The sequence below is a fragment of the Lagenorhynchus albirostris genome, chromosome 15, assembly GCF_949774975.1.
Source record: "Lagenorhynchus albirostris chromosome 15, mLagAlb1.1, whole genome shotgun sequence".
In the NCBI taxonomy this organism is placed as follows: domain Eukaryota; kingdom Metazoa; phylum Chordata; class Mammalia; order Artiodactyla; family Delphinidae; genus Lagenorhynchus; species Lagenorhynchus albirostris.
Window position 1 is genome coordinate 4,097,226 of NC_083109.1, and position 60,948 is coordinate 4,158,173.

Here is a 60,948-nt window from a genome sequence, read left to right on the forward strand (position 1 = left end):
TTCTCCCTGAGCCTTGGTCTATTTACTGTACATGAGTCAGCATCTGCTGCATAACAAACAAGTCCCAGACTAAAAGGCTTGAAACAATAAACCTTTACTATTGTTCATGGGTCTATGGATCAGCCAGTGGTTCTTCTGGGCTCAGCTGAACTCACTCGTTATTCCGTGGTCCTCTGCAGTTTAGGTGGGCAGCTCTGCTGGTCTTGGCTGGGCTCTCTCATGTGTTTGGGGGCTGGCTGGTTGTTGGCTGGTCTAGGATGGCCTTGGCTGGGACAACTGGGCTCTCCTGCTTATGGCTTCTCATCCCCCACAGGCTTATTCTCATGGCAGCTGGGCAGGGTCCCTAGAGGGCAGAATCACTGAAGACCTCCTGTTGCCTGGCTGGCATGCTGGCCGTTCTGACTCAGTAAGGTGAACAAAGCCAGCCACAGCCCAGCCCAAATTCAAAGCATGGGGAAACCGACATCTTTTGGGGAGAAGACAGGGAGTCACATCACTAATGCTGTGGACACAGAGAGGGTTAGGAACCGCAGTCATTTCTGCCATGTCTGTCGCCACCTGTAGGGAGTCACATCACTAATGCTGTGGACACAGAGAGGGTTAGGAACCGCAGTCATTTCTGCCATGTCTGTCACCATCTGTGTAGCAGCCACTGGTTTATCTTCTCTGGATTTTTGACCTCCAGCATCCACTTCTTCTTTCTCACGTCATCCTTTTGGGGAACTTCCCCGCCCTTGAATGTCATCAGGCAAGACTGTTAATAACGAGTGTCGCTGTCCCCAAGCTAAGAAGCGGGCCCACCAGCATGCTGGCCGATCGACCCTCCCTCCGGGAACAGTGATGATCCAGCAGAGGGTAACCGAGCCTGGAAACGGCTGCATTCGCTCACTCCAGGAGTGATTCTGATCAGACCTTTCCTGCAGCCCCTCTGTCCTGGGCCTCGAGAGCGTCTTTGGTTCCAGCCCAGCCCCAGGCCTGGTTCTCCTGCCTCATCGATTCTGTGAGCCCCCAATATCCTTCACTGACCTCCTTGCCCTCCCCCATCTCCAAGCCCATCTCCCCCCCGCCCAAGTGGTCCTCCTAAAGCATAAATCCCAAGATGTCACTCTCCTGTTCCCAGCCCTGCAGGGGCCCCTCAGCTCAGAGTCCAGACTGCTTCCCTGTGGCCTCCAGGCCCCCAAGTGCGGCCGGCCATCGGTGACCCCGGCTCAGAGCCGCATGGCTTCAGTGTCTGCTTCCCTCTCCACGTGGCCTCTTCCCTGTGTGTCTGCATCCTCTCCGCTTCTTCAAGGAGCACCATGTCCCTAAATATTAATGTGCATCTTGCATCTAAAGGTGCCCAGTGCCGAGCAGTCTTGGGGTTCGCCTTTGGCCGATCTGCTGTCAGCGGGCACTGAGTTGCTCTCAACTTCTCACTATTCGCGGCGCCTGGGATGAACAGCCTTCCGCAGACACACCTGCTGCACTCCTGCGGGATTCTTTCCAGAGGTGACCCACTGGAGCCAGGAACACATGAACTTCACCTCTTGGCCTCAGCCTCCCATGACCCTCCAGAAAGGAGGCCGCCACTCTGGCCTCTGCCAGCGGAGTATCAGGGTGCCCACCTCCTCACACAGTTGCCTACAACATGCAGATGGCTTTCAAGACCCTTGGGAGTTTGCCCCATGCTGGACACCGCAGACAGTTTAACCTGAATGTGACCAGCGCCTTGATAAAGTGGCACAGAAAGTGGCTGAAGCCTTGTGTAAATGTCCCAAGGCTAACACAGGCTCTGAGGCATCGCCAGTGAAGTAAAAAACAGATGAGAAAGGTACGTGGAAGGTTCAATCTCTGGGAGACCTTTGCCTGCAGCCTGACCAAGGCACATCATAGCCCAGCAGGCGACAAGGTCTGAGCTCATTTTCAGCAGGTCAGCCCAACAGGCAGCGTTGATGCTGGGGATGGGTTGGAGGAAAGGAGGCAGCGGGAGATATTTTGAGGTCATCTTAGCCTCTCCCTAAAACATGAGTTCTAAGCCGGGACCGATTCCTCAGGGCACATCTGGCAGGTCTGGAAACATTCTGGTTGTCACAAGTGGAGGGGGGCGGGTCTACTGGCATCTCGTGGGTAGAGGCCAGGGATGTCGCTAAACACCCTATGATGATGCACAAGGACAGCCCCCGCGATGGAGAAGGATCCAGCACAAACGATCAGCGGCACCGGAGCTGAGAACCCTTCTGCAGAACTGGCGAGAGGTTCGGATTGTGGCTCAAGGTCAGCCTCTACCCCGAATCCTTCTCCTTCCCTAGTTTCCTCATCTATGGGCTGTAGATCAAAATGGTCCCCACACAGTGTTAGGAGAATCGGGTGAGACAGAGCAGATGACGAGACCTCCATCCCCAAGAGCGTGTCTCCGAGCAGACGCCCAAGTGGCTTTTCCAGACAAACGTGGGCTCCTGCAGCAAAGTGAGGACCAGGCAGGTGCAAAGCAGAGGCTGCCGCCCTGTGACATCTCCAGAGCGTCGTCTTCATCTCGTTTCTCCAGTGCATCCATCTGCCGGGTGTGACCAGCCCAGATGAGAGGGCACCAGCCGGCAGGGCAGCAGGCCATCTGCACGGACGCCCAGACACCTCCCTAAATCACAATCGCTCCTGTCGACAGACGGCGGCCACTGTCACCACGCTGCCCGGTGGCACTCTCTTTGGCAAAGGAACTCGGGGCTCTGGAGTTTTCTGGGAAAGAATGTGTGTTCCACGTGCACCCAAGTTCAGCAGCAGTCAAGCTCCCCCGACGAGGGATGGGCGGGGAGGGAGACACGTCACATCTTGGCCATAAATCTCTCTTGAGCAGACTTTTCCTGAGAGCGGGTCAGCAGTCCCTCCGGTCTCTGTCACCTCGTGCCTGGCTGGGCTGTTGTTCCAGTGTCCCAGGGTCTCTGGGGCCCTGTCTGACCCCTAACCCTGTGGGGAGCCCAAGCGCCCCTTCTAATGTGAACCTAAATGTCCCCCTCCCACTCCATGGCTCCTCAAGGAGCCTCAGTCTTTGATGCCTTACTAAAGGCTGCCTTCTCCAGGAAGCCCTCCTGATGCCTTCCCAGAATCCCAGGGCAGAACAATAACAGGGAGCTTGTGGCAGTTTTCCAAACACTTAGATGTATTACCCCATTTAACCCTCACAAAAACCACAGATGAGGGCACCAGCACAGAGAGGTTGAGCAATTTGCCCTAAGTCACAGAGCCAGTAAGTGGGGAGCCAGGATTGGCGCCGTGGCCGTCGGGCGGTCTCCAGAACACTTAGTGCCCTGGGATCCCCCAGTATGTCTCTTGGACCTTTGATCGCCCTCCAGATGGCTGCCTGGATGGCTCTACCCAGAGGACCAGATTCCAGGAGGCAAGGACCAGCCTCAGAGCCCCAGGGCTGAGCCCAGAGCCTGGCGCCGGGTCAGTTCTGAATTGTTTCCACCAGGCCCTTTGGCTCATGTGTGATTCCAAGCTGTCTGAAGGACGGGCTGAAAGACTTTCTTTTCATCACCATCCATCTCCCCAGCTGCTCCCTGGCAGGCACCCCCGGCCTCACCATGCTGGGCGCAGATGTCGTCTGGCTGGAGCAGAGCAGCGTCCCTTATGGATGAACCCCTGCACCCTGCGACTTAGCGCCCCGTCTCCTTGCTGTTCTTCCAACACGTGCTTCTTTGCAAAGACGAGCAGTCGGGGAGTCCTAGTCTGACAGGGTGCACGTTCCAATAACCCAGATCATGTCCTGGCCGAGGCTTAGAGCAGCCCGAGGGGGCTCCTCATGTCACACGCGGGGGGCCGCTGGACGGTGAAGGGTTTCATGGCAGATACATGGAGGGACTGCAGACACAGGCCCCTCCTCTCGGCCCCTCTTCCTCATGATTTTCATTGATGACACATGCCCCGTGCATACCCTGCTAAGTGTTTATGAGCACCAGCTCCTGTAGCCGTCACGACCACCCCGTGAGAAAGCGTCCTCACTATCCCACTTTACAGATGGGGAAATCAAGGCGGAGGGAGGTCAAAGAGCTTGCCACAGACGGACACATGCCCCGTGCATACCCTGCTAAATGTTTATGAGCACCAGCTCCTGTAGCCGTCACGACCACCCCGTGAGAAAGCGTCCTCACTATCCCATTTTACAGATGGGGAAATCAAGGCGGAGGGAGGTCAAAGAGCTTGCCACAGACGGCCAGAGGTATGGGGTCAGGCTTCCGGCCCCGAGCACTCAGGCCTCCCCAGATGCTGCTGCTAAGGGGCTGCACCCCAGACCCCAGCCTTTGAGCGCAGTGCATCACCGCTGCCTCACGCTTTCACCCTCACCTGCGCGGGTAGAATTTCTCGGAGTCCCCGGCGGCCTCTCAACTTGTGCAGATACAGGGCCACGTATGTCCTCCAGCAGGACACCGGCCCTCCTTTTCTCCCAACTTCCAGGAGAAAACCCATCTTCGGAGGAAGACCTCACTGATGAGGTGCTGCCACCCAGAGCCATATCGTGGCTCTCACTGGTCCCAGGCACTTTCGCCTTCCTGGTCCCCCTTCCTCCCTAAAAAGTACTGAAAAGCATATTTTACAATTACATCGGTACAAGGATGAATGTAATCCAGGCTGAATCTGTTATTAGATATTCATTGTAACGATGTGCATTTTTCTTCCGACTTTAAAAGAAATGTCAACATTGTCAAAGCGCCCTGAAGTCTTGTGGGCCGTAGCACTGTGTTTACTGAGTCTAATGGGGAAGGTGGCTCTGAACTGCTGGGCTTGAGGCAGAAGGGGGGCGGGTCCCGAACTCTGCGCCCCTGGTCTGGGGGCCCATAGCTGCGCTGACTCCACCTTCTCATGAGACAGCGGCTCAAGTCCACATGGCAAGGGGAAGGTAGGCAAGGGGGATGCCACAGAACCGCCCCCCGTTTCTTGTCTCTGTCCTTTAGGAAACCACCTTGCCCCAAACTCTTTCATGCACGTCAACATTGCGGGTAACCCACAACCCATCAGTTCCCCAGACATCAGGCTATGGATTCCAGCCTCGGCTTGGCCAGGCCACCGTTCACCGCCCTTCCGCCCACCAACATCCCAGGATCCAGCAAACACATGCGTCTGCCTTTGTAACAGGGGGCCCTGCCGCGTGTTGGAATTGGAACCACACCAGCATCCTCCCAGCGCACGGCTGCCAGCCTGACCCTAAGCCCGCCCGGAGCCCTTACACCACCCCAGACGCTGTCAGGAGCGCCTCGGTTTAGGCAAAGCTGGTGTTCCTGACGGGTTATGTGTGAAAGGAATTTTGCATGCGTTTTGTATGTTTCCTAAGACACCGATCCAACCCTCTGACTTCAAGTTTCTCTGAACCTCGGGCCCTGGGTCAAGGAATCAGAGTTGATGGTCTGTGCGTGAGCCCTGATGAATGGTTGAAGGGCCAGCGCATCTGCAGAAGGAACCCCTCTGCACGTGGACAGTCACCTCCAAATGTCCGTTCCCGGGCCAATGACAGCCCAGCCAGAAGACTATGTTTTGGTGTTTATTTTTTCTCACTCCACCGAAAACTTCTTTGACAGCCGTCATTGGATTTCTCGCTTCTTGCTAAAAAACTTAGGGGAAGGTTTCAGAATATTATTTAAGCAACAGGTTTGTGGTTTTTTTCCTCCAGGTATTTTGCTATTTTAAGTAACATTGTGATGAATACCTTTGTGATCAAAGTTCAAGGTATGAACATTTGCAAGTTCTTCCATCATTTTGACAGACTGTTTACAGATGGACCATTGCAGCTTGCACTTCTGCCAGGAGGCGATGAGAATGGTACCTCCTCTGTACTGTTGTCAGGTTGGGTCATTGCCGAAGTCAGTTCTACGCTCAGAAACTGCTGCCTTGTTTTGTTTTCCAATTAGGGAATAAAGGGCTGAACCGCGCCAGACACAGACATCTGTTGGAATGTGCAGAACGAAATCTCCTCGATCTCAGATTACCAGATGAAATATAGGACACGCAGTGCAATTTGAATTTCAGATAAACAACCAGTAATTTCTCAGCACAGTATGTCCCAACGATTGTATGGGATATACTTCTACTAAAAATTTATTGCTTATCTGAAATTCAAATTGAACTGCGTTTCCCACATCTTAGTTTGCTAAATCTGGCAACCCTACCCCAATCCCCCTTTGTAAGCCTGTGTGTTTTATCTGCTCTTTTCCGTCACACATCAGGGCAAAGCTTGCTACCGCTATCATTTATGAGCTCTTACTCTATGCTAAGATGGTCCTAAAGCACTTTCTCTGCATTGACTCATTTCATCTTCACAATGACCCTACAGGTCAGTACTATTGTAGTACTATTGTAGTAGTATTGTTTTGCTTACAGCAATTAAGCAATTTATTATCTTAAAAGTTTCTGTGAGTCAGGAATGCAGGAAGGGCTTGCGGGGTTGTTCCCGCTTGGGGCCTTTCCTGAGGCTGCAGTCAAGATGTACGCCCAGGATGCAGACTTCTGAGGGGTGGCAGTGGGCAGGACGATCCACCCCCAAGGTGGTTTCTCTTGCCAACCGGGAACGTTGCTGCTGACTGTTGGCAGGAGGCCTTATCATCCCCCATTTTTACAGGTGGAAAAATTGAGGCTCAGAGAGATTAAGGAACCAACCAGGGCAGCAAGTGGCAGAACTGAGGCTGGGGCCCAGGCCTCTTGACTCCAGAACTGAGCCCTGAATTTCTTTTCTGTTTCATCGTGGGTGAAGTATTCTAAGTGCATCAGAAAGGAAACTTGTTATGAGCTACCTTAAGGGCTACTGTGTGCGACTCTGAGCACAGCCAAAACCAAGAGCAGGTCGCCCACCAGAATTCTGATAGACCTGGAAAAGACTCATCGGTAATTACCCTATGAATTTATGACACAGTAACAGGTGTGCTGAAAGGGCATGGAGTTTGTTCCTATAGGCATGTCCCATGCCAACAGGATTATGCTCTTAATTTGCTATTTCATAGATAATTTGAAGATCCAATCTGTTCCCTGTCAGAACAATTATAAACTCGAAATTTATGGAGCCCACATTACCGAGCGTGGACCACGCAATTCTGCAGGTGCAGAAAATACGACATCAGAGGATGATTTCATTGAGGCCTGAGTGCAAAACAGTACAAATTCTGCTGTTCCAGGCCTTTTTGCTAATTAACCCTGAGCCTCTCAGAGGCTTCCAGGCTGAATGCCCATCTCCCTAATCCTTTCACAACAGTCTCTTCCCAGCTTCCTCTGTATTCCCTGCAACTCTCAAGTGAGAGACGGCTGGGCCCCCCTGACGAGGTTGGGAGAAATGTGGTAACCAGAGCAGGTGGGTACCACTTGTGGTTGGCTCCAATTCCAGGCCCACAGCTGCTGCCCAGCTGCAGGGACCCAAATCCAAACATTTTCTGAGGATTTTCCCACCATCTGGGCTCAGACACTCCCATGCCCAGAAGCTTCCTTGTGAGCCAAAGGGGCCCAAGTGTTCCATTTCAAATGTTACCAGTGCCATTTCCAGCCTGTTCCTGTCCCTGAGAACATTTGAATCCCCTCCCCCCCGATGCCCCCCACCTCCTGCAGCAATGAGGCCCCATCTGTCTTCCAGCAAGGACTGTCCATCAGAAGACGGGCGTCTGCCCAGACCCTCATCCACGCCTGGTTCAGAAAGAGCCTGGAACCTCTCCAGTAACATCATGTTACCCTTTGCTGTCCTCGTGGTTTTACTATCCCAACAGAGAAAAGAAGCAACTCAAAGTTCCGGAAAAAGCCCTCTTCCCATGCTTCAAAAGTCTCAGGATATTCTCCCATTAGCTACGTAACAGCCCAGACACCTGACACATGACAGGGGACCAGGGGTCCATGTGGTTCCTCACAAGACCCCAAGAGCCTGGGCAAACCTCCTTGCCTTCTTTTCCTCGCATATGTTCTATTGCTCTGCTCTTGAAAAGCGGGTCTTGGGCTTCCCTGGTGGCGCAGTGGTTGAGAATCTGCCTGCTAATGCAGGGGACACGGGTTCGAGCCCTGGTCTGGGAAGATCCCACATGCCGCGGAGCAACTAGGCCCGTGAGCCACAACTACTGAGCCTGCGCGTCTGGAGCCTGTGCTCCGCGACAAGAGGGGCCGCGATAGCGAGAGGCCCGCACGCCGCGATGAAGAGTGGCCCCCACTCGCCGCAACTAGAGAAAGCCCTCACACAGAAACGAAGACGCAACACAGCAAAAATAAATACATTACTTAATAAGCTCCTACCCCCAACATCTTAAAAACAAACAAACAAAAAAAGTGGGTCTCACATCATGAATTCATTCATTCAACAGACTTCCCTGGGCTCTAGACAGCCAGCAAGAACAGCAGGAATGGGCACGTTTATCGAAAACATTCAAGGTGTCCAGGAGCTCGTCAAGCCCCTGGCAGATATTAACAAAGTCCACACGGCAGCCCTGTGAGGAAGCTGACATTGCCACCCCAGTCTTGAAAGCAACCAGGGCTCAGAAGATTAATTCACTGCTTCAAAGGCAGACAACTAGTTAACAGCAGAGTTACAAACCCCAGAGCCCAAGGGAGGGAGGCCTCTGATGAGACATTGGGACCAACACATACACTTGGACACCACACAGCTTGACGCTGGGAAAGACCATCACAGCGAATGTGCATTTCGTGTCTCTGTCACTGGACTTAACATCAGGAAACACAGATTGCACTGTATAGGACAGACAGAATTCGGGTACAAGGAGGTTCTATTTCTTGCTAGGGCTAAACATCTCCTTGAACTATAAAACACAAATGAGAGATCTGCTGTCTATCTGTGATAAATACACCACTGTAACTCCAATTTTCCACCTCTCTCATATATCCACGCCCTTGGCAATATGATTTTGTGATCCCTGCTATTGAGAAACGGAGTTCATTTCTGTGCCGCTCGAATCTGGGCTGCCTTGTGCCTTGCTTCCAGTAGCAAGATGTGGAGGAACTGAGGCCCCAGGGACCCTGCATCCTTTGCTCCCTCACATTCCTGCCTCCAGCAGGGAGACCAGCCTGTGGGAAGAAAGGGACCACACGGAGTAGAGCCAGGTCAGCCCAGCCAGTCCCGAGCCAAGCCACCAGCTGATGGTACATTATAGACCAACCCGCAGACAGCAGCCAAGCCTGCTCAGTAGATACACTCAGGCGACCCACAGACCCATGGGCAAAATAACAAACGGTTATCTTTTCAAAGTCACTAAATTTTGAGATGATCTGCTACCAAGCAATGGCTAACTGAACTGTTGACAGAAGCTAGCCACACGTCAAGCATTTTGCTTCATTTCTCAAGACTGATCATTTGAATCTAAGCAGTACTTGGACCCATGATAATCATGAACCTTACCGGCAAAAAAAGAAAAAGAAAAAAAGAACCCTAATGGCAGCCCGGAGCCATTTTATCCCGAGGCACATCCTTGTAGGAACAAGGCTTCGGTTGAGGAAGCGCTCAAGGACCCGCATTTGAGGGCTGAAAAGCTATGAAATCTATTGGCTCCGAAATACAAACAAACCTTGCAAAATAAAATTGATAAATGCTTCACTAAAGGCCTTCAAAACATTAGCATTTCGTCAACTAGTCAACTGCAACTCTGCTGTATGCATATGTAGCTGTCTAAGTCCAAGTTAACACACCCAAGCCAAAGGAATCATTTCTTCTGAGCAAAATTTAAAAATGTTGAAAATCATAAGTTCGTATAGTTATATCTTTGCCACTTTAACTGACCCTAATTCCACATGTGTCCAAAGAAAAATAATAAACCTTTCAGAGAATTTTACAGTCCCCGCAAAACTGTCTAGCAGGGATGTGCGCGTACTTTCATGTAGTCAACGTATTGTGGCCCGAGACCGCTGACAATGATGGTGACCGTGGCCTGCAAAAGTCTGCAAACAGCTCTGGGAAAGCATCCTCATTTTTCAGATGGAAAAAGTGAGATCTTGAGAGGCTAACTGCTAAGGAGACATTAGCACTGATCTAAAGCAAGAAACACACCAGAGGCAGACGAATGTGGTGACTCTTGGTGAGACAGCGGAAGAGCCCCATAGCTGGCAGGTACCTGTTAGGTGTCCTGGAGAGGAGGCCTGCTTGGTCCTTGCTCCTGTATCAGTCACAGAATCCCAGGCTGATCACGCTCTGTCTGTTGGCTTGCTTTTCCGCTGGACGGTGGGCCCTCCAGGCAGGAACTGGGCAGTACTCCCTGTGAGGGCTGACTGCTGGTCTGAGTGCTGCGGTCACGCAGAAAACACGATGGATGTCCTAGCATGGGAGACTAACGGAGGGGACGAGAAATAAACAAAATGACAAAATAAGTATGCGCAGGACGAACTACATGTGAATTAACAAGGAGGTCTGCAGCCTTGACCTTCACCTCCCCCTCTGGCTCCTCCACCTACCCTGTCTGAAGGGGAACCCCCTCTGTGAGATGGAACTGGGGAGAAGGGCTGAGGACGGGAGGCTCTTGCCTCATGGGAGATGTGGAGAAAGTGTGAGCGGGTGTGCGTGTGCGGGAAGATGCTGACACGTGTTGCCGATCTGTAGGGTCTCCCTTCAACACCTCTGGGAAATTCAAGTAACGGACTCGAGTCTTTTCCATCACTGAATTGTGCCTCTTAGCGGCTCTCTCCCAAGACAGGACCATGTGGATGAAGGCTTGGTGTGCACGGTGAAGGTCACCAGGAGGACAGGAATTCAGGAAGCTGCAAGGAGTCTTGTGTGGTGGGAGCATCAGTAGTAACTGGGCAAGATGAGGTTGTAATAGATAAACAACAAGAACCTACAGTAGAGCTCAGGGACCTCTAGTCAGTATCTTGTAATAACCTATAACGGAAAAGAATCTGAAGCCGTGTACCTGAAACTAACACAATATTGTCAATCAACTAGCATTAAATTTAAAAAATAATTTAAAAGATGAGATTGTAGATGGGGAAGGACCAAATCAAATATGGCCTCACAGTCACATGAGGGATTTACGCTCACTTTATCTTAAAGAGTAACTGGTAAATAGTACGTTCTTAGGAACTGGCCTTCCCCCTGCCCCGCACCCCATGCCAATACTGACTTCCAGTTTACATAAACCAAGAGAAAAAGCAAAACCTTCAGAACTCATCTCACCCCAGATCTAAGCTAGGGCCATATTTAAAGTCCCTGCGCCAGTTGGAAGTCCCTCTGTTGTCAAATAACTTGGAGGAAGATTCAATAGCAATTCTGATTCATACTGATGTTTTCTTATCTCTAACTTATACCTGTAATTAGGACTCCTAGATCCCAAGTAAATCAATTAGTCACTAGGAAAACGTTTCCCCTGGTCTTTGATCCCAGCAACTAAGTGCATGAGTACTTAAAATATAAAAGATTTGACTTCTGAAACTCCAGACACTCTGACCCTGGGTAAGACTGGAGTATGGTTGTGGGTGATGGTTTCCTGGGCATCCCCGTAATGCTATACACACACACACACACACACACACACACACACACACTCGTTGGCCTCAGACTTATAGTTACATTGCAATTTGTGAGACAGTCTCCTCTAACACTTTTCTTAAAAAGAAGGCATATTTCCCCTTTGAATTTTCTCTTTCCCCCAATTAAAACCCTACGCTCTTTCTTGGGTCACAGGGCATGGAGAGAAATAAAGATGGTACCGGGTCTTCTCTGGTGAGAAATGCTAGAAAGATGTGCCTGGACAGAAGTCCCTGAATACGCCTGTCAAGATGCATTTCACGTTGGCAGGCTGCAAACTGAGGAAAACCATGGTTTCTCTTGGAAGCACTTAGTTCACTTAATTCAAGGCAGACATGATACCTTAATCAACGTCCTTGGGTTACAGGCATGTGCAATAGGGCCCCGTGGGTTTAGCTGCCCATCTCCCATTTCCCCCATCTTCTGAGAAGAGCATCGAAGCTTCCTTCAGTCCAAGAGCTGAGTGAGCATCGGAGCCCAGGCCAATCCTCTGGCCCAGTGACCAGTTCAGGGATGGACAGATGACCCAGGTTGGCCCAATTGCAATGGATGCAGGACTTTACAGGAGCAACAGAGTCAAAGCTCTCTCTTTTCCCTTGGACTTGGGACCACAAGAGCTGGCAATTACTGGGTTCTGTCTGGTAGGTTAGAGGAGAGTGCCCACATTAGAATTTTTATCCCATTTCATGAGCTTCAGGAACCGGAGGGATTTTGCTGAGAGAAGAATGTGTAATTGCATAAAATCCAAGTGTAAAGTACACCCAGTGTTTATACGAAGTTGAGCCAGAGAGAAAGCATCACCAAGAACCAGGCTTCATGCTGCCTTGTCTCCTGCTAGGACTGTAGGTTCCTTGTTCCTCTCTCCATCTCTGAAGACGGGCTTTCTTCAATGCTCTAAGGCAGTACACACACACACACACACACACACACACACACACACACAGGAATATTACTCGGCCATAACAAAGAATGAAATAATGCCATTTGCAGCAACATGGATGAACCTAGAGATTATTATACTAAGTGAAGTCAGACAGCGAAAGACAAATGCCATATGATATCACTTATATGTGGAATCTAAAAGAAAGATACAAATGAATTTATATACAAAACAGAAATAGACACACAGACATAGAAAACAAACTTATGGTTACCAAAGAGGAAAGGTGGGGGGAGGGATAAATAGAAGTTTGGAATTAACATACACACACTATATATATATAATAGATAACCAGTAAGGATGTGCTGTAGAGCACAGGGAACTATACTCAATTTTTTTTTTTTTTTTTGCGGTACACGGGCCTCTCACTGTTGTGGCCTCTCTCGTTGCGGAGCACGGGCCCCGGACGCGCAGCCTCAGCGGCCATGACTCACGGGCCCAGCCGCTCCGCGGCATGTGGGATCTTCCCGGACCAGGGCACGAACCCGTGTCCCCTGCATCGGCAGGCGGACTCTCAACCACTGCACCACCAGGGAGGCCCTATACTCAATATTTTGTAATCGCCTATAAGGGAAAAGAATCTGAAAAAGAATAGATATATATGTATGTAAAACTGAATCACTTTGCTGAGCACCTTCAGCTAACACAACACTGTAAATCAATATACTTCAATAAAAAATTAAATTAAGAAACTTTTTAAAAAGAAACGGGAGCTCCTTCCTGAGCTGTGACACCCCCAATTGCAGCGCCCTCACCCCCAGTATCTATCCAGCTGTCAGACCATCCCACTTCTAAACTCCTAATGGACAGTTTGTTCAGGTGGCCAACCCTGGTCCAATCAGATATGGCCAGAGTGGCGGGGTCATGTGGTATAAACTCTGCCACAGAGATCTACCCTGTGGGTGGGCGGTTAAGTTTTTAAAGAATGGGCTTTATAGACACCCCCAGAATGTCTGGCATACACGGATATGGACCTTGTCTTTTGCATTCTCCATGAGGAAAATATGCTCGTGTTGGTGAAAAGATGCAAAAGCTATCATAATGGGATGGAGGCCTACTGTTTCTGAAAATGGCAACCAAACGAAGGAGTCCAGTCTGAAAGAACTGCCTATGAGGGGGTTCACTCAACAGTAAGGAAGAAACAAATCTATCCTGTTTTTAATGGCTCCCACTGCCCTTCCTGATGTTATCAAAATTCCAGAAAGAATCCGTCACCCCCAGGATCACTATGGGACAGGAGAGGTTCTCAACAACCTTCAGTGGCTCCCACTTCCTTGTGTACCAGTCCTCACTCCACTCACTGTTTTCCCTAATGTTTCACGAGTATCACTCGTGAAACGTATCTCCCTTTACCTAGACAGTACTTTCCATCCAAGCCCATCAGGCCTCCCTAATTCTTAAATAAGTTGGTCCTTCTTACCTCCTTATTAGCCGTGGCACTTTGGGGACATTACTTCACCTTGTTAAGCCTCAGATAGATTACTTCTCTAGAGGTGGGGATAATAACAACACATTCCTCAACTATGACAGTATCTACCCAAAGTACGGACATCTTTCCGCTTTAACACACCGATCTCACTTCTAGAAATGATGTGCACGTATATGAAATGACCACTGTGGGGTTATTCATCATAGTATTATTTGTCATATAATAAAAATATTGAAAGTGACCCAGTTGCCTATCAATAGATATCAGTTGAAGAAACCATGGTAAATTCATCTCCTAGACATAAGAAGCAAAAAAAGCGAGGTAAAAAGAAGTGTGGGTTCATGGTATAATAGAAAATAAATATTTGGTCTCTGTGCCCAGTTTCTGTCACCAAGCTTCTAAAACCTCTGGAATTTCCTATCTTTTCTGTACTAATGAGGTGACTCATGGCGGGGGGCAGGGGCCTAGGTATCTTCAGGATGGGGGCTGATGCCAGAAGGACGAAGCCATGATTAAAGGGTTGGAACGTTCAGCCCCATCTCATGACCCCCAGGGAAGGGAGAGAGGCTAGAGGTTGAATTCAACCACCAGTGGCCAGAGATTTAATCAGTTATGTCTCGATAAAAACCCTTACTGGGGTTTGGGAGCTTCTGGATTGGCGAATACATTGATGTGCTGGGGAGGGGGTGGGCTTAGAGAGGGCATGGAAGCTCTGTGCTAGCCTGACACCCCCTCCCCCAACAACCTGCTCTACGCTCCTCTTCCATCTGGTTGTTCTTGAGTTACATTCTTTGTCAAAACAAAACAAAACAAAACAAAACAAAACACCTGTAGTTGCAAACAGAGTGCTTTCCTGAGTTCTGCAAATCGTTCTAGTGAGTTGTCAGACCTGATGGGGGAGGCAAGGTTGTGAGAATAGCCAAACTGTAGTCAGCTGGGAAGAAATGGGGATCACCTGGGGACCCCTCTTGTGCTGGTATCTGAAATGGGGTCGGTCTCCTGGGAATGAGCCCTTGATTTGTGGGATCCGATGCTACCTCCAGGTACCTTGCAATTGAATTGAATTGACACCCAGCTGGTGTCACAGAATTGGAGTATTGGTGCGGGAAAATGACACATATTTGGTATCAGAAGAAAACCATGCATTTGGACGAAGAAGTGGTGTCAGGAAAGAAAAATCACAGTGTCGTATGCTTTCACATAAGAAAGGAGAGAGAAGCAAGTCTATGTGTTTGGATTTGCCCATATTCTCACAATGGAACAGCAGAAGGGTAGACTAGAAAGTAACAAAAATGACCACCTAGAACAGGGTAGCCAGGTCAGAGATGGGGATAAGACTTCCCTATATGTAATTTTTTCATAGTTTTAATTTCTCAATCACGTAAGAGTATCACTTGTTAAATGCTTTAATTTACAAAATCTTCGTAAAATTATCACGAGCCTTAATTCCTCACTGTCTTGCCATTAACTAAGTGAGCGCTATGCACATAGGTGAGGACCAAGTACGAGCCACGTGACTGTGGGCTAGTACCTCTCTGGGTCTCTGTTTTCTTGAGAATCTGAGATGAGGACAATGAAAGCACCTATATCATGGAATTAAATATACCGAAGATTTGAAAAGGTGGCACATACTTTGAATAAATGGGAGAAATTAATGTGTGTTTTGGACTCCTCATAGTATCTTGCACAGGGAGAACCCCTACAAACATCTGTGGATTGACTGACTGGAATAAAGCTTTACGGGAAAACTTGCTCCCTGGAAAACCTAAAAGAGTCTTCTAATGATAGGCCTGGATTTTCAATACTAAACTCAGACTCAAAGAAAGAAAGAAAAAGAACATAAAATATGCAGGCAAGGGAACATGAAGAAAATAGGTACTTGAAATTCTAAAGAAGATGTGATACACACACACACACACACACACACACACACACACACAGGAATATTACTCAGCCGTGAAAAAGAATGAAATAATGCCATTTGCAGCAACATGGACAGATCTAGAGATTATCACACTAAGTGAAGTAAGCCAGACAAAGAGAAATATCATATGATATCACTTATATGTGGAACCTAAAAAGAAAATGATACGAAGGAACTAATATACAAAACAGAAACAGACTCACAGACATAGGAAAAAGATGAAAGGTTACCAAAAGGGAAAGAGGAGGGAGGGATAAATTAGGAGCTTGGGATTAACATATGCACACTACTATATATAAAATAGATAACCAACAAGGACCTACTGTATAGCACAGGGAACTATACTCAATATTTTATAATAACTTCTAAGGGAAAAAAATCTGAAAAAGAATATATATATATATTATATATATATAATGTATAACTGAATCACTGTGCTATACACCTAAAACTAACACAAAGTTATAAATCAACTATGCTTCAATAAAAAATAGATTTTTTAAAAAGAAATTCTATTAATAGACACTCCAGAGAGACAGACCAGCAGAGCAGCAGTACTGGGGACAGAGCATAACGTCTTCCAGAAACTTTTAAAATAGGAGCTGGGGGTAGAGATCCTCAGACTGAAAAGTTATACCAAGTACTAATTGGTATACACTGGAGGAAAAAAAAAAAAATCCCCACTTAGACACTGGCTACTGAAACTTCAGACCATCAGCGATAAGGAGAAAATTCCTAAAGTACCAGAGAGAAAAGACAAATTACCAAGGCAGGAAGGGCAGTCGGTCTTAGACAAGATTTTCCCCAGCAGTAACCGACATCAGGAGAGAATGACATAACATCTTTAAGCAACTGCGGGAATACAGCTGTCAACCTAAATTCTATCCCCAGCCAAACTGTTATCTATAAATTCCAACATAAAGACATTTCAGACGGACAAGGACACAGAAAATTCACTACTCACGGAGTTCTCTGTAGCAGGGATTGGCAAGTGGTAGCCCACTGGCCCACTGACTGTTTTGGCAAACAAAGTTTTATTGGAACACAGCCAAGCCAGTTCATATATTCATATACACATTATCTAGGGGTGCTTTCCAATTACAACAGCAGAGTAGCTGCCACATACACTGTATAGTCCAGACAGCCAAGGATATTTACGCTCTGGTTCTTTACAGGAACATTTTGCTGATCCCTGCTCCACAGGACTCAGTATTTACACGTGTGTCTATTCATCCAACATATACTTGCTAAGCCAGACCTAAACACGGTGAGATGAAGGATGGCAGGTTCCTGGTCCAGGCAGATGGAAGCTTAGCAAGGGCAGTGCTGGATAGCCACCCCTCTTTTCTGGGAGGTGGAGCCCACAGGTGTGTCTGAAAACAGCAAAACAGAAATCTGTCTCGACAGAGACAACTCAGCCCCCTTTGAATCTCATGTTTCAGACAGGGAGCTGGTACCCTGAGATAGTTCAAGGGTCACAGAGTTGGCTTTGGTTCCTTGTGTCACGGACCTGGTCATGAATTCCTCATCCCTCTCACTTGCCATCCGTCCACATCTGCTCTCTCTGACTGTGCCCTGATGCACAGCTGATGCTGCAACACCCCGCATCCCACCCCCGCAGGTGGTGCTGTGCGGGGAGCCAATACTGGCCAGACTTGACCTTGGTGGTTTTTGCCAATAGTGTAGATAAATAGGAATTGATGTAGAGCAGCTCCATGATGGAGGTCTGTTCAAACAAAGACGGGAGAGGAGAAGGGAGGAAGGAAGCAGGGGAGGCAACAAGCTCGCGTTCAACAGACGAACCCCTCCTCCCAGCCCCGGTCCCATGGGATTCTTTCCCTCTGTCACGAATTCTTGATCCCTCTGCCTCTTCCGTTTCTCGCCCACCTCTTGTCATTTACTCAGCGCCTCATTCCGGAAAGCTGGAAGGATTAATGTGACACGCGTGGCAGAAGGGTGCTCATGTTTATTCACTCCGGCCCCCCACTGTTATAATTCTTACAATTTCCCTGCACTAAATACCACTCAGATCTCAACAGTTCTGAGCTTTCCTGCCAGCTAAGAGACAAGAAATCACATATTCAGGTGACGGAAGGACCCAAGTGGATTTATAATGGTGTGAATAGCAGGTAGCTTGATTTACCAAAGCTTCGAGATACTTAAGAATTCATATAAAAGGATTTGGGGATTTTGAGAATACATGTCTTCCAGGGGTGGGGATGGGGGTAATTGACTATCCTGACAATTTCTCTAAGTCAAATTCTATTACTCTGAGGAACATTCACAGATGCGCTTCCGTGAGAAACTTCTAAGTAAAAATAGGAACTCGGGACTAGTTCAGGGCAAACTTTGAAGACTGTATCTTTGCCTTGTGTGAGTTTAGGATTCAAAAAGTTGTCTATATACTTGTTTCTTTCCACTTGGCCTCCCAATAAGGCTGTGCGGTAGGCAGGGGCCAGTGATCACATCCATTTATAAACGAGGAAAGTGAGGCTCAGTTTAAGGTTGGTTCCCCTCGGGGATTTGGTGGCAAAGCCAGGTCTCCAGACCGAACAGCCCCTTCCACTGGGCTTCCCCGGCCTGCAAACTGGGCAGGTGATAGACCCCGCGCCTGGAAAGGCCCCCAGCTTGGTTCTACTGTTGCCGTCTTGAAATTCTCAATAATTTTGACCCAGCGTTACCGAACCAGGTTCATTTTGCCCAACGCACAAGCGAAAATGCTAAGACTCCAAGGTTTGCAGCAAAGAAAGGGTTTACTCACGTGGCAGCCAAGTGAGGAGATGGAACACCAAGTCCCGGACGCCCCTTCTTGAAGGCAAGGGGCTTGGGGTATTTGGGGATGAAGAAGCAGGGTGTTCTGAGGCGTGGGGGCCGTGAGCAGCGTGGAGAAGGTGGTTGGAAAAAGGTGCAGTAATTGTCATTCTGCACAGATGTAACCAAGCTCCAGGCCTCTGCACGTTAAAACATGGAGGTGCTCAGCACAATCGGAGGGTGGAGACTTGAGCCCTCTGACGTCAAAGGTCACTGAGCAGACGCTCACACATGCCCAGTTGGAGGGTTGGTGGTCTTATCCAGTCTTAACTGGCTCCGCTTGAACTAGACACAGCTGACTCCAAGTTCTTGGAAAACAACTTGGACAAATATCTTATTCTTTAGGCTACGTGCCACATGCCCCTTGGAGGACAAGCACGTTTTTTGTAGCAACAATCAAAACGACCTTGATGGTGAAAGCAGGGTACAGGTGTAATGGATTCAATTAATGATTACCCGCGGTCTCACCAGGAGTCCTGCATTTGCATTTTGCACGGGGCCCTGTAACTCCTGTAGCCCATCCTACCCACAGTTCCACGGGCTCCCCTTCTATTCCTCCACCCGGATGCCAGAAATGCCTGCCACACTGGGGCTTGCTCTCCCGGCTCCTGGGACTCCTCGGCCCTCCTCCTTCTCTCTGGATCTGCAGCAGCTAAAAGGGCTGAGAGTCCAGGAGGAGTACCCCCCGTGCACATTGGCAGCTTCTCCTGTGCGGCTTCACATCCTACAGGAGAAATCAGTACCCAACTCTATCAGTTCATCAAAGTCAAAATTCTCTAAAATGTGTTTAATTAAAACAAGAGTCTCTTGGGCTTTCTCAGATTAGACGTGATCAAACCCACCCAGAATACTGGATTTCTCTTGGCGTTTAGGCTGGGTCTCTGTCCAATTCCCTGCCTCTGATGGTCTCCAATTCTTGACTCAAAAGGGAGAGAGGGAGGGAGGGAGAGAGGGAGGGAGAGAGAGAGGGAGGGAGAGAGAGAGGGAGGGAGAGAGAGAGGGAGGGAGAGAGAGAGGGAGCCCATCGGAAAGGCTGCAAAGGTCCACTGTTGGCTATGACCGTCCTCTCCCTGGAATCCTGCCCAGCACGTGTCGCCTCTGGGGACAGAAGACAAAGCTATGCATCGCTACGAAGGTGACCAGGATGGTGCCCGGGGAAGGAGCCAACGCTCTCCCCAGATTTATCTCTTCCCAACCACCCCGAATGTTCTTTCTTCCTTGGATGGTCTCCAGATGCCGCTCCTTCCTTAAAATTCAAGCAGCCCCCCTCACCCATCTTGCTCCATAATTGACTTTAGATGAATCTACTTCCCGAACGATAACTCTTTTCTGTCCTCTCCAGAGGTCCATGGAAAACTGACATGTAACCATGCATATCACACCAGTGAGAAAAACCCACATCAGAGCAAACTTTGAGATTTTCTTTTATTATGCATTTGACAGTATTTTCTGTGTTAGCACAATGAATGAATTTCTCTCTGAGATATCATCTTGCCACAGAGACAAACAGTGCACAGGTGTTTAAAAAATGTGATTCAAGCCCTAAGGACTATGAGTGGGACTCAGAACACAAGTGAACGTCTCTCTATGTACAGAGGCTTTGCGTTGAACACATCCGCCACAAGGAGTTGACACAGAGAACAGTTTCACAATAAATAATTGCTTCTCTAAACTGCACCCCATCCTGCTGGCAAATCAGTCCCTTCCATTTCCTTGTGACACTCACTTTTATACCTGTAACGCTTAGGATATACTCATCGAAAATTTAGCATTTGGTCAAGGCTAGCACCCCGGCATCCACCATCACATCAGGACCTCGGCAGGCACTCAAAATGCCGGCTCTTATCTCTCTGCCGTCGGGGGAGGGGGCGGCCTCTCCCCATCCCCGTGGATGACTAAACACTGCATCAGCTTCAGAAGCTCAGCAATCTCAGCGTGGCCGCTAGAGCACAGCTGGAAGAGATTGCGAACTGTCAGGTGTTACGATTCCCAGTTGTTGCCAATTACATAGATAAATAGAGATTTACGTAACTTACAAAGCCTTTGTGTCTGCAGCTTACTTTCAAGCCACTCCCCCAAAGATCCACATTTCTTCCGAAAAACAAATATCACCTTAATAGCCTTGAGCTGGGGGTGCCTTTACAGTGGCTTCCAGGTAACTGGGTCTACTGCTCATCATCTGCCTGTGAAGGGCACAGAGGTCTCTCTGCTGCACGCCAGGGGGTTCAAAACACAGGTGTTAATTTCCTCCTTCTCTTATCACAAACATCAAGGTTTCTTCTTTCTTTCTTTTCTTTTTTTGGAGATACATTCTTTTAGCGGCACCAAGCACAGCTGAAAATGCCTGTCTAAATCCTCTAAGCCTGAAACTCATCAAACCTGTACAGCTGTGATCCGCGTCTCAAGTTGACGCCCGGCGGCCTCAGTGGCTCACACCCCATGCCTGCCCCATGTGAGGGCTCAGACGTCGGCATGCTCCTGCCAGGGCCTGCATCTGTTCCAACATGGACAAGGGTTTACATTTGCAAAGAGTTAGCTTGAAGTCCACTTATGCTCCAAGAGAAGTGGCTTTGCAACGTGCCATACCTCTCCGCAAACAATTTCCTGCATGAAACCGGAGCCCTGGGCGTCGGGCCCCAGGGCACAGCTGGGATCGTTTTACCCATTAGGGAAACTGGGGTCTTTGGATGGGGCATTCTTGGGGAAGGGCTGTATTGTTAAGTGAGGACCCTTTGAGTGGGTTTTCTCCCCCAGGCAAAACTCATTTCTTGTCCTCAAAGAGGTGGAAATGTGAACCCAGCAGAAGCCATAACTGAGGCCTTCCTGCTGCAGGACCCTCCCCCAGGGGGCTCCTGAAAGGGCAGGCAGAGCCCGGGAGGCGGGGAGGTCCACTCCCTGGGCAAGCATTTGATGGTGGAGGTCTAAAGCCTACTCGCTTTGTCCGGCCTTAACTTTAACCTATCTCGGAAAAGGGAGGCAAAAAAAAAAAAAAAGAGGCCTGTTACAAAAGAAGAGCTCTCTGCTGGCTGAAAGAGGAGACGTCTCACCAGCCTATCTCTAGCCCGTTCCCTGTTTTGAACGGAACCTCCTCGCCAGAGCTTCTAGGCAATTTCAGAGCCTGCCATCCACCTGGGAAGGTGTGAATACAGTCATCGCTGCTGACGCGGCCTCGGCGAGCCCCCCACGGTCTGCGCCCATCTTTGATGATCACGTGCTGGGGATGGCAGCAGCTTCCACTCCGAGAATGTCAACCTGGAGATTACTGACTTGAGTCTTGCAAGAAAGTAGGGACCGGGCTTGTAAGGAAAGACTTTTTCTTCCCAAGTAAAGCATCTTACAGGAGCTTGACATGCATCGTAAAGACCTAGAAGAAGCACCTTTCCAGGCCCCAGTGGGACATCTATGCCACTGTTCTCATCTCCTGAACATCCAACAGAATGATAACACCAACAGCAAAAGCAACCAGTGCTTTTTCTGTGCTGGCCTCTGCTGCCTTCCTAGAACACACCCAGCACAGCACAGTCCTACCACAGGGCCTTTGCACTTACCCTTCCGCTGCCTGACATCCCCTTCCCTCTCTCATCCCTCTGGCTCACCCCTCCCCACTTCCTCCAGTTCTTTATGCCAATGTCACCTGGCCAGTGAGACCACCCCTGGCCACCCAGGCTGCAACCACCCCCAACACTTCCTGCCCCCAGCCTGCTTCCTGCTCTCCTTCATATGCCCCATTCTGTGTTTAATGTATTGGTTTGCTATCTTTTTCCCCCACTATTTAAGTGCCGGGAAGGCTGACCTTCTGCCCTATTCCCTGTGGTGTCCCCAGCATCTGGGACGGTGCCCTGCACATCACAGGTGCTCAACAAATCTTTGCTGAATTGAATAAATGCCACGATGGACGGTGGTTTTAATCACGTCCCTCCCTTGCTGAGAAGGGTTTGGTTTTGGGGTGAGGAAGAGGAGAAAAAGGAAGAAGAGGCAAAGTGGGGACCAGCTGGGGCCTAATTCATGCTCTCCTGGGGTCTGTCTCTGCCTCTCCTCTGCATTTTCATTGTGGATGCTGACAGAACCCTCTCCAGACGGCTCAAAGCAATCTGCCACCAATTTGGAAAGCCTCCCGGATACTAAGCAGGGTTTAATCCTCCCTTGATCAGACCCTGTAGGACCCCAAGCCGCCCCCCCCCAGGCCATTACTATGAACATCAATTACCATCCCGTTGCAGATGTGTAGGCAACTCAGTAATAACGATTTCTGATCGACTGAATGACAGATAAACCCAGTTGCGCTGCAGGAAACCCTCAGGATCACACAAAAAGACAAGTGGGTTTAAAAAAAAAAAAAATTCCTAAAATGAACCGGAGGACTCGGAGGGCCTGGTGCCCAGCTGCTATAATTCACCTCTGTCCAGAATCAGCTGCTGAAAAGAAGAAATGATTCTTTTTGTAGAGACCACCAGTTGTTCTGGGAGCAGAGGGGCAACATGGGCACCGACAGATAAGCCTGCAGGGGCTCCGGGAAGCAGCGATCGGTGAGATTTGTCCAGACCTGGTGAAATCCAGGGTTGGACGTCACTGCTCAAAAGCTACAGGGAGCTCAGGACTCAGCTCCTAAGACGCAGGGCAGGCTGTCCACAGCTTTAGGCTGTTCTGTCCCCAGGGGTAATCTACCAAAAGCACCATTGCCCGTGGATGCCCACCGCACGGGGTGTCCCGCTGTCGGCCCGCACAGACCAGATGCGCCCCACACGTCCTCTGTGCCCCCCATATGGCAGCGACTCAGAAAGCAGCTTCACCTCCTCGGACACACGCCCCCGGCAGCACCGCCAGCCTGCTTTCCTGCTTCTTTGTCAGGTGTTTGTGCCGTCCTTGAATTCCTGTGGGGAGAGAGCTGGTTTGAATGAATCAACCCACATCTCCACACGGCTGGTTCTTCAGCGTCCAGTTAGGAATGATTTCCTCTTCCCACGAACATGAGCGCGGTCCCCCAGGTCCGCATCTCAGGCACAATTTCTGAAGGCTGAGCACACGGTCGGTGGATTCCTACCGGAGTCCAGCCTCCACCCACACTACTCAGTTATTTATCAGATGTTAAGGAGCCAGGAAGGAAAATGTGGTTGGCGCTTCTGGACAGCAGATCCTGGGCCCCTGGCTACCACAGCACCTGCTGCGTAGGAAGCCCCCCTGCTTGTGCGTTTCACTTGCTCAGGAAGCACCTGGAGGTCCCATCCCACCAGCGATGGCTCTTGGAAGAGGCAGCTCTGCCTGGCGGGGCTGATGCGTCTTGGCCCAAAGTAAAGAAAAGGAGGAGCAAGGGGCATGAGTAGTAAAAACCAGCTTAAGTGGCTACACGGGTCGCACCTAGGGTCTGCTTGTTTATTCAAGTCCACACTGACTCACAAGCTTCTCTCCAGCAGTTAGAGCAGACTACAGGGTCTCAAACTCAGGGGCCTGGGGGGCCACCAAGTAAGATGATGAGTGACACAGGTGAATGGACATTGCATGTCCCACTCGAACCTGAGTGGTCCTTATTTGGTTCCAGCCTATCCGGCCAAGAGGGGATGTGGGCTGGTGAGACCAGATGGTCCCATTTGCTACTTTTGGAGAAGCTTAAAATATGCATTTGTTGAGGAGGGGGGTGATTCTGCAATTTTAAAGTGTTGGCAACTTATTCAAATTTTGGCAAATTGCTGTGCAATTCAGAAGAAATACGTCTGGAGGCCAGACATGGCCGTGGCGCGTTCAAGGCCTTGTTTTGAAAGGCATTGAAGGGACGGGGCTGCTGCACCCTCTGCGCCCAGCCCGCCCCCACACTCACCCACCCCCGCCTGCAGGACCGCATCGGGTGGAACAGGCAGAGCCCTGCTGCACCCACGTGGCCCAGGGCAACCGATCTCTGGAAATGCAGAAAGCCAGGGAGGGGGCTCATACCCGCGGGCAGCCAGGGTCCGGGGAGGGGGTCGTACCCGCGGGCAGCCGGGGTCCAGGTGCAGAAATGCACGCAGGCGGCGTCCTCGCTCTCCGCACAGGCGCAGCGCGGCGTCCCCTTCGACGGCTGTGAGCTCCGCGGAAAGGTCCCGGCCGACCTCCTGCCCCGGAAGCTGCCTCTGTAGTTGGACAGCCCATAGGGCACAGTCCGTCTGCAAAGGAGAGAGAAAGGTCAGGGCCACGTCTGGACGAACCGCCCCAGCCTCTGTGCTCATGGAGCTGGTGAGGGCATCCGAGATGGTGGGCCTGGGTATGAATGAGGCAGGTGGTGCAGTCCTGTCCCAGGAACTGGTGTCCACACCCTCCCCTGCACCTTGGGCCTTGGGAAACCTCTGGAGTGAATCCGTCATCCCCGCTACCCCGTACTCCCCAGGCAGTGGGCTAGGGCAGCCGGGATGGAAAGATGGGGAGGCCCTGGGGGAGATGGACGATGGCCTCTCTACATCCTCCCAGCAGCCAGCCCTCTTGCGGAGGGAGCACGCAGACGCCGGGTGGATGCGTTTTTAGTCTTTTCAAGACCCCACTGTGGCCAGCACGCCTCCCAGCCCGGGTCCTTCCAGGGCAGTTCTGGTTTTCCTTCCAGCACTCAAACCCCTGACATTGACATTCCCGCTGCCCTGAACACTGGTCCCAGCTTTCATCCTTGAGCCAGTGGCACCTGAGCCTGGCCATCCAGACCAGTCAGACACCTTCCAGACCCGCAGCCCAAGGCCGGCCCTGGCTCCCGCCCTGCTGGCCACCGAATTTCTTCTGTGCGCACATCATGTTTACAGTCTGTACTAACTGGAATAGGACAAATCCAATTACGGCCATGAGAGACATATGCTGGCCCCCGAACACGGCTTCCTCAAAGCCACAAACGTCAGGGGAACCCTCTGTGCCCTGTGAGATTCAGGCGAGGACAGAACTGACCTTGGGAAAAGTCTTCTTATGAAACTGTTTACCCATCTCATTTACGGTTGGAGCTGGGATGAGGGTGATGGAGTCATTTGAAACAATAAATGTTTACATCTGTTTCTGATGCTCGTGTCCATCCAAACCATTGCTCTCCAGGGACGGGAGGCCACTGCCAGGCAATTCAGTGGGAAAAAGTTAAAAGCATATGCTTAATTCATTAGCACTACTGAACAGGGTTTGGGGGACAGATTACTAATAACTAGAGGAAACACATGTGGCCAAAAGTTACTTTTCCAATAAGTCTTGGTTTTCCTGCTAGTTCCCAGGATCCACCACCTTGGCTTCCGTGAGCCCCATGGAGTCTCACCAATCATCCACCTCAAAGGGGGCTCTGACATTCTCTGTGCGTTTTCAAAATAGCATCAAATTGAATTTCCTTTAATTTGAAACACATGCCATGGAGCCTTTCTGGGGTGGTGAGGGCAAAGTGGGGGGGGGTGCCCCATCGTGACCTAATGCTTGGAACGGACCTGCTCCCTGCTGGGCAGGACACTGGAGCTAAGAACATAACCCCATAACCCCACCCTCTTTCTCTTTTCCCCTCTCCCCACTCCCTCCCACCCAAGTGAGTTGAGAAATGGCCTTGTACGGCTTCCCTGGATCCAAGCAGGCCCAGTACTGAGCAGTCTGTGCTCACAGGATGGAGAAAGCAAGCGGGGGCCAGTCCCCTTCTGAGCTGAATCTTGGCTAAAACCCCATCTTTTCTCAGGAATGGGAAACAGGGGTGGGGGTGAGGTTGCAAAACAATACAGACATTGTGGTGAGGCAGGATTTGGCTAAAGGTATAGATTTCCAGTAACAGGGCCACATTAAATCTCTAGGTGTTGACATTGAACCCACACCCCCATTTCTTGGTGAAAATTACACACAAGGAATAACAACCACGGCTCCCATTTTTCCATCAACAGCAAGACCTGCAATTTTGAAATTGCTGTCAGTGGATCAGGCATTTGTGTGCGCAGAGCCACTCAACTTTGCAAACGCACGAAGTGTTTTTAGTGAGGAAACAAGGCGACATGGTATTTGGTAATAGAGAACCGCTAAGCGCTTTCCCAGCAGCCTCGTGGGAGGAGCTAGTATGCAAATGAGCCCTTGTAACTTTCCAAGAATGCTTATGGAGGCACGAACCCCCTGCTCCCAGCCCCAGGTGCTCAAGGTGTGCACTCCGCTGGCTGACCTGGAAGCCGGTGGGGGATGACAAAATCTATGAACCAGAGGACTTAACAGATGGTCCAGACCACAGATGCCCCCCCCCCATCAAGAGTTCCGGGTCCGGTGAAGGCCCACCTCCCATAGGTCAAAAATTTAAAGGTTTTTAAATCAATCCGATAAGTGCTTAAATAAGACAGTTCAGCTTCAAAACACCTTGGAAGTTGGAGCTTGATTTTAGGATTCTGGGGCTCCTTGGAGTTTCATGTCGGAACATGGCAGCACAAGGTACATTACCTTCCATCCTGCTCCATCCCGCTCCATCCCACATGCAGCCCAAGCTCCATCTACTCCCCCATCCCACAAGCAGCTGTCCCTTGACCACCCTGTAGGCCTTGGGAGATGTGCTGGAGCCCTGTTCTGTCCGTGGGTATCAGACCCTGGATGTGGGCTCAGGGACATCTGAGTAGAGGGATTCCAGGATGGTGACTACCTGGAACATGGTCTAGAAGAAGGGGGATATGGCTTTCAGTCTCATAGACTCTTTGCAATGGGGTGGGAGATATGGCCAGAGGAGGGTCAGAGGCACCCTCTATGCCACAGGACCAGGGCAGGTGTCTTTCTTTTTTCTATATATATGTATTTTTAAAATTAATTATTTATTTATTTTTGGCCACGTTGGGTCTTCATTGCTGCGTGCAGGCTTTCTCTAGGTGTGGCGAGCAGGGGCTACTCTTCGTTGAGATGTGCGGGCTTCTCGTTGCGTTGGCTTCTCTTATTGCGGAGCATGGGCTCTAGGCGCGCGGGCTTCAGTAGTTGTGGCTCGCGAGCTCTAGAGCGCAGGCTCGGTAGTTGTGGTGCAACGGGCTTAGTTGCTCCACGGCATGTGGGGTCTTCCCGGACTAGGGCTTGAACCCATGTCCCCTGCATTGGCAAGCAGATTCTTAACCACTGCGTGCCACCAGGGAAGCCCCTAGGTGTCTTTAGGTCTAAGAGTGGATACCAGCTCCTCAAGAGCACAAGAAAGGGCGACTTCTTTTGCACCTGCTGTGGACCCAGCACAAGGCTGAGCAAATGAAGACTATTAATTAAGCAACTGGTTGTTGATTGTGAGATAAACTAGTCCAATAAGACTGGATTCTCTCCAACCTAAAACATTCAACAACCACAAAATTCATTACAAAGAATTTCCAGCATTTGCCAAGCATCCACTATATCTGGGCATACCTCATTTTATTGCGCTTCACAGATATTATTGATTTTACGAATTGAAGCTTTGTGGCAACCCTGCATTGAAAGATGATGATTGGCATTTTTTAGCAATAAAGTATTTTTTAAGGGATATACATTTTTTTAGACATAATGCTATTGCATACCTAACAGACTGCAGTATAGCGTAAACGTAACTTTAATATGCATTAGAAACCAAAAAATTCGTGCGACTTGCTTTTTCGCTTTGTTGAGGCTGTCTGGAACCAAATCCACAGTATTTTCAAGGTCTGCCTGTATCTCCCTAGTATTAGTCTAAGTGTGACGAGGATGCAGAAAGGCCTTAAGGAGTTCACATGCTACTGGTGTATGAAAACAGTACAGGTAAAGGAAACCTGACAAGCCAATACGCCCAGGTATGTGCAAGGTACACAGAGCACAGAGAAAGGTTACCTGGTGATCCCATTATTATGTTGTAAAGCACTTACATGATGAGCACTCCGCCCGCTCCACAGTTTCCTGATCTATGAAAGGGCTGTCAGACGGACTGAATGATACACTGCACTGCATGAAAAATGCTTAGCAAAGAGCTCCTAGTGGTGAATTAACATGGCTGCTGTTGTTGCTTTTTTGGTCTGGGAATTCAAGTGAGTTGTACCAGGCAGAAAAACCCCATCTACCAGGACTGCGTTTGAGATGTGTGCCTAAGTAATAAAGACAGGTAAGAAGGACCCAGAGTGTCGCAGGGCACAGCAATGCCATTCTTTGCCAGGCTTCCTTTTGGCTGGTCTATCATTCTACACTGTCTACCCAATAAGCACTCGTGTTTTAGTTGGTTTGGTACCTTTATCGTTTCTTGAATGTTTCTTGAACGGTGAATTGGAAGGACCTAATGATGGAACCAGGAAAATGAAGTTAAATCGGCTGAGAACTTTGACCAGCACACCATCTGACCTGTGGTTTAGCCTGTGTTTTACAGTGGGGCTTAGAGAACACAATTCTTTGTAAAAGTAGTCAGCTCTCCCACCTGTTAATGTTCCAGTTATAACACAGAGCTCCAAACAAAAGAGAAGCAGATGAGAAGGTGAGTCCAAGTGCTCTTAGACAAAACACCCCAAAACATTCGCATAGGCAACGTCTAGCATTGTGTGTGTTTGTATAATAAATTGTCCTCAGCGTATGTGGTCAGAACATTCATTAGTTGATCAGTGATGGTGGTACCAGAGTCATATTTACCATTTACCATTTTCTCCCACGTGTCATACCTAAATGTTAAATACTAAACTTCCAAATCTCCTGTATTCATGGTTCATCTGCATCGTCACACTGGAAGAACTTTCTTTCTTTCTACAAGAAGTTTTTAAATAAGGAAAGTTGAATGTTTCTTTTAAGAATCTGTTTTTAAGTTCAGTGTTGCCTTTTCCTACATGAACCAACCATCTCCATCCCTCTGATCGGAAAATTGGCTTCAGTCCCTGAAGTGAAAGGAGGGAAACAGATATTCACAAGGGTCAGCTAGAAGCAGCAAAAGGAGCTTCACTGGCCAAACTCTAAATTCTCAGGAAAGTTTATCGAATTGTCCTTGAAAACTCAGTTTTCATATCCTCCCCCCAACGCTGAATAGCACTCAACAAGTATCTGTGGAGTGGTTTTCAATGTACGGGCCCTGGACTAGACTCCGGGTGAACATCCGTGAACGAGACAGACCAGCGGCCCTGTACACACACAGTTTTAATCTAGTACAGGGGTTAGCAAATTGGCATTTTTGTGGGCTTCATCCAATCAAAAGAGGGTGGTTTTTCTTTAATCTGAAAATTTCATATAAACATCACAACTTCCAGCTTCTCTTGTATAAGTGGAAGTTATACTCGCTCCAACCCCACACTCTAACATGGCAGCAGGTGTCTGGAGCTGAGTGATACTGTCAGAGCCTGGCTCAAGCTCTCTGTTTGGCCCCAGTCCCTGTATCTGTCCTTCTTTGCTTGCTTCTCTCACCTGTCTAGCCCTCAGGGGCATGTAAGTGTACAAGCCCTGCTCCAGTGGCTTGTCCCATAAAGCAAAGCCAGACAGGTCACGTGCCACGGTGACAAAATTAGCACCTGCTACTATTTTTACAAATAAAGGTGCTGTCATTATCAATTCAAAAAGCCTAGGTTCTAGGGAGTGTCTCCCCGACGAACAGAACATTTTCACTTCACGGTCAGAACATGAAGTTGACGCTCTGGTTCACATTTTTCCTGCTGAAAGGGAAAGCAAGGACAGGATCGCCTTTGGGACGCACTGTACAGAAGGCGTGACTCTGCTGACCAGTACTGCAGCCGAGAGGAAGGGGAACAACTGTTTCCCAGGGGGAGGCAGACAGGCAGGGGCAGCAGCCCCAGCTACCAGGCACCAGCAGTCATTAGATACTGCCCCCCCACCACTCCCCAGAGAATCAACTTCGAGACTCCAACATGCTTTCTAACTAGGGCTTGATTTCAGATTTTATTAAATTCTTTCCTTAGAAGACACCACTCACTTGTTCTCTCAAGCTTCAAAATATCTTCTTGGGCAAGGAAGAAAGTGTGGATCAGCTTCACTGACTGTCTTTGTAACCTTAGCCAGAAAAAACTGCTAGCTAAGAACTCTGTCTAAGAGTAAGACAGGATGAAGTAACTACAGGAAGTGGCTGAATATTCAGAGGTCTATAAAAGCGTCCATTCACTTCAACAAGCATCTAGTGGACCACCCCCCCACACCCCCCCGCCCACTGCCACTTTGCACAAAGACATAGAGGCAAGAGGGAAACACCAGCTCAGAGACAGGAGCACCCCTCTCGAAGGACTTAAAAGCCCCCAATTCTCTAGAGCCTGGGATCAACGCTGGCTGTTTTTGTCTCCTGGAATCCAATCTCTTATCTTTCCCCTGGGGAATGATCCCTCCCTCCCTGTGTGAGGTCCTGCAGAGACTGTCGACTGACAGTCTCACCTTCCCCTGCCTCAGGACTCAACAGGTGACCCAGGCTGGCCCATCACACCCTCTCCCTCCCAAGACACCTGAGCAAAGCAATTCAAGGTCAGAAAATACTCTGAAGCTGCTACTTGCCGGGTGGCTCCGTCCTGCCTTGTCTGTTCGACTGTGCCCCCACTGGGACCCCCAGTCCCGTCTTGGCACCTCTCCTTTCTAAGCCTGGTACTGCTTCTCCCTCCCTCCCAGTCTGCGGGCCACGCTGTGTCCTCCCAGGAAACTCCTATGCTGTGTTAGCAACACTAGGTTTCTGTTGCTTGCGACCAGTGACCTCTAGCTGACCCCGGAACTCACTTTCTCCGGACGGATGCAACCATGATCTCTTGGGTTTCATAGAAAGACCCAGAGTCTCTGCAGCTGACAAGGACAAGTAGAGATTTTCTTCATGGAAACAAACACAAAAGAATATGTTTCGAATCAGGACAAAACCCAGCCAACGGAGCTGGCTGGAATCCTTTCTTCCCAGGTAGGCCCACTGTGAAATGTTCGGTTTGGATCACACTTTGGGCGGGTGGAAGCAAGCGGATGACCCCACGATGCTCAGGGCCCAGCCCCCAGACACTTGGCTGACCACCTCACAAGGCTTACCCTCCAGTGACTTGATTCCTTGTCCACTCACCAAACGCCTGTGGAAGTCTGCTTGGGACAGGCCTTGTGCTAGACAACCACTGGCTGCCCTTCTGACCTCCAGGAAGGAGAACAGCCAGAGCACATCTCCTCGTTGGCCTCGTTATGCGAGCAGAAACACACACACACGCTTTCTGGTTCTAAAGGATACGCCCCAAACTTCACGCTCACGAACAACATGAAGTGAAGTGACCATTTGTAGCTTCACTTCTGCAGAAAAGCCCCACGTCTCTAAGGGGGAGGATCCCAAGGCAGACTGCTCCTCCACCACCCGGCACTGGGGAAGGTCCTCCTGCAGCCTCAGAAATAGCCAATGGCCCAGAGCATTAGAAACATCAAAAGAGCGAGCAACGTGCTGTGGGCTGGAGACTAATTTCTTTTAAGACATTTCCCCCACCCCACCCCCCGAAAAACCAACCCACGACTTTCGAATTTACCCAGAACTTGGTTGCTGGGGAATTTTACCAGAATTACATACATTTTCAAAGAGAACATTGACTCTCCATCAATCGGACCCAAGGCAAGGGGGCGTTCCTCACCTGTGCTGCAGGTGTGGCTTCCTTCTTGTCCCCTGGGGTTGGTAACAGCTGGTCTCTGCCTGTTCACCTCGGCACCCAGGGCAGCCCAGGCAGTACCTGGCTCAGAGCGGGTGCCCAATAATACCTCAGCATCTCAGTAACAAAGGTCTGCTACGTGAAGAAAGGAGGGAGGGAAGGAGGTCTCAATTGGCCATTTCTTCTAGGCCATGCCCAGTCTGCAAATGTACAGAATTCCTGGCTGAGTCACTGGACTTCACTATCGTTGTCCTCAATCGGCCCCTCTTTGCGGTTCTTCTAGAGAGAATATGGTCTCTAGATCACAAAAAATGGAAGAACCATGTCTTGATGGTAACTTCCACAGACACAAGAGGAAGAAACCAGGCTGCCCGGATGCATGAGGCCTCAGAGACAAAACCAGAGGCTGCCCTCGGCAGACAGACCCAGGTTTCTGGCCCAAATTGAAGACTAGCTCCCTGAGAGGCCCTAGGTGACTGGCTTCTCTCTGGGGTTGAGAAACGAAATGACTGGCTCTCCGGAAGGTCCGTCCAGCTCCAAATTCCATCGAGAGATTCCCGAATGCCCTCACTGTTACTTGAGCGTCTCTGAACAGCACAAACCCTAGAGCAGGGCCCAGCCCTTCTCTCCAGCAATTAAACCACAATGAAATGTGGGGTCTCTACCCCACCCAACGGAGAGATTCCCAGGATCTCACCAACTGTATTTAGAAAGCTTTGGCCCAAAGAGTAGGACTCTCCCACATCCTACCGCCACATAACTGAGCTTAAAAATCACCCCAAAGCCACAGGCTGTCTCATCCCATCAGCTCCCTGGACACAGCATCCTCCTCCCCTAATGCAGACACAGGGGCTCTGAATGAAGGATATTTGACCAGTGGTCAAAGCAAGGGAGAACGGCAGAAAAATCCTTCTGTGTTCGGTGTGTGGGGTGGGATTTCCAAGAATGACAGCTTAAAAAAAAAAAAAAAGTTAGGGCAACAAACGCCTGCAATATTTGGAGAATGAAGCCATCTATGGAATCCAACAGATTAGCTGGTTTCCCCTCCATCTGGTACAACCCAAATGCGTCCATACGAGTTAGGCTAGAGTTTCTCTCCCCAACCCCCAGTGACCCTAACGAATTCCAGGTCGAATGTAGGCATGAGCAATCCACGTCTGTCTGGCATGGCCTCATTATAACTTTATGCAAAGCTGCAGACAGATGTGGCTCAAAATAGTTCCCAGCAGTGGAAACAGAAGGGGTGAAATAAGGAGCAGGTATTTTTTTTAAGAATGGGGGGTATCTGTACAGGGATTAAAACAAAATACAGACACCATCACACATCCCTTTAAATAACCCACAGAAAGCAAGAGAAGACACCGTTACTAATTTTCAGGAGACTTCATCTTACGGATGGAAAAATCCTACTGAAGGAAGACATGCTCGCCATGGCAACAAAAATAAAGACACTCGTTTTCTTCCTAATCTAATTGTTTGCATCCTTGTGGCAGCTCTGATCACTGGATTGCTGACCTCAAACTAAGAAGACCTGAGTCCCTCTAGAGAGACAGGCTTTATCCCCAAACAAGAACCAAGCACAGGGTCAGATCCTGTCTTCATTAAAAATGTCGATATTTGGTCGATTATGACGAGTGATTTTCGCACTAATGTTGACTTTTTAAAAATATCGCGTTAAGTTGTATTTTGCTTTTTGACATCTCCAAGTTTGCACCTGAAAGAGTGGGTCATAAGTCTCACCCTATTCTCCACCCTGCAAGAAACCCACGGAAATCGGATTTAGAAAAACCCAGAAAAGCTACAGACACCTCTGCTCTCTTGCCAACTTGCTTCTGACTTTTGGCGAAGCTGCTGGCCGCTCCCCAAGTTGTGGGCTGTTCGTGCCATCACCGAGCAACAAAGGATCACAACACGTCGGCCACATCAGCCTTCGAGGCTTTCTCATGGATGCGTGAATCTGTTTCTGTTTTTTAAATTACCGGGCCGGGCACAGGGTTCGCTGGCTGCCCTGTTCTAGTGTTACTGTTTATTAAGGCCTCCTGCTAAGTCAGCCCTGAGAGGCTATAAAAGAAGAGAAGACCTGTGTCGCCACGGCTCTGAACATTGCCAAGTTCTCCCAAAGCTCTTGGCTCTCCTGAGATTCTGAGCTGGGACACGTGAGAAAGGCCAGGGGATGCCCTAGCCTGCTGTCCATTCCTAGGAGACTTAGCCGGGGAGCAGGGCTTTAGAAACCCCCTGAACTGTGTCTGGACCGGCAGCTCATCTACACTGTGGCCATTGCCCGGATTTATTTTCCTTCCAAATACAATTGGTTCCTATCCCAAATAGGGGGAAAGTGTGTGTGTTTGTGTGTGTGTGTGCGTGCGTGCGCACGCATGCGTGTCCCATTTTAAGGAGGTCTCTGTTTCCACCGAAACATGACTTAGAATGAGATGGGGTCATTTCCCTCTTAAACAGTTGATCTATTTGTTATGTGCTCCAAAGCTGAGCATCAGTGGCACGGGGTTACCTGGAGCTAGGAAAGGGGCCCCAGGCAGCCCCACTGGACATGCTGAGATGCTGCCAATCCGGAGCGGGATGAAGAGCTGGCGCTACAAAGCCCTGTGAGTTCCGACCCAGCCGTGGGACCCCCTTAATGAAAGCAATGTTTGCTCCCCAGCTTCCTTTGTTTTAAATTCTTGCAGGAATATACCGCACCAGAGATGTCAGAGCCTTTCATCTGCCTTCACATTTAAGGCCAAGTTCCTAGCTGCAATGCCCCTTTCATCTAGCAGAAATCTAAATTCTCCCTCCAGGGTCATGCAGGGTCACGACCTCTTCCTACCGAGTTTTCTGGAGGCAAATCAAACTGCCTTCCAGCCTCAAGCCTCTTTCTCATCCCGTCAGGATCAGCTGCATTTCAACGAACCCATTTCTGTCCCTGGATATCTCACCTCCTCACAGCCACTCTGGGGTAGAAAAGGGGACTTTCAGTCCAAGTGAACCCAACCGGAAGGTCACCTTGTGTGAGCCGACCTTGCCAACAAACTCTGAAATTTAGCCCCGAGGCTGTCAAATTTGAAAGACGCATCTTGCCATGAAATGTTCTGAGCTACCGCTACCCAAACTCAAAATTGGGATGGAAACATCTACTAGATTTCCAAGGGGGAGATGGTTACACGGGAGGGAAACAACTCAGAGCGTCAAACCACGATCAGTCAGAACCCTGAGTTCAAGATCACTTTTAGTCTGGCTGATACGGTCTTTTCTTATGTGTCCTTATTTATTTACCACTTTTGTAAACAGATTCCGTAGTTATTTCCTGGGATCCCTTCCTAGTGGCGCACACTCAGGTCCCCGGCGGTGCTGGGTGCCTGGGAAACGACTGCAAAGCGTTGTGTCTAGGCTGCTGGACTCACCCTTACTAAGATTTCATCGTTTAACGAAAAAGTTCTAAACAGATCATTCGAATTATCCTGAAATGCCACACCCCCTCCCTCTCCCCTGCTTCAACTGTACCCACCTCCCCATTTAGCAGAGGGAGCCCAGGGCAGTACCTTCCGAGAACACCATGCCCTGTTGCCCCAAATTCTAGTTATTTACCAAGGTGGGTAGGACTCACGCAAGAAAGGAGGGGCAGAAAGGGCAGAAAGAAATCTCATCAAGCCTGTAACAACCTTTGGCCACCAGAGCGCTTATCAAGCCACTTATCAGCAGTCCTCCAAACACACCTTTTCCCAGGGTCTGTAAACCTTATGCAAATCAGATGCTAATAGACCGCGCACCGAGGGCCATAGAGGAGGGAAAAACTGAGGTACCCGGGGGCAGGCTCCTCAGCGTTACTGCAGGAAGCAGCGCGAGACCAGTCGGAGGGTCCAAGGAAGCTGACCTCAGCAGGACTCGAGCTACCTAGTCACCAGCTTCTCCAGTCACAGACTGGGATACGGCAGGTGGGGCGGCAGGAAGGGTCAAGCAGCCCCAGGGGCTGTACAGTTATCTGCGTGGTCACGTCTTTGAGGGACTAAGTGTCTGCTAGAGTCCAGACACTGTGCTGAGAATGCCCCTCACGCTTTCTCATGTCGTCCTCACACATCTTTACTCAGAAGTCACGGTCAACATCAGTGTGGACCATTGTCACCACCATCACCATCGTCTACATGGTCATGACGTAGCTCAGAAAGACTATCCTTCTGCCTCAAAAGCTGCATCTCCAGCAACGATGCTCCCAGTCCTGACTCACGGGTCACATGACTGTCATTGGGGTCTCTGAAATCACATGGTGGGCGGGCAGCCTGCCCCGCATCAGTGGGAGGCTGCAAACCAGATCCATCCATTCCTCTGGGATGTTCTCAACCTTAAAATGTCCCTTCTGGGGCTTCCCTGGTGGCACAGTGGTTAAGAGTCCGCCTGCCGATGCAGGGGACGCGGGTTCGCGCCCCGGTCCGGGAGGATCCCACGTGCCGCGGAGCGGCTGGGCCCGTGAGCCATGGCCGCTGAGCCTACGCGTCCGGAGCCTGTGCTTCGCAACGGGAGAGGCCACAACAGTGAGAGGCCCGCGTACAGAAAGAAAAAAAAAAAAGTCCCTTCTTAGAAACGTGCTGGCATATTTCTCTTGAACAACACAGGAGGCAAAGATGAGTCTGTGGAATTGTTGCCTTTTTGTGGTAGATTACATTGAAATAGAATTTAAATGTTTTGTTATTATTATTTTCACTCTGCTTCTCTGGGGAGACACATGTCATTCCTGAGTCAGCGTGGCCAGGTTGATCATCTTGTTAGGTCACCATCCTAGAGCCACACTGATGTCTGCAACTTACCCAGGGGCACAGGGAGAGGGTGGTACCACCCCCAGGCCATGCAGCGAGTCACATCCAGGACACAGGGCAGAGCTCCTGGGTCTGGAGTCTTCCCACGAGATTACAGAGCCCAGATTTTCCACCACAGCCATGATTCCAAACATCCCGCACTGCTCTTTCCAGAAATACATTCCTACTTGTCAGCCCATGTGGCTCGGATTTTTGTTTGGAAACATGGTCACTGTCACAGCACCACAATGCCTCCCTCATTATGTCCTTGGAGGGATTTAACATGGAAATTTCCCTCAATTCTCAGGAAGAAAGTGGGGAGGAACAGAGCAGGGTTCCTTGCTGGGGGCCCTGCAGCTAACTCCACTGGCCATCTGAGAGTGAGTGGCTTCACTCCACAGCCAGGTGCACAGTGGCAGGTGCAGAGGGACTGCCCTGCTATGGGGTACCATTAGCACTGAGCGCTCTGTGATGGTTCATTTTTTATGTGCCAACTTGGCTGGACCATGGTACCCAGATATGTGACCAAATGCCAGTCTAGATGCTGCTAGGAAGGTATATTTTAGAGGCAATTAACATTTAAATCAGTAGACGGCGAGTAAAGCAGATCACCCTTCATAACAGGGGTGGGCCTCATCCAATCAGGTGAAGGAGAGGGCAGAGAGGAGTGAGGTGCCCTGAGCAGGGAGGGAATTCTGCCTCCAGGATGCCTCAGACTGAAGAGTGCAACATCAGCTCCTGTGTGTGTGTGTGTGTGTGTGTGGTGTGTTTATATACACATAGATACCTACACACACACGTCCTATTAGTTCCATCTCTCTGGAGACCCTGACAGACACGATCCCCCACCATGTCATAGGACACTCCTGTTTTTGAAGTATTCTCATGGAAAACAACCCCGAGGGCACAGGGATGTAAGCACATGGGCTACTTGTCCCTACTTCTCTCCTTATTATCTTATTCTCGGCAAATTTTCCATGGCCTTAAGACGGGATGTGTTTTTCTCTGGTGTGGAGTTTTGTTTTTGTTTTTGTTGGCAACAGTGGGGTTGCTGGGGGGAGGGTAGGGGCGGGGCTTCCTAACGTGGCCAAGGAGAGCCATGAGCATCCCTTGTCCCGTGGGTGAGCTGCTATCTCCGCCGCCTCCCCAGGGGCGAGAAGGGCAGTGCCCAGGATGCACTTGGTTCATTTCTCTTTGGGGTCCCAGATCTTCTGGAAGAAACAATGCAAGTTATGGGCAACAGCTCTGGGAAAATCCACATTCCCGCACACGTCTATAGGGATGTGAGACCTCTGGCAGCACCCACACACCCCGGGACAGCAACGCCTCATTTGTGGGAGAAAGACCCGCAGACAGAACCTCAGTGACAACAAAGACAAGGGCCTCACAGGAAGTCACCAGCGTTACTGAGACCTACTACGTGCTGGGTGCTATTCGAGCGCAGGTCTGGAAGAACCAAGTGTGCAGAAGGATGTGGGGAAACCAGAGAACTTGGATCTCACACCCAGAAAACACCTCTGGGAGCAGCTGGTCTCTCGAGCCTTCACTTTCCACGTGAGATACAGTAACTACAGCATCCCTCCTGAAGCTTTTGGGTCCTTAAACGCAGCCAAAAACAACCATTCTCCAAGAATGCCTGCAACCTTGCAAGCATCCTTCCGAGATACAGCCGGATTTTTGCCTCTGCCTCCATGTGACCGGAGGGCAGAAGGAGGAAAGACACCAGAAGCTGAAAACCACCCAAAGTTCAAGACTCTTTGTTTAGGCCTGAGGCTCCAGACCCCTGCGGGTTCCCAGCATAGCCAGCGGTGGGGACGGGATGCAACTCACACCCTGGAGAAGTTTCGAGACAGCAAGAGGGTCTGCTAAAGAAGAGGGGGTGACAGCTAAGGGGTGGGGCTGGAAAAGCCGTCGGTGTGCGCTACCCCCGTCCGTTTAGCTCAATCCAGTCATTCTTCAGATGCTTCCATTTCTCCAGAGGTCCAAGTTCCCTAAAACCCATTTCCTCACTTCGTGATCTTATCCAACATGTTTTAAAGTTTGCCAGTGGACCTGTCCATATACCAACAGAGAATTTTTGGACGGAAGGGAAGAAAGAGGGAAGGAGGGAGGGAGGAGGAAAAGAAAGGAAGACAGAGAAAGACCATCCAGGAACATCTTCCGTATAAAAGTTATGTCGCTTGTCTGACTTCAAAACGCTCAAGCCTGGCTATTGTCATTTTTTTTTGTTTCCCCGGGTAGCTCACGAAACTCCCAAACACCATATTTAATCCTTTCCCCCTAGTGTTTAAAATGAATCAGGGTCAGGGAAGAGGGGAAGAGGTAAATCAAGCTGTGAGGGGAACGTTAGCAAGTTGGCTAGAAAAAGCCACAGACCCATGGCTTCATCTCGGGCCCTACACCACAGCTCAGAACCGGGAGACAGGATTCGCACCAGGTCGCAGGGCTTTGCGACAATCGCTTCCCGCAGCCAGTGCTCAGGGCTTGGCAACAGGCAGAGAACTAAGGTGGTCTCCAAATACCCCCTCCTCTCCTCTGCAAAGGCCCCCCTGCCCCAAATTTGCTTAGCTTTCTTCTTTCTCCTTCTTGACCCACAGTCTGGGATTCCTACCAAGGCTGCCCTCAGTCCTGGGTTCTGTGAAGCTAATTTGGTCAGACGACAATGCCAGGAAGATAAGCATCAGAAATGACAAGTGTCAGGGTGATGGGGACAGTAGGAGAAGGTGACCCTGATCACTGTCTGAGAACAGAAGGCAATCAGTGACAGCCCGTCCAAGAGTCCCTCCCCAGCACACATCACTTTTATGACCTGGCCCCATCCTGCCTACTGTGGGCAGACGGTATGTGCAGGAGCTGATCAGACACAGCCCGGCAGGCAAATTCTGCAATCAGGGTCAGCTTCATTTTGGGGGACCTGGGATAAAATGCAAACGTGGAGCCCTTGCTTCAAAGAGTATTAAGCATTTCCACCGCTGTGCTGCACACCTGAAACTAACACGATATTGTAGGTCAACTATACTTCGATTTTTTAAAAAAAAGTATTAAGCATTTCAAGATGGCAACAATACGCTTTAAACCATGAGGGTCTTTCTGAGCTGGAACCCTGTGCACGTGTCCAGGCTCCCCGCTGAAGCCAGCCCTGCTTGCCATGCTGGACAACAGGGTGACTTTCCAGACCTCTCCCAGATGCACTTAGAGGGTTCACGACCTGGTTTGAAACACATTTGGCCCCCCAGGTTCACCCTCTTTTGCGCTTCATCCTCGAGGTGTCAGTGAAACAAGGTGGGTATGTGAGGCCCATCGAGGTATCACCCAGGGTGCTCAGAGGTTAGATGGCTCGGAATGAAGGAACCCCTGAAGGACACGAGTCAAGGGGCTCCAAACACGGTGGCAAAGTTGCCTTTGCAGGCCAAGGGCTCCAGGAAGGCTAAGAACCCCTAGTCAGGTGCAAGCAGGACGCCCAAGAGACCCCAAGAACACCTAGAGACATCTAGAGCCATCTGGTCCAAGTCCCAGACCGTAGAGACCAGGAAGGCAAAGTCCGAAGGCTGGTGACCGAGCAAGGTCAAGCCCTCTTCGCAGTTTGCAGGATGATGTCTCTGCAGAAGGGGTTCCTGAACTGAGTCGCTGCCCACGGCCTCGGGAGAGAGTGAGCTTTACAGCAAGGAGACCCCACAACTAACTCAGGTGTCACTGCCTCGGTCCTGCAGTAAGAGAGTTCTTAGGGACCGGAGGGGCCAAGGGGGAGCTGTCCGCGGCAGGGGGTGACAGTGGGCAGGAGAAGCCAGCCTGGGGAGGACCCGTGGGCTTGCCCCCACAGGAGGTAAGGAGCTTGAAGCCCATTGAATTTCACCCCTACGGTGCAGGTTCCACGAGGCCCTGCTAAACCCACCCCTGTGCTCCCTAGAGAGCAGGCTGATTTCAAGGAATTTGAAACTCCTTGGAGGCTGGCAGGGTCAGCAAGCGGGGCCAGGCCCACTTAGCCCCTGGGGCAGGAGATAACTTTCGGGGCTTCTTCTCTCCCAGAGGGACTTCTCAGGTGTCTAATCCCTCCGGCTGGCTCATTTCACTCAGAGGGAGGGCTCGCCCTTCCACCAGATCAGAAACTCTGGAGTTGGGTTTCTCCTGGGCCAGACCCTCAGAGGGGATGGGGGTCACACCCTTGACCTGCAGACCTGACCTGGGCTGGCAGGAGAGCCTAGCAAGGGCTGAAGGCTGTGCCAGGCGGGCTCTGGGCTGACCGGGCTGGGATGGGACCAGGTCATCCCGGAGTGTGAAGAGAGGGGCCTGGCCCAGGAGCCCCCGCCCCCAGGGCTGACTCACTCAGGAGTGTTGATCCAGATGATGTCCAGGTGGCAATAGTAGACACACTCTTTGTCCTTGTAGGTGAAACATGTACAGCGCCGGGCTCGGTGGTGCACGGGGCCCCCCTTGGCCGCCTGCTCCCCAAACCGACCAGGTCCCTCCTCCTGCCCGGGGCTTCTGGGGCTTGGACCGCGCACCGCTGCTGTGGTCACAGTGTCCTCTGCGTCCCCCTCCGATGTGGCGGCAGAGGGGGCCCGGGGCTCGCCGCTCCTGCCAGCGTCCCCAGGCTGGGGGCGAGGCACCAATCCTGCAGAAGGCAGATTGAGGGGCTCCTGAGTTGCCGAGGGTGCAGGCCCCGGACACCCACCATCCCCCAAAACCCAGGGGAGGGGGAGCCAAACCTTCTGCCAAGTTTGCAAGCTAATGGTACTTTCTGTTAAGTCTCCAAGCTACGCCCGAGGTTCGGAAGTGTGCAAAGCTAGGCGCGCCGCTTCCGAAAAGTTTGCAAGTTGCGTGCACACTTGGTGAAAAGCTTGGGAGCTCTTCTCGCCGCGCAGCGCGCAAGCTATCTGTGCCCGCTGAAAACGTGCAAGCATTGTGCAGGCTTTCGGAAAACCGTGCAGTCATTTTGCACAGTTTCTGAATCGTTTGCAAACTTTTGGAAAAGTTCCCGACTTCACGAAATACCGACAAAGTCCGCCCCGGGCCCCGGGTCTCCAGCCTGCGTGTGGGCTGCAACCTCCCGAGCCCCCGGGGGTCCGTGCCCTCAGCTTCTGCCCCCCAGCCCGCCCCCCGAGCGCCTGCAGGGGTGGCGAGCCGGGGCCAGAGGCCTCTGCCAGCAGTGCCCCCTTCCCGGCGCCCCCCGCCCCGCCCGTCCCGGGGTCCTTTTGTGTGCGCTCGCGCCAGGAGCCGCGCGCCGCCCCGCCCGCTTACCTGCGGCAGAGGTCACTGCGAGCCCGAAAAGGAACCACAGCCGCAGCTCCATGAACCCCGATCGGCCGCGGGAGCACCGGGCCGGAGGACGAACGCCTGTGGCCGTGAAAGGGGGCTCGTGCCGGGCACGGCGGGCCTCGCCCTCCGGCTAGGCGGTCTTCGAGGCCGGCCGCTGGCTGGCTGCGTCCCGGGCTGCGGCCAGGAGTTGGCTGCGACGGTCTCGAACTTCAGAGCGCGCTACCCATCCCGGCGCAGGGCTGGCCGGCTGTGGGCTCCGGCTCTTCTGCTTCCCGCACCACCCCCCTCGCCTCCCCGCCCCCCGGAGGGGCTGGAGCTGCCGCGCAGGGCCTTTGAACCCGGGGCACACGGGGGTCGCCTCGCAGGCGCGGGGGAGCCGGCCAGGCGCAGGGCCGGGTGCGATGGGTGGGGGCCGGGACAGCTGCCGGAAGGCCACGCGCGCGCACACACTCACACTCACACGCGCGCACACACTCGCATACACACGCACACGCGCGCACTCACGCTCACGCGCCCACCCCGCCGCGTCGCTGCCCGGACCCTGCAGCTCCTACCGCAGCTCAGTGGGAGAGAGAAAAGGCTGCGCCTGAATCCTATCTTTTATCTCTGGGGCTCTGGAAAGCAGCATTTCTCACCGTTCACCTAATGACACCTTACCCTTGCACAGACCTGCCTGCCAAGGCCCTGGGCGTACTTTACACTCGTGACTCACGGGCACAGGCAGCGTCTGCCCGCCTCTCCCGGGAGCTCAGAGCTGATGGGTTTGGGCAGCAATCAGGGGCAAAGTCAACCAAGAAGTGGAGCTAGCGGTCCTGGGGTGTCCGTGACTTCCGCACAGTCCCCTGCACTGGGGAGGTGTCTTCGGCGAGAAGCAGGTTCCTCTCCCAGTCGTGGTCTTCCCACCCCACGTGTGGGAGGCGCTCCTAGCTCACTTGAGACTGGTCTCCTGCCCTGAGCACCACAGGAGAGAGGGTCGGTTAATTTCCTTGTTAAACACCCCCTTTGCTGAGAACTGTGCCTGGGCACAGGAAGTACTCAAGAAAGATTTGTCGATGAATGAAAGAATGAATGAATAAATGCTTCCCATGGACTCCGCCCTGGACTGCTGACCTCTGAGCACACCAAGAAGCCCTTAGAGCCCCTCCCTGACCAGAGTTCCCCAACCAGAGGGAAGGATGCAAAGAGAGGCAGTGCTCCAGGTGGCATCGGGCACTTCCCTCTTGGCCACTGCCTACCCCATCAGCTTGGACTGGATTGGAGTTGGCGTTCCCTGAAAACCCCATGCAGGGCAGGGAGTCACAGGCCACACAGAGGAAGATAAACAGGTCTGAGGCCCTGGAGTCACTCCTCATGTCGCAGGGTACTTGTGGTGACTTGAACATGCCCACCAGTCCTTTGACACTCCTCCCACAAAAGACACAGTCGAGTACCACCCCACTCCCCTTCAGCCTGAGTGACCCACTTGGAAAAAATCGAAGGCAGCAGAAGTGACATGAGTGCCTTTGGAGGCAAAGTCATAAAAGGTGGCACAGCACCCACATGGCTCTCTCCCTTGGGATCCTGGTCCTCTGGACACAGCTACCATGCCGGGAGGAAGGCCAAGCAAGCCCACAGAGAGAAACTGAGGCCTCGCAGACAACAGCCCATGCCAACCACTGTGTGAATGAATGAGCCTTGAGGTGACTGGAGCCCCCAGCCTTGAAGACTTCCAACCGAGGACTAGCCATCCCCGCTCTGTGCCCTGTCTGAATTCTGACCCAAGAACCCATGGGCACAAGAAATGGCTGTTCTGCACCCCACTCTGCGTTGGGCAATTTGTTACAGAGCTGTAGTAACTAGAAAGGTACCCGAGTCCCCAGAACTGAGCTGAGGCTTAAACTTCTCCATCACCTCCAGCCCCCTTCCATCCTACCCAGTCCCTCAGTCCAAGTCAAGGTGTGGAGAGGGAAAGATCACATCTTTTAAGGTCATTTGTCACCAAACAGGACAAATACTTTACAGGGGCCTCTTCCTCATTTTCTGTGTTGCATGTTTTGAAAATTAGAGAAGTCCAAGACTAGAATTACCTTCTGCTCCTGCCGGGCTAGAACCTGGATCGCTTTGTTATCATCCCTCTCCTCGGACTTAAAATATTCATCGCCTACAAAATGAAAAAATCCTGGATTGGGGGATGGCTGGAGAAATAGAAAATACAGTATACTCATCGGCTAGAAAGAGAAAAGGGGTAGAGGGCAGTTTCCTGGTATATTCAGACACAGGAGAGGTCAGAGCTCTTGGACCACTCTGAGTCTGCTGCCTTCCACAGCTTGGACTAAAACCTGCCCCACCCGGATGAGCCTGCAAGGCACGCGTAGCTACGGAACACCAGCATGGCACCGGCCCGTCCTCAGAGTCTTCTAATCTAGTTGAGAGAAGGAGAGTACGGTCAGCTGGAGAGTCAGAAGAGTGAGAATTTCAACTGGTCCTTCCAGCAACCTGAGGACCGTGACGGAGGTGTCCCTGCCATGACACTCAGCGGCAGCCACGCACAGGTGAGAAAGGTTCCCCCTTTTCTACTCCTTCAGTCCTTCTGACTGCGCCCAGGAGGCTCCTCAGTTGGGTGTGTCTTTAACATTCTAACAATCGAACATTTTTGTGCTTAGAGCCGTGAGCAGGCCACAGAACCTAGCTAGGATTTTTTCTCGTTTTTTTGTTGTTGTGGTGGTAAAATACGTATCATGTAAAATCTACCATCTTAACCGTTTTTCAGTGTACAGTTCAGTGGCATTAAATCCACTCATAATGTTGGGCAACCATCACTAACACCCATTTCCATAACTCTTTTCATCTTGTTAAAGTGAAGTGATATACCCGTTAGACATTAACTCGTCATCCTTCCCTCCCCGGCCCCTGGCAACCACCATTCTACTTCAATCTGTCTCTGATTTTGACTACCCTAAGTACCTCATGTAAGTGGAATCATACGGTGTGTGTCCTTTTGTGACTGGCTTATTTCACGTAATATAATGTCTTCAACATTCATCCATGTGTCAGGATTTCCTTCCCTTTTAAGGCTGAATAATATTCCATCATATAGATAGACTACATTTTGCTTATCTCTGCATCTGTTAATAGAAACTTGGGTTGCTTCCATGTTTTAGCCAACGTGAATAAAGCTTCTTTGAACATGAGTGTACAAATACCTCTTTGAGACTCTGCTTTCAGTTCTTTTGGGTGTATACCCAGAGGTAGAATTGCTGGGTCATTAGGTAATTCCACTTTTAATTTTTTGATTTTCCACAGTAGCTATACCATCTTAGATTCCCACTAACAATGCACAGGAGTTCCAATTTTTTCGTACTCTCCCCAACATTTGCTGTCTTCTGGGTTTTTTTTTTTTTTTATAGTAGCCATCCTAATGGGTATCTCATTGTAGTTTTGATTTGCATTTCTCTAATTCTTATTGATGTTGAGCATCTTTTTGTGTGCTTATTGGCTATTTGTATATGTCTTCTTTGGAGAAATGTTTATTCAAGTCCTATGCCCATCTTTTTTTTTTTTTTTTTTTTTTTTTTTTTTTTTTGCCACAGCACGTGGCATGCAGGACCTTAGTTCCCCTACCAGGGGTCGAACCTGCGCCCCCTGCAGTGGAAGCGCAGATTCTTAACCACTGGACTTCCAGGGAAGTCCCCTATGCCCTTTTTTTTTTTTGCGGTACGCGGGCCTCTCACTGTTGTGGCCTCTCCCATTGCGGAGCACAGGCTCCGGACGCGCAGGCTCAGCGGCCATGGCTCACGGGCCCAGCCGCTCCGCGGCATGTGGGATCTTCCCGGACCGGGTCACGAACCCATGTCCCCTGCATCGGCGGGCGGACTCTCAACCACTGCGCCACCAGGGAAGCCCTGCCTATGCCCATTTTTTAATTGGATTGTTGGGGGGTTTTGTTGTTGCTGGTCCACTTAGGACTTTGTAACATCGTTTTCACTGCATTTAAATTTATATTTATCTTTCACTTATGGCATGTGTGGTAGTAATATAAATTCCTTTCTAAATTAATTTAAGTTTTAAAAATGGAGATGAGCTGGAGAAGCTGGGTTGTGTCCTGATTTGAGCCACTGGATCCAACTGGGCCTGAAATCCACACTCTCCCTGTACTTTTCATTTGTAAAAGCTCATAGTTTCTAGTTTTTTAAAGTTGATTCGGGATTCTGTCGCTTTCACCTGAAAAACAATCCTGGCTGGAGCACTACCAGTCTTCCTGGGCTCCAGGCTATGCAGTATGCAAAGGAAACAAACATACAATTCACAAGCCGGTGGTGAGGGTTGTAATCATTGTTCTGACCTATGAGAGCACAATTTATACTATCATTATCCTCATTTTACAGATGAAAAAATGAAGGCTCAGAAAGGTTAAAGTGAACGTTCTACAATCACACAGCTGTTAGGTGACGAGTCAGTATTCAAATTCAGTTCTATCCAATATCAGGGACACAGTTCCTAACCGTTAGGCAGCGCTGCTTCTAGATCTCATATCCTGTGTTTATAATCACACCCATGTTCCTCCGAGTGTCATCGATGAGTCATGGCTTCTCCATTTGTCTTGTTTCTTTATTCCCATAATCTCTGATGAAAGGTCATGGGAGGGAATGGAGACGGCACGCCTCCCCCGCAGAGGACACTAAGGAAGGGTCCTTCTCCCCCTCTCGAGTCTCCATCCCTCCTTAGTCACCCTTTGCTGTCTCTGCCATCAAATGCCCCCCTAAGAGAAGTGATATATCAGGACACTTCTGCGACTCCGCCAACTGCATGGCTAGGGTCCTTCTGTTTAGTTTTCATTAACATTTTCCAAGCTGGTAGATGTGTGGATGTATCTTTGAGACCGTACCTCTCGCTTAAATTTTGACTAGACATCCAGCTGCTAAGAATATTGTGATTTATCTAGCTAAGCATCCCCTCAGGATGCCTCTTCATGTGCTTTATGACTCTTTTGAAGATTGTTTTCCCTTAAAATGAGGGGATTTAAGTGAGAGTAACATAATACGTTATGTAGTTTTCCACTATCCTGGAGTTTCTTCCTCTCGCCTGGCCTCATCAGTGGAAACCCTGGACTTGCCCAGAAATCTGATAATTAAGTGCTTTTCCACGCTGCCCAAGTCTTAGCTGTGCACCTCCCCATCTTCCTGTGGTCACTGGGATCCCCTGGAGAAGGTACCAGGCTCCAAATTCCTTGCTTTAAAAGCGACATAAATTGTTTTTCAAGTTCTCAGTGAAATAAAATTACCACAGTGCGTTCCAAACTTCAGCCCTGCCAATTTCGTGTGCTCAAGGGCTAAAAGAAATTAGTCGATCCCCAAAAGAAATCTGACAGCGAGTCTCAAAAAATTTGTTTAAAAGAGATTTTTCCCGTGTTTTCTGTTACGGATGCTTGCTGTTGCTGCCCCTTGGCCATCCCGTTCCTCCAGCTCTGGTTCGGACTATATCTTCCCCTGGAAAACAGCTTCTCCACACACTATATGGTGTGGGTGGGGCTGCAAGGCCAGGCTTGTGTCTCTGGATTATCCAATCAGAGCATCACAGCATATTTGAGATAGGCAGGCCTCCAGAATGGTAAGATACTAAACTTGCTTTGTTTTAAGCCACTATGTTTGTGGTCATTTGTTACAGCAGCAAGAGGAAATGAACACAATCTTGAATACAGTGAATTGAATACAGTGATTGGTTCGGATATAAGCCCGTGAGCTAAGCCCAGCCCTATCAGAGCCAATGGGATTCAGTTCTGGGACTTTGAGTGGGACGCTCTTCTCTTTTTCCATGGAGGTGCTGAGAGGACCAGATGGAAGCTTAGAGGTGCTGGCAGCCATCTTGTCACCATGAGGGAAAAAAATGTCTGTCCAAGAATGGAGCCAATATGGAAAGAGCAGAAGTACAAAGTGGAAGTAGGGAGATGAGACTAAGTCTTGAGCCCCGGATCCAACATGGTACACTAGACTTTTCACCTACATCAGCCACTACATTCCCATCTTTGTTTAAGCCAGTTCAAATTAGGTTTCTGCCACTGGCAGTCAAATTCATACTGATATATTTTGTCTCAACTCATTGCGAAATGGGAGTCAGTTGTCAAGACAACTGATGCCGGGGTGAGGCATCATTGGGTAGCAACTGGCAGTAGATGTGGCTACTGGTGGTTGCCTCAAGACAGAGTAGCAAGACGTCATGCTGGTTGACTTGGCTGGGAATGAGAAGGGCTACCAAAATAAATATTTTAAACTTTTTAGAACATCTGAGGTTCCATACTTCCAGCAGGCGAAAGACATGAGTGCCTGTTCTAAAACCATTTCTTGTGGTAGCAGGAGGGGCTCGGAGAGCTAGCTGAACCGTGAAGCAGCATGTTATACAACCATCAGGTGCAGTGCCGGCCCAGAGCCTCGTGGTTGCCTGTCACAAGCATCAAACCATAGAGAGACCGTTGCCTGATGGACGGGCACAGAGACTCCACCTTTGCCAGCCTCAGCCCTTGGCAGAAGCAGATTTAGTTTGGGAATCTCGGGTCTACATTTCAGTGTCTGTTTTCCTTCAGCAATGCCTCCAACTCCTGCCTTTCCCACCCCCTCCTAAGAGCCTCCACCCGGACCACGGTCTCACATACCCACTCTCAACGTACCTCCGACGACGCTTTACCTAAAGGTGGGAATTTCAGGCATCCCAGCAGATTAATGGGCGAGATACTTTTGAACAAGTTAAGTCAACATGCCACAAACACACCTGCCCCTTTTACCTGCCTTGAAGTAGCCTTGACATTTATCAGAGGAATTTCTCACAAACTGCACCCTTCTAAAGCTCACAGAGGGGTAAGTTCCCATGTCCACCAAAGGCAACCAATCACTGCATTTGGGAAGCTTGATTCCAGCAGCTGTCAGACGCCTTGATCTGTGTGCGGAATAAAAATATTCGCAAAACTTTCCTCCATTCCCTTCACCTCACGGCACGAATCCTGCCCAAAGCCGCTTTAAAGCCCAAACGCTGCCCCTTCTAGAAAGTTCTACCTGATTTGCGTGGTTAAAGGGAATACCTTCTGAATCTCTTAGAGCTGCTGAAACATTTAGACTTGCAGTCAGGCCAAATGGTAACCCTTGCGGGTCTTGGAACTGAACGGCACCTAACTGAAAGCCTGACACCCCCTAACCTTGCCTAGCTGTGTGACCTTCGCCAGGTCACTCCACCTCTCTGAGTCTCAGCTTCCTCATCTTTGAAATGGGGATAAAAGTAGTAGTCATCTAGTAGGGTTGCTCTATGGATTCAATGAGAGACTATAGGTAAAGCATTGAATATAGGGCCTGGCACAAAATAAATAAGCATTTCACACATGTTATCCAGCTGTGGTAGTAGTTGGAATAATTACCGTTGTGTGCAGACTTTACCGATCGATTGGAAGTCCTCTGAGGGTGGCGTTTTCATTACCTAGTGACACAATAGTATGTGTAGGAACTGTAACAATTGGTCCACGAAGCACTCATTGGCTAAGCAGCTCTGCAATCGTACTGATCTCACTCATCTATCCAGGGGTCATCTGACTGGTGGGGGGGCCAGGTTGACCTTCACTGAGACAACAAAAATGACTCAGCTCTGCTGGCGTGATTCTCACCCTCCAGCAGCCCAGCACAGCCATGTCCTTCCTATGGCAGTAGGAGGGGCTCCAGAGAGAGAAAACCTGATGCGCTGACCCTTCTCAAGCCTCTGTTGTTGCCACGTCTGTGAGCATCTCATTGGCCAAAGCCACTCCCTTGGCAAGCCCAAGACTGGGGAGGACACTACAAGGTTACAGGGTCAAGGGCATGGTAAGGGAGGCATGAAGAATTGGACCCCTTAGCAACCAACCACAGGCAGGAACTTAAATCCTCCAACACGCCTAAAATGGTAGGTAAAATTGACCCTGAGAAACCTGCAAAAGTCGGCTGAGTCGGACACGACCTTGGGCTCCAAACCTAAGTTGCCAATGTTGCCAGACATCAGAATTGGCGATTAAGAATAGAGGAATTTACAGCCTACAGGTGATTCACTGTTACTGAAGTTTGGGTTTTTTTTTTCCTCCTCCAAACAGCTAGCTTTACTTCCTTAGATGGAAATCTTTAACTTTTGTTCCCAGGGTCAGAGAAAAAAAAAGATCTATTCCATTTGCCTAAGTTCCCTTGTGTGTCAAGCACTTTTCTCCTCATCTAAGTCTCCTGTACACCTGGGGAACCGTCCAAACTTCCAAGAGAAGTAAGGAAACGAAGGGTGAGAGGGACATGAAAACAAATGGGAGGAAGAGGAAGTTTTCGGGGGGCGGGGACAGAATCCTAAGGGGCTGCCTGATTCTGGAACTTTCCAAAGTTAGAATAAAGAAGGGACTCCACAGAACTCAAGTTATGGCACGGATGCACCTTCTTCTGAAAGAAATTTCACAATCGCGTTTTGAACGAGCTCCACATTTTCTCCTATAAAAACGCTTTCCTTCTAAAAGACAAGAGAAGCCGCCACAGCTGGACACCAGTTAAACAAAAGAGTAATGAACTGAGTCTGGAAGTCATAACTCAAGTTCAGAAATCCAGAGAGGCCAGGATTTAACCTGATACCTTCTCAGAGATGAAGAGCTCTGAGACGCAGCAAACTCTCCGGCCGGGACGTGGTGATGAATTGGGGGAGGAAATGGAAACAGGTTGCTTTTTTAACCTTAGGATTAAACTCTTAGTTCCCAGAGATGTCCACGGGTGTCACAGTGAAAGTGAATTTAAAAGGGTCCTAAGTGTGTTCCTTTATTCATTCAACAACCGTTTGTGAAGCAACTGTCAGGAACCAGATACTATTCTAGATACTGACGTTAGGACTTGAATGAGATGATGCTTCCGTGGTGCCTGCAGGCTATCAGAGAAAGGCGATAACCAATGAACATACAAATGATTAATTCACATGGATTTGGGTTGGGATAAGTTCTATGAAGAAAAATGCATGAGGTGAAGGAGTAGAAGTGACAGAGAGGGTAGGGAGGGGGCCCCCGTTTCTTTTACTATTTTTATTTTTTAAATGTTATTGAAGTATAGTTGATTTACAATGCTGCGTTAATTTCTGCCTTACAGCAAAGTGACGCGGTGATACATATGTATGTGTGTATATATATACATATATTCTTTTTCATATTCTTTTCCATTATGGTTTATCAGAGGGGCCCCGTTTCGAACGGAGTGGAGAGGGAGGTTGCTCTGAGGACGTGCCATTTGAGCAGAGACCCAGAGCTGAAGGAGAAAGCCCCGCCATGCGAAGACACGGGAGAACATTCCAGACAGACAGAACAGCACGGCGGAAATGAACTTGGCATGTTCCAGGAAGGGCAGCAGGTCCAGGCTGTTAGTTACTCTCCACAGTATCATCTGATCTGCCTTCCGAGCCCGGATCCAGGGCGGCTCACTCCCCTCCCCGTTTAAGCCGAGTGCGGTCTCCCATTCTTTTTTTTTTTTTTTTTTTTTGCGGTACGCGGGCCTCTCACTGTTGTGGCCTCTCCCGTTGCGGAGCACAGGCTCCGGACGCGCAGGCTCAGCGGCCATGGCTCACGGGCCCAGCCGCTCCGCGGCATGTGGGATCTTCCCGGAACCCGTGTCCCCTGCATCGGCAGGCGGACTCTCAACCACTGCGCCACCAGGGAAGCCGGGGTCTCCCGTTCTTGATGCTCCTGGGGAGACTCCCGATTTGTCCCTTATAGTGTTCTTCAGAGTTGTGACCAAATGCCCATTTCTGTGATGACCTGGTGAGTGTCTGGTGCCCCCGTGGCCTTGCTGGAAGGCATGGACCACGTCTCCCTGTTCATCGCTGGGGCTTCAGTACGTACTCCAGGGCCTGACACTTAGCAGCATCTCCCCAGATGCACTCGGCACCTTCTGTGCATTCTCTCCTTTAGTCCTCGTGACAGCGCTGCCACGTGGGTACCAGCATTTCATCTGTGAATGGTTATATCCTCATTTCACAGGGGAGAAAACTGAGACAGCGTGGGGAAGTGACTTGCCAAAGGTCTCACGGTTGCGGGAGAGAGGGGCGTCAGGATTTAATCCAGGCCTGTTTGCCTTTAAAACCCAACCAAGGCACCCCACCCTCTGGAGAGGCGACGTGTTCAGGGGTGGGCACGTGACCCAAGCAGAGCCAGTGATGAATCAGGCAATACTGCGGGGGCTTCTGGGGAAGAGAAGCCACCTCCATGGAAGATAGGATGGGGCCACTGAGAGAAGCAGGTCCACGGTGACATCATCTGAGGCACTGGGTCAGCCTCACCTGAGTCAGCCCTGCACATGCACGGCCAAGACTTCCCGTTGTAGGGTGGTGGGTCTGTGTCTTTGCCTGGAACGTCAATATTTTCTAATTGATGGGGCATTCTGGCAACAGTCATCACCATCCCTACTGGGGTTAGTGTTTTATGGAAGAAACTAAGATATAAATATGTACATATTTGACCAGAGCTGGTTACACGTTGAGTTTTCTAGAAAGGTTTCATCCCCTCCCATGTTCTCAAATTTCCTACGGTAAACCAGCTGTCCCCATTCCCTGCTGTGGCTACCGTAGCTCCGGAAGGAACGAGATGCCTGGAAAGTCTGGTGGTAAGAAAATTCTGAGCCCTGTCTGCCTTTTCCTCGATACCATGAATAAATGATTAATTCGTGTCAAATGCTGAATTCAGGTAACAGTCATGTGATCACTGTTAAACCCAGGAGAGATGAATCCATCAATCATCGGCAACTCAGGAGCATCGTGCTTGGGGCCCAGGGGCAGGCAGAAGTGTGACACAGTCTTTGCACTTTAAAAGCCTGTGATCTGCCAGGGAGATGAAGGAAAAGACAGGGGATTGTTTGAGCGCAATGCAATCAGGGCTAAGTCGTGTCCCGCGGTCTGTGTGGGTGATGGGCGTTCAGAAGATGCAAGGCTGCTTCTCAGATGTGATCCCTGCAGCAGGGCTGTCACACACACTCCACCACCACGATTCTTGCCCTAGCTGGGGACTCGCCTACCATTAGTCACTCCATCTCTTCCTTTTTCCCTGTAACTTTGTTTCCTCAAAGGTTTTGCTTTAGAGAGGTGGCATCAGCTACACAGACACCAGTCTCATGGGCCATAAAGAGAAAGGAACGATAAAATGAAACCTAATGAAAGCACAAAACAGCATCGTGCAACATCTAACCAGCCCTGAGCGTATGCCCGAGACTCTCAGCTCCTGGCTGGCCCTCTTTCTGCAGAAAAGGGAAGTGAGCAAGTGTTAGGGAGGCGCCCAGGCTATGCTATTGGCAAAGAGATACTGACTGTCTTGGAGGCAATCAGGATTGAAATAGAACTCGGGAGTGGCCGTATCAGGAGGTGATTAGTGTCAATGTCATGTTCCCTCACCGTCTAAGACTCCCTCATTCGCCCCACTTGGGCATACCTGCAGGGTAGCTGTGGGCGAGGGCGTCAGCATCCCAGCACTAGTTCAGATGCCACTCAAAGTGTTGGCTCTGAGCACCAGACCTGTATCGTCCTTGGAGAAACGGAGGCAAGAATGATCCCTAACCGGCTCGCAGCAAGATCGGGAGGATTTTAAGTGAGATGACCCTGTGTGCAATAACTCATCATAACTCGACAACTCTAAGCTGCTTTATTTTTGCTGCAATTATGACGGTGACGGTGTTAACAACCAAGACCCAGAGCCTGCCTGCTGGGGGGAGTGGCTCAAGGTTTATTTATCTGGCACTCACTATGAATGCTCCCTTGTCTCAGACACTGTCCCGTCCCTCCTGGAGTTTAGACGTCAGTGGGGCAGGAAGTATCATTCCAACAAAAGCAAGGTGACAACTTTGACGACAGCTGCAAGGGATGAGCCCAAGTTGCTAGAACAGGGCAAGCCAGACTGGTCTGAGGAATCAGAGAAGACCTCCTGGGAAAGCGCCCAGTGTTGGTGAGGGGAGAACAGGTGAGAGGGAACATCCCTGCCATGCAAATGAGCAGGTCTGGGCAGCCAATGGGAGAGCAGCTCCAAGCACCTGGCGGAGATAGATGGGCCCTGGGAATTTCCACCCCGTATCCTTCTGGGCAAAGGCCAGGTCGGCCTCACAGGGAGCCGATTGATCCTGGGTGAGGGTGTGGCCAGGGAGGCCCACGCTGTGCTCATTCCAAAGGGCTGCCTGGGTGTTGCCGGGGTGAAGTGCTGCCACCACCCTCCGTTCCCATCACCCAGGAAGCCTCGCTTTCCCCGTGAGAGCGCCTTGCTGACCACATAGCAGTGGAACCCGAGCCAGGCACGCCTAGACATCGGTGCGAAAGCAACCCTGGAATCACTCCTTTTGCAAAGTGTAGGAATTATTTATAAAGTTGAAAACTTCGATGTATCGTGTCTGTTTCCGGGAGACCTAGGGGCACCACAGGACACAGTCTGGGGACGACTCCAGAAGCTCCGTCTCAAACCCCCAAATTCTTCTTTGCTCCCAGAATGCATCTCTGGAGCAGCTTCCCACTGCAGTGATACTGAGTAGGATGCAAGCACAGGAGGGGATACGGTTTACCCTCTGCACGGCCAGGTGTGAAACCCAGGAGGTGGGTTTCTGCCGAGTTGAGTACAAATCATAACTTATTATTAAGATTAAAAGCTACCATTTACTGATTCTCCGCTATGTACCAGTCACCAGGCTAAGCTCTTCCCTTACCTCATCTCATTTAATCTTCATGTCAGCCATGGGGTAGATAGCCATATGATCCCTTTTTTGCTATCTGGGAAACTGAGGCACAGAAAGATCGAGGAACTGGCCTTAGGTCAGAAAGCTGAAAAAAATAAACCAAAAAACGGAGGCACCGGAGCCAGAATTCAGGTCTGTCTGACACCAAACCCAGGCTTTTCATCAGATTCTCACACTCCCTCCTCTGCAGTAGCGGTCTTGCCCTGGCATGTCCCCGCTAATGGAAGGCGAGCTCCTTGGTGTGAGGACCGTGCCATTGTCACCTTCATGGCCTCAGCATCACACAGTACCTGGCAGGTGATAGTGCCCAACTGAAGCTCGTCAGGTGAGTTTGCAGAACTGAGCTGACATTGAAAATATGTGAACAAGGAGTGGTTGGTGTCAAGACGCGCTCTGGTATCTGGGGTTTATGTTAAAGATAAGCCAACCCAGCCCCTCCTCTGGAGGAGAAGGCAGGAATCCCCTGGGCTTGGGGACCTGTGTGCCTGTCTCCAGCCAGAACTGACTTGCCAAGGGCACCGTCTTGGGAGCAGAGGCTGGGAACATGCAAGGTGGCATCAATAGGACCCCATGGCAATGCCACCAGACCTTATGAACGTTGCTCCAGGTACCAGCTGCCCCTCAACTTCCCAGGTCCAGTTGCTCACAAGCAAAGCAGTTGTGCAAAGACCAGCAAGGGTGGACTCAAGCCTCTTAAAAGGTCACTTGTCATTGGACTCAGGGCCCGCCCTAATCCAGAATGATCTCATCTCTTAATTATATCTGCAAAAACCCTTCTTCCAAATTAGGTCACCCTCACAGTTTCCCTGGGGACATGTCTTTTGGGGAGCATTACCAGTCAACCCACTACTGGCCTCTGGCTCCATCTGCCGTGCAAAACATATTCACCCCAACCCCAATTCCCCACAAATCTCAACCCATTACAGCATCAACTCTAGTCCCAAATCTCATCTAAATATCAAGAACTCAAAAGTCCAGCATCTCATCATCTAAATCAGCATGGATGAGACATTGGTTATGATCTATCCCAGGGTAAAATTATTTTCCACCTGCTTACCTGTGCCCTAGGAAACAAGTTATCTGCTTCCAGAATACAATGGTGGGACAGGTATAGGAACAGACACTGCCATTCCGAAAAGGAGAAACTGTGGGAAATAAAGGGGTCACTGGTCCCAAGCAAGTTAGAAATCCAGCAGGGCAACTTCCATTAGGTTTCCAGGCCTGAGAATAATTCTCTGTGGCTCTTGGCCCTCTAGCAGCAGGTAAGGAACAGATTTTTGATTTCAAGGACTGAAGCGCGGAGCCCAGTTAAGAGGCTTGGACAGACCAAACAGGAGATGATGATGGCTGAACCTGAGATCAGGGTGGTGGAGTAAAGAATCATGGTCAGATCAGGTTCAGAAAGTATTCTGGGGGCAGAGCCAACTGGATTTTGTGATATTGAATTTGGGAAGCAAGAGAACAGTGAGGGAAAGGACTCAAAATGCCCTCGAGGATTTTGGCCTGAAACTTAGGAAGAGGGAGTGGATGCAGACGTGTTTTGGAATGCGTGGAATTCTGAGTGAAGAGAATTTTTCATGCCATTTCAGAAACTGAAACTAAGGGGTGGGCAGCCCCTCTACCCCAAGATTAGAGGGTCACACCCCAAAGTCCTTTCCCTTAGCACTCATCGAGTTTCTTTCTTTTATTCCATCCCTCATCTCTACTTCAAACTCAAAGCACATTTCCTATAGAAAAGCTTTTGTGGGTGAAAAAGAGAAAAGAGTTATCTTGGAGGCCAACTCTGTAACCCAGAGTCCTGGGAGGGCCTCCCTCCAGCCCTGGGACCTCCTACCCACCCCTCTATCACTTAAGAACAGCCAGGAGATGCTAGGGTCTACAATATTTTAATTCTTGCTTTCATTTTCCCCCCAAGTGTTCCTTATTAGAATTGATCTTGGGGGCTTCCTATAGCTGAAACTTAATAAAGAAACTAAAAATAATGCTCGCCACTTGCTGGGCACCTGCCAGGTGCTGCATATTGACACACAATATGGATAATACACAGCAGCAAGGAAGGTCATTTTGTTCCTGTGTTACAGATGGGGAAACTGAGAAGCAGAAAGGCTCAGAGACTCAACTACAGTCTGAAGATTTGGATTTGGGTGTTGTCAGCAGATGCATTGCGTGTAACGCTTTCGGGATCGGCTCATCTTGGAAATAAATGTGGACCAAGAAGACATCTGGAGATTGAGACCTGGGGAGATCCGAAGTTTAGAGCTGGAAGATCCAGAAAAGAGGACAGAGAAGAGAATCTAGCTGTGATTCAACCCAACTGGGCCACTTCTCCCCACTGATAAGGGCGGGAGGGTACAGATCCAGACATTCGTGGTCACTCCCATATTCCCAACACCATTTACCCACCAGCTCATCTGTTTACTCAACTTCTTGAGACGTGAGCAATGGGCAGGGTATTGCCGAGGTGCTCACTGGCCGGAGGAGAAGGCTTGTGGTACCAAATCATTCGAATTCTGCATAAGTTACCTATGAAATGCCTGCGGGTGGGGGTCAAGTTTCAAGTCGGGATCAACGTACACCCACCCACCAGCTCACTTAGGTCAATATGCGCACCTGACTACATTGATCCGGACAATCTCCCAAATAAAAAAGAAAGCCACCAGGCAACTCAAAGAAACAAAATACTGAGAAAACCTGTTTAACTGTTGTTAAGCATTTTATAATCTAGTGGAACTACTATATAGGAAACCAGGATCACACAGATGCTGTTAGAACACGGCAAGTTCAAATAATGCATAAATACAGTAAAAGTTATGAATGCAAGTGCAGAAGAAAACCCTTGCATATACATGCAAATGATTTTCAACCAGGGTGGCCAGGTCCTTCAATGAGGAAGAGACAGTCTTTTCAACATACGGTACCAGGAAAATTGGAAATCCACATATAAAAAAATAAAGTTGGACCCTTACCTAACACCATATACAAAACTTAACTCAAAACTGTTCAAGGACCTAAACCTAAGAGCTAAAACTATAAAACGCTTAGGAGAAAGCTAGGGGAAAAAATTCATTACTTGGGATTTCGCAGTGATTTCTTGTATATGACGCCAAAGGCACAAGGAACAAAAAGAAGAAACATACTGTTCTCCACAGCGGCTGCACCAATTTTCATTCCCACCAGCAGTGCACCAGGGCTCCCTTTTCTCCACACCCTCACCAACGCTTGTTGTTTCCTGCTGTTTTTGATAATTGCCATTCTGATAGGTGTGAGATGCTTTCTCACTGTGGTTTTGACTTGCATTTCAAAGCCAAAAATTAGAACTACCATATGATCCAGCAATTCTACTTCTGGGTATTTATTCAAAGAAAACAAAAACACTAATTTAAAAAGGTACATGCACCCCTGTGTTCATTGCAGCATTATTTACAATAGCCAAGATATGGAAGCAACCTAAGTGTCCATCCATAGATGAATGGATAAAAAGATGTGGTATATATATACACAATGTAATATTATTCAGACATAAAAAAATGAAACCTTACCATTGGTGACAACGTGGATGGGTCTGGATGGTATTATGCTAAATGGAATAAGTCAGAGAAAAAACAAATACAGTATGATTTCACTTACATGTGAAATCAAAAAAACAAAACAAAGGAACAAACAAAACAAAACAGAAGAAGACTCATAATACAGAGAAAGAACAGGTGGTTGCCAGAGGGGAGGGGGAGGCGGAGGGGGGACTGACAAAAAAGGTGAAGGGGATTAAGAGGTACAAACTCCCAGCGAAAAAATAAATGAGCCATGGGGATGTAATGGACACATAGGGAATATAGTCAATAATACTGTAACAACTTGGTATGGTGATAGATGGTCTCACTGCAGTGACCATTTCATAATGTATAAAAATATCAAATCACTATGTTGTGTACCTGAAACTAATATAATATCGTATGTCAACTATAACTCAATAAAAAAAACAAACAAGTTGGATTTCATCAAAATTAAAAACATTCGTGCATCAAAGGACACTATCAACAGAGTACAAAGGCAACACGCAGGATGAGAGAAAATATTTGCAAAGCACATATGTGATAAGGAACTAATACATAAAATATGTAGAGAATACTAAAACTCAACCACAAAGAAACAGATTCAAAAGTGGCAAAGGACTTGAATAGACATTTCTCCAAAGAAAAAAAAAAAGTACAATGATTAATAAGCACATGAAAAGAGGTTCAGCATCACTAATCATTAGAGAAATGCAAATCAGAACCACAATGAGATATCAATTCACACCCAATAAGATGGCTACTACTGAAAACAGAAACTAAGTATTGAGAGCAGGGACACAAACAGATATTTGTACACCCATGTTTATAGCAGTGCTAGTCACAGTAGCCAAAAAGTGGAAGCAACCCAAATGCCCACTGATGGTGGAATGGATACATAAAATGTGGTACATACTGCATACAGAGGCACATTATTCAGCCTGAAAAAGGAGGGAAACTCTGACACGTGCTGCAACAGGGATGAACCTTGAAAACATTTTGCTAAGTGAAATAAACCAGTAACAAAAGGAAAATAGTGCCAGATTCTATGTACATGAAGAGCTGAGAGGAGTCTAATTCCTAGAGACAGAAAGTAGAGCGGCGGCTGCCTGCGGCCGCGGTGCTCAAACGAGTGGGGAGGAAAGGGGAGTTAGTATTTAATGGGCACAGAGTTTCAGTTTCGCAAGATGAAAAACGTTCCAGTGGTGTACGACCCAGCAGTCCCACTCCAGGGCCTGTATCCCGAGAAAACTCTAATTTGAAAAGTTACCTGCACCCCTATGTCTGTAGCAGCGCTATCTACAGTAGCCAAGACGTGGAAGTAACCTAAACGTTCATTGACAGAGGAATGGTTAAAGGAGGTGTGGTATAGGCACACAATGAAATATTAGCCATAAAAAAGAATGAAATAATGCCTTTTGCAGCAACATGGATTATCATAGAGATGATCATACTAAGTGAAGTCAGTCAGACAAAGATTACATGCTATCACTTATATGTGATATGTACAAAATGATACAAATGAACTTATTTACAAAACAGAAACAGACTCACAGACATAGAAAACAAACACGTTTACCGAAGGGGAAAGTCAGGGAGGGATACATTAGGAACTTGGGAACTTGGGATTAACTGATACACACTAGTATATATAAAATAAATAAATAACAAGGGCCTACTGTACAGTACAGGGACCTATCTTCACTATCTTGTAATATAACCTGTAATGGAAAAGAATCTGAAAAAGAATCTGGGAAGAATCTAAAGCGGAATCACTTTGCTATACACTAGAAACTAACACAACATTGTAAACCAATTATACTTCGATTAAAAAAAAATGGTCCAGTGGTGGCACTGATGGCTGAACGACAATGGGAATTTTGCTTAATGCCACAGAACTGTACACTAAAATATAATTAAAATTGTAAATCTTATGTTATCTATATTTTACACCATTAAAAAATAAATTAAAAAGCGGGGGTGGGGGGAAATCCTCTCCCCCGGCCCCAAAAGTTACTGATGACAACAGTGGCCAAGTACGTTTTTTTTTCAGAGCCCTGTAGTCCAAGGGCAGAGGGTGACTCTTTGAAAGAGTAATTAGGGCAAATCATTTCTCTCTCCTCCCAGCTCCCCAGCAAAGCATAACTGGTCTGCAGTGAGCTGCTCTGCATTCTCCACACCGCCTCTTGAAAGGGGAGGTGAAGCCCCCCGGAGAGGGGACCCTGAAATACGATCCTTGTCTTAATGGCCGCTGTAATGCTGCCCTGCGACGCCCAGCACCAGGCGAGGCACTTGGAATGGGGTGGGTCCACACTGCTGGACGGATGTCTGGGCTTCTCTGTAGTTTTCCAAAGGCAGTTTTAGGAAGCGGGGAGGCGGGGGTTTGAAACATAATGCAAGTTTCAAGTGAAAGAGATGTTCCGAATCTCTCATTTTAAACAAGTGCCAGGAGAAAGGCCAGGGAAGAAAGGTTACATGGAAATGAAGGAGGGGGGCGCAAATGCCAGGGGGGCTTTGATTTTTTATTTAAATCCAGTACTAATTGCTAGCTTCTGCTTTCCATGAATGATAAGCAGAGACTGTCCAGATGCGGCTGCGGCCCGGGGCGATCAA

The 60,948-nt window shown here is 49.6% G+C and overlaps 1 protein-coding gene across 2 annotated transcripts; it reads right to left on the minus strand.

Moving 5' to 3' along the window:
* Positions 1–22,243: 22,243 nt before the first annotated feature.
* EDN3 (endothelin 3) lies at positions 22,244–42,568 on the minus strand. Of its 2 annotated transcripts, none has more exons than XM_060122755.1 (5): positions 42,069–42,568; positions 41,154–41,442; positions 24,523–24,696; positions 23,353–23,433; positions 22,244–22,974 (listed from the first exon to the last, which is right to left on the minus strand). In XM_060122755.1, the coding sequence occupies exons 1-5, from the start codon at positions 42,118–42,120 to the stop codon at positions 22,971–22,973; spliced, it is 600 nt and encodes a 199-aa protein (XP_059978738.1). In that variant the 5' UTR covers positions 42,121–42,568; the 3' UTR covers positions 22,244–22,970. The 2 variants fall into 2 exon arrangements, with proteins under 2 accessions (XP_059978738.1, XP_059978737.1); XM_060122754.1 differs by having other exon boundaries at positions 22,244–22,977.
* Positions 42,569–60,948: the final 18,380 nt, after the last annotated feature.

Bases quoted from the DNA above. Each gene is read 5' to 3' on its own strand.
- EDN3 (XM_060122754.1), bottom strand. From the start codon at position 42,120: ATGGAGCTGCGGCTGTGGTTCCTTTTCGGGCTCGCAGTGACCTCTGCC. The intron at 24,697-41,153 runs GTGAGTCAGCCC...TCTCCTTTGCAG, and splicing joins ATCTGGATCAACACTCCTGA to ACGGACTGTGCCCTATGGGC. The intron at 23,434-24,522 runs GTACGACCCCCT...CTCTCCCCACAG, and splicing joins TGGACCCCGGCTGCCCGCGG to GAATTCAAGGACGGCACAAA.